General features: G+C 35.8%; 1 protein-coding gene across 1 annotated transcript; it reads left to right on the top strand.

Moving 5' to 3' along the window:
* Positions 1–34,960: 34,960 nt before the first annotated feature.
* LOC141398390 (cytochrome P450 6g1-like) lies at positions 34,961–48,635 on the top strand. The gene is made up of 3 exons (XM_073975676.1): positions 34,961–35,416; positions 47,506–48,282; positions 48,351–48,635. The coding sequence occupies exons 1-3, from the start codon at positions 34,961–34,963 to the stop codon at positions 48,633–48,635; spliced, it is 1,518 nt and encodes a 505-aa protein (XP_073831777.1).
* Positions 48,636–72,089: the final 23,454 nt, after the last annotated feature.

Here is a 72,089-nt window from a genome sequence, read left to right on the forward strand (position 1 = left end):
ACTTGTATTTTATGAGGATATTAACACCTTCTCTCAGTCTCTTGTACGTGCACACACACACACTATCTGTTCTCACACATATTTACACAATTGTAACACCTTGTGGTGTGCGGTTGTGTACCTTTATAATTACAGCTACATATGTCGGTTATGGAGTACTATTTGTTATACCTGTGTGAGTGTGTTTATCTTAAGCCCAATGTTAATCTTTTCCATTTCTGCTACATGTCGGTGTTGTCTGCGACTTTTATGGAGTTGATGTCATTTCAATATTATCCTTGCAATAAGTCCTTTCAATCAGGGACAAGTTGTTGTTGTCTTACAACTACTTTGAGCTGCAGTCTGTCAGTGTGGTGCCAGAGTAAGAGGCGAGTCTTTTAAATACTTTAGTATAACATTTATTTAAATACACATAGTGCATGAAATTGTAATTGAAACAATTTGAGTTGGGAAATATCAAATAAAATGCAGAAAAAAATTGACGTTTAGGTGTGAATATTCAACAGCGGCCTCAATACAAATTGGTACCCAAGATGTTCCGAAGAATTTTTATTTCAAGCACTCCAAGGTCTGACTTGCCTGTTTGCGCAAGTACCCTCGTTTCGGAACCAAACATTTGCACGGATGGTATCAGTGTTGGGAAGCAAATTGACTAAAATCACATAAATCGTAAACAAACCATAAACTTCTGAGTGTGAGCGCTCTTGAAACACAGCACCCTAATCTTATAAACTACTAAACGCCCCTTCAAGGAAATCACCAGACAAATCTGATTGTTAACGCGGTTAACGGCAAGACGGCAATTTTTGGACATTTTGTGTGGGCCATTGAGCTCTGACTCCCCCGAGTCGAGATTTATTTTTGTCTACGTCTCTGTCAGCACCGTGATGTGGGATAAAGTAGAAACTAATGTTTCTGAACTTGTCATGGCCCATGTTCTCATTTGAATGTGCTTCCTTTTGACTCTAGCCGGTTGCCTCGTGGTTTTAGGTCACCAATAAATTCCTGGAAGAAGTATATCTCAGCTTAGACATACTTGAAATGCTATCGTCCTGAGGCTGATGCCGGCCCAGAAAATCCCGATGAAACCTTGCATCAGAGTTTTGTCGCCCAGGATAAAAATCCGCTCAAATGCTTGGTGAACATGAAAAATAATGATCCTATGGACGAATGGTCTAAAATCGCCACTGAACCTCCCAACAACAGCAGTATCAGCAGAGTACTGTTAATACATGAGGCATGAGGGAAGCCAAAGTGAAGATTCTACGCCTGCGAAAACCCAATTAGAAATTTGTTTCCTGCCTTCACCTAAATTCTCTAATCCTATTTTAGACAAATTTGGTGCTAAAAGGTGAAAGAAAATAATCAAGAACCAGTAAGGAAAGGATCATTGATACCCTTCACCACTGTGAATATGTAAAATATAGGAGATATATGTATATCAATTTGAACTGAGTTCTATATAATATAGTACACTTATTACTAGACAAAACCGATTTTCACCAAAAGCAATTGCGTTCTTCCGGCGGCTAAAAAATGACGGCGAACGGACGGACGGACGGACATGCATAAATCGACTCAGAAAGTGATTATATGCATATCCCTAGAAGGAACTATGGGTCTATATCTTTTCCTTATGCGTGTTACATACAAATGCAGTAACACATTATACCCCTTACCACAGTGTGGTGTAGGGTATAAAAACAAGTAAGAAAGTATCAGTCAGCTGTGCTGGCGGAGATACATATGGTACCCAAAGGAGTGGACCGATATGGCACATCTTCGAACTTAAACTAAGTTTGGACAAAATATTATTATACCCAAAATTTGGTTGAATAGGTTGATCGACTCCAAATTGTCTAAAACGAATTTCGTCCAAACATACTTGGGCTCTAAGACCGTTATTTCGATGAGGCACATTTTTGGTCGTATCAAAGTGTATATACCCTTTCTAGCCTAAAGGCTGAGGGTATAATGAATTGTTGTGCATCAAAAACATCTAAAATCCGCTATATGTAGCATGTCCGCTTGATTTTTATATATATACACTTTCGTAGGGCAAAATGTGCCTCATCGAAATAATGGTTTTAGGCACCAAGTATGTTTGGACGAAATCGGTTTCAGACAATTTGGAGTTGATTTAGCAATGCCCGTCCGTCTGTGTGGTTGGAGCGCACGATAACTCTCGAACGGATGAAACGATTCGGTTCAAAATTTCGCGTTCTTAATAATTTGTCGAAGATGGGTCATGTCGATCCATTTCTTCAGGTACCTCCCCTGCAAAAGTTCAACATATTTCGCTAAAATGGTGGGCACGATAACTCTCGAAGGCAGTAAACGATTTGGTCGATACTTTGCATATCGTAATATTTCTACAAGACATATGACAGATTCGAATATGGACTACAACAGCCGCCTTCTTCTTCCTCAAAATTTCGGAAAAGTGAAGTTTAAGATCTGCTTTCGAATCGCTTTGATTTTTGTTGTAACAACTTTTATTCACTGCCCCCATTAAGACGGTGCAAGTTTTTTCAAGGGCAAGTCCATACTTTTTTAGAAAATTGCCCGGAAGTTGTTAAAACCCGTTATGGGACCACATTTAGTGGCTGGAGCGCACAATACTTTCAACCGATTAGGTTCAAAGTTTTGTCTTGTTAATATTTTGTCCAAATTTAGTTTAAGTTCGAAGATGGGACATTTCGGTATCTCCTTCGGGTAGCTCCATCACAAAATATCGCTATGATTTTTCTTGTAACAACTTGGTACAAATTCTTTTTCCTGAGAAAATGGCCCGAAAGCTGCCTGTCTTTTAGTTTTTATTAAGGTTTCTTGTATCGGCAACAATCTTCACAAATTATCCCTGGAGACTGAAGTAATCTATTTAATTTTGTTCATCCTTGAAATTGTACGCAGTCAACTTAAGTTCTTTAGATTAACATTTGAGGATCACGGTCTGATATTCAAAGCTGTCAAGATATTTGCGGTCAAAGTACATGCAAGTAGTATTTCTACAGGGGAGTTTCCTTGTACATCAGCATCGTTGCTGATTTATTGAACGCAAGCTTTGAGCTTGTAACAAGGCGTCTTGCAATGCCTGTTGGGTTATGTTTTTTTGCTCATTGATGTTCCATTGTCATCCTTTCAAGGACTATCTGTACTGCTGTTGGATGAGTTCGAGCTAATTCGCTTGGAGGGGTGGATGGTATTGGAACCAACAGGTTTGCCGCTGAAATGGTATAAGTATTGCACACGCCTTTTACCTTGGTCATCCCAAAGTTTCGTTTAGTTTTGCTTGAATGGTTTTGCCCGATATATGCTGGAAGTTCAATATTTTATTCTTCTACTTATCACTTTCAAAAAATCTACAAAAAATTATTGGTTGTATTGGGCCTTTAATTTACTTGAGAAGCACCTTTACTATAAGGGGTTTTCCCTACTTGTCAATTTAAGAAAATCGAAAAAAATTTTATTGGCTTATTTTGGAGTACAGGTAGTATAGAGTATGCCGCAACAATTTTTAAGTCGATCAGAGCAAAATTGTTTGAGTGAAGAACTCGTTTTGTTTTGTGTGTAGAGGCGCAACTTAAACGCGTTTTTCTCGAAATTATTATATACATAAAAATTTTGTTTTTAAGCGAGACCATTTTTTCTTTTAAATTTTTTTCTTTTCATATCTGCAAACATGCAATAATGTCCTCCTTCGTATTCTAGCCATTCAACTACCCCAATGGTTTTTGTTCCGGCTTATTTCTATCTTAATTATACGAGTATATGTCTATGGACTCGATGACATTAAAAGCTATCCAAGGATTGTGTTCAAAGACTAATTCAAATTCATAACTTTTGTTTTTTTGCAAAACAAGTAAAAAAGTAATAGTTGAGTTCGCCGACAGAGATATACACTCAATCTGCGTGAGTTGATACTTTTATCTATAGACAGATCGAATACGGCTACATAACCAAAATGTTATTCCTAAAAATTGTGTACTCTGGGAGTTTCAGAATTTCGTGGCCTTGTTAGACGTATAGACTTTCCGGCAAAATTATCGCCCACGACTGTGCGCTTTGCGAATAAATGCTTATGTTGTGTTCATAAATCAGAAGGGTATGCTACTTATAGCAGATATTAGCACTTTATGACTAGACGGCAAGTGCATATATGGTTAGGATGGTCGTAGAGAAAAACTGATTAGAGGGCAACTCGTTTTATCACAAAATAAAACGAATTAGGCCCAGAAATTTTTGCATATTTTGCATATCGTGCATATTTTTACATATTTGCATAAAATGAGTACAGTATAGTCTCGATAATCCGGACACTCGTTAATCCGGACAACGCGGTAATTCGGACACTAGAATTGTTTACATTGTAGACTCGGTAATCCGGACATCTCATATTTTTCGTACCTCGAAAATCCGGACATCAATATTTTTTCCTACTGTGAGCATTCTATTTTTATTTATTTCATTGACGTTTTCGTTCTTAGCTATAGCCGTTGGTGTATAAATAACAAAAATTAAGTTTTTTTCTGTCCACATTTCGTCTTTCTGCCTAGCCACTGTTGACTCAGTTATACATTCAATGTGGTATTAACAATTTGAATCAGTCAAATGATTTTCTACCCTTCAACAATCAATGGATGACTATGATAAGCAACAGTATTTTAAACCTAGCGTTAAGTAGCCTAGTTCCCTTAAAAAACGATGTCGGGTGTTCCTTTCCTAAAAAGGAATTAGTTCATTAAGCCTTCGATTAGGAAGAAAGTCCCTTGGAACAGTGTAATGTATTCCAATTATATTTTACATAGAAATGTTTAAAACATTTAAAGCGTTGGGATTAATAGCTTAGTTTGAAGATTTAGATATTTTAGATTCTTTAAATAATTTTTTGAGTTACCGACAAAAATAGGTAAAATTAAAAGGCAAAATGATGAATGAAAAGTTTATATAAAATTTGACAGCACTCTTGATATAGGCAGAACCTAAGGGCCAAACCTATAGCTCTTAGTGTTGGACGCACAACATTTCAAATTGAAATACATGTATCTTGTTTTTGTATTTTTGAACGCACACGCAATACGCAGAGCTATAGGTTTGGCCCTAACGACCACTGTTTTGGTCGCAAATTTACTGAAAAATTTCATTAATTACAGAAAGAATAAGCAATTTTATTTTACCAATTTTTTCCGGATACGCAAAAAAATTAGTTGGAGAATCGCATTTCTTGTTTAGAAATTTCAATAAATTATTATTTAAACAACGTACGGACTCGTTTAATTTTCAATCTTTGGTATACAAAATCACCGGCAACTACGGATTGTTGTATTATATTCTTGTAACTATACCACCAATAGATATAAATTCCATTGTCTAATACCCCTATGAACCCCTATACTATGAAACAAACGGTCGCAACCCGTGGTATTTGCTTAATATGAATTCGTTTACTTAAAATGTCAAGTTATTATCGAGTAAACGTTCGATATTAATGATTTTAGCTTACAAATCCGGACAATTCGATAATCCGGACATCGCCGAAACATGTGGTGTCCGGATTAGCGAGACTATACTGTATATGCAAAACCATATGCAAAAGTATATACAAGGATTTGTGGTCTAAAAATCCCACAGAAATGGCTGAAATGTGGTATTAAGTCTTCGTTAGGGGTATGAAACTTTACACCTGAAATTTGCCCGCATGGGTCCACGTCTTCATATAGCCCCCATAGAACGATATTTTGAAGGTGGTGGCCTCAACGTCACACTTAAATGGCTGACATTTTATAAAGTCTTCGTTGGGAGTATAAAACTTTCCACCTGAAATTTCTCTGTAGGTCCACGTCTTCATATAGCCCCCATAGAACGGTACCTACCGATTTTCGGTATTTTGAAAGTCGTGGCCTCAATATCCATCCGAAATGGCTGAAATTTGGTATGAAGTCTTCCTTGGGGGTATAAAACATTCCAACTGAAATTTCTCGATATGGGTTCACGTCTTCATATACCCCCATAGAACGGTACCTCCGGATTTTTGGTATTTTGAAGGTTGTTACCTCAATATCTCTCCGAAATGGCTGAAATTTGGTATTAAGTCTTCCTTGGGGGTATAAAACATTCCACCTGAAACTTATCAATATGGGACCACGTCTTCATATAGCCCCCATAGAACGGTACCTCCGGATTTCTGGTATTTCGAAGGTTGTGGCCTCAATATCCCTCCGAAATGGCTGAAATTTGGTATTAAACCTTCATTGGGGGTATAAAACATTCCACCTGAAATTTATCGATATGGGACCACGTCTTCATATAGCCCCCATAGAACGGCACCTCCGGATTTATGGTATTTTGAAGGTTGTGGCCTTAATATCCCTCCAAAATGGCTGAAATTTAGTATTAAGTCTTCCTTGGGTTTATAAAACTTTCCACGTGAAAATTGTCGGTATAGGTCCACGTCTTTATATAGCCCCCATAGAACGGTACCTCCGGATTTCTGGTATTTTGAAGGTTGTGGCCTCAATATCCAACCAAAATGGCTGAAATTAATATTAAGTCTTCCTTCGGGGTATAAAACATTCCACCAAAAATTTATCGATATGGGTTCACGTCTTCATATAGCCCCAATAGAACGGTACCTCCAGATTTCTGGTATTTTGAAGGTTGTGGTCTCAATATTCCTCCGAAATAGCTGAAATTTGGTATTAAACCTTCCTTGGGGGTATAAAACATTCCACCTGAAATTTATCGATATGGGCCCACGTCTTCATATAGCCCCCATAGAACGGCACCTCCGGATTTATGGTATTTTGAAGGTTGTCGCCTTAATATCCCTCCAAAATGGCTGAAATTTAGTATTAAGTCTTCCTTGGGGTTATAAAACTTTCCACGTGAAATTTGTCGGTATAGGTCCACGTCTTTATATAGCCCCCATAGAACGGTACCTCCGGATTTCTGGTATTTTGAAGGTTGTGGCCTCAATATCCAACCAAAATGGCTGAAATTTAGTATTAAGTCTTCCTTCGGGGTATAAAACATTCCACCAAAAATTTATCGATATGGGTTCACGTCTTCATATAGCCCCAATAGAACGGCACCTCCGGATTTCTGGTATTTTGAAGGTTGTGGTCTCAATATCCCTCCGAAATGGCTGAAATTTGGTATTAAGTCTTCCTTGGGGGTATAAAACATTCCACCTGAAATTTATCGATATGGGACCACGTCTTCATATAGCCCCCATAGAACGGTACCTCCGGATTTATGATATTTTGAAGGTTGTGGCCTCAATATCCCTCCAAAATGGCTGAAATTTAGTATTAAGTCTTCCTTGGGGGTATAAAACTTTCCACGTGAAATTTGTCGATATAGGTCCACGTCTTTATATAGCCCCCACAGAACGGTACCTCTGGATTTCTGGTATTTAGAAGGTTGTGGCCTCAATATCCCTCCGAAATGGGTGAAATTTGGTATTAAGTATTCCTTGGGGTATAAAACTTTCCACCTTAAATTTGTCGGTTTAGGTTCAGTCCTTCATATAGCCCCCATAGAACGATACCTACCGATTTTCGGTATTTTGAAGGTTGAGGCTATGGTTATACATTTCTCTATTTTATTGACATGTCTGAAAAGAATTTTAAACAGAAAAATTGTACATACAAACAATTTTGTACCTATTACACTGTACCACAAATTGGAACTCAAGGTCTGTGCGGTGGAAAATTCCTTTTGGAGATGAAAGCCCTTGGTGAGTATATTAAGAACCCAAAAGGAAATTTTCCCCATATGTCAAGTTTCTGAGATATAGCGCGATGAATTTTTTGAATTTTCGACTACGATGCTTGAGAAAATAGCTTTATATCTCTGTTTGCCGTTATTGTAGCTTCGTTTTGAGATTACATTTCTTCAGTCAAATCGAATGGCGAATCTTTTTGTGGAACATTTCATTCTTCTAACTCAATTCCTTTCATGTCCTTTTCGTCCTTTCTTTCTTGAACCGTAGTAAAAGTACCACAAGATGAGATTTTACAGCATCCAAATATTCCACAAAAATGTTGCTCAGAAGATTTTAGGTACGGTTCTCATTGACAACTAATCGATATTGTCACGTTTTCATTGTCTTTTTTGACATTTACCCGGTTTTTGTTCAGAAAAAACCTATGTTTTGTTTTTCTGTATATTCGTTATTTGTTATGCATTGGTAGGTCGACATAACCATTGGTTATCGCTTATATTGACATCCGGGATGTATCTGAAATATTTACCATATATAGCTCCCGATATGCTGAACACGTTAATGACAAATTTTCTTGGAAAATAGATCCGGTTATCTAATATTTTGAACCGGATATAGCGATATAAAACCCGGATTTTGTACCGATTTTAAGTAACCGATTAAGCTTATATGTACACCATTAAAATACTAATAAAATTGCCAATCAGGGAAAATAAATTTTTTGACAGCATCTTACCTGAGTTCGGTGCTAAAACAAAAAACCCGTATTCTTGAACCCTTTTTAAGGAAAAATATCACTGCGCGTAAATATGGAGATAAAAGCTTGGTGGGTGAAATATTCTTTTTGCCGATGAAAGTCGATGAAGTTAATATTATGACCCCGGAAGGACAGTTATGCCATACATCAAACTTCTGAGTTATAGCGAAATGGAATTTATTTAAAATTCATCAAGCATGTATGCATCACGCCATAACTCAGAAGTTTGACCTATGGCATAACTGTCCTTCCGGGTTCATAATATTAACTTCATCGACTTTCATCGGCAAAAAGAATATTTCACCCACCAAGCTTTTATCTCCATATTTACGCGCAGTGATATTTTTCCTTAAAAAGGGTTCAAGAATACGGGTTTTTTGTTTTAGCACCGAACTCAGGTAAGATGCTGTCAAAAAATTTATTTTCCCTGATTGGCAATTTTATTAGCTTTTTAATGGTGTACATATAGGCTTAATCGGTTACTTAAAATCGGTACAAAATCCGTGTTTTATATCGCTATATCCGGTTCAAAATATTAGATAACCGGATCTATTTTCCAAGAAAATTTGTCATTAACGTGTTCAGCATATCGGGAGCTATATATTGTAAATATTTCAGATACATCCCAGATGTCAATATAAGCGATAACCAATGGTTATGTCGACCTACCAATACATAACAAATAACGAATATACAGAAAAACAAAACATAGGTTTTTTCTGAACAAAAACCGGGTAAATGTCAAAAAAGACAATGAAAACGTGACAATATCGATTAGTTGTCAATGAGAACCGTACCTAAAATTTCCTGAGCAACATTTTTGTGGAATATTTGGATGCTGTAAAATCTCATCTTGTGGTACTTTTACTGCGGTTCAAAAAAGAAAGGACGAAAAGGACATGAAAGGAATTGAGTTAGAAGAATGAAATGTTCCACAAAAAGATTCGCCATTCGATTTGAATGAAGAAATGTAATCTCAAAACGAAGCTACAATAACGGCAAACAGAGATATAAAGCTATTTTCTCAAGCATCGTAGTCGAAAATTCAAAAAATTCATCGCGCGATATCTCAGAAATTTGACCTACGGGGAAAATTTCCTTTTGGGTTCATAATATACTCATCAAGGGCTTTCATCTCCAAAAGGAATTTTCCACCGCACAGAAACCTTGTTGCACAGTGTTATTGAAATATTTGTTGCATAAGAAAATATGTAAAACATTCCACCGTATGTAAGATGCATAAATTTTGCATATGTCATATGTTTCGATTGCAATTTAATCAGAAGCCAAAAATATGCCCAGTCCCAAAATTTGACATGAATCGGACCAAAAATAGGGGTTGCATAAAATTCCGCTATCTATTTATGACACACAACAATAAATTTTTCTCCATTATTTTCTCCTACTATTTAGCAACAAATTTATCTAAAATAGGAATACAAAATTCTGATTAAGGCAGTAGTAAAACAATTTTCTACTTCCGAGATACAGTCCACGAAAACCCTTGATATATCGCACAGTTTGACCAATAGACATGCCATTTCATTCACTTCTAGTCTGCACAATACTGAACTCGTAATTTTGTTAAATACAGCCTCATAACCTTTACATTCATTACAGAATTCCGTGACCCTTTATGGTATAAAAAAGAAATTCAGATTTTACTAGTAGTTTCTCTTAAAAATATATTCAAACAAAAAATGAAATATTTGTTTGACAACTTGTTAATAAAGTACATTTTCTGTACAAAACCTTCAGAACAATATAAGTTTTCATTTAAAATTTCCAAAAATAAAAATTATTTTAGAGAATAAACGTAATAATTTGCTAAAATAACTCAAAAACTTTTATCGGATAAAACCATTTCGGCGGGGCCCGGGCTAAATTGACTCCAAATTGTCTGAAACGAATTTTGTCATAACATATTTGGGGACCATTATTTCGGCGAGACACATTTTTTGTCGTATAAAAGTGTATATATCCTCTTAATAATTATGACCATATTTGAATAGAAACTTTAAAAAATTAAAAAAAGTGGCAGACTTGATTGATTCTGTATCACTGCATGCCATTCCACTAACCCGGCTTAATTGTGCAAATTATTGCTTCTCTTATGAACAAGATTTGGTATGTAGTATTACAGTATAATGTGTATTATTGGTACCTGAATCAAAGTTCTTTGTACTCGATACATTTCTCTACAAAACATACCAACACATAATATCTTTAAGCCGATTGATAATGTATCTCTTGTGCACACTGCTATTAATAATTGCATTACAATTGAATAACTTCCAAGCATGTATATCATTATTTAAAATTCAATATTCAACTATTAGATTATTGTTTGATTATGTTTGAACAGATCTAAGCCATAACATCTGACTGTCCAAAATGTATACTGAGTACAAACAAACAAACAAACAGGATTTATTGCATAATACTTAACTAATGCTGTAAATTGAATATTTAAGCTACGATATACCTTGTCCATAATTATACGTGCCATCATTTAATTAATTTGGATTATTTAAATACAAATCCGAAAGTATTTTGTCCCATTTTCGGATTCAATAACTAAATACCACAGTAGCCCTTCACTCAGGAATTTTCTATTTGCAAAAGGATTAAATACAAAAACAAACATTTTGAAATAACGCCCCCTTCCCAATCATAACTTACATCCATAAAACAAACAGTCAAGTCAGAAATTTCTGTTTGACTCACGTAGTATTTATATTTCAAAGGGAGAACATTTTCCACTTTTATAATAAAATTAAAGGATACTTTGAAGCTTAACCTCAGAATTCATATGTCTTAAGTTGCTGTTTATGTGTGTGTGTGTGAGCGTGTGTTTTAGAGATTGTTTGTTGCACTTTGTCCCCTCTTTATTGAGATTTAATTTTATAGTTTTAGTTACGTGTCCCCCATTAATCTGCTGCCAAAGTGTTAATAATTCCCATGAAACTCAAGTTGTGTACTACTAATGGCCATCAACGGATGTTACTTGTGATACTTAAGTGGTGCTGCACAGTGGTAGAGAAAGCGACAACGAGCCATTCATTTTAATTTATGTACACCATTATGTGAGAGCTGTATACACTTGTTGACTGACTTAGTTGGGGCAATACAGAACATTTGTTAAATCAGCCAATCTAAGAATAGAATTCCATAAACCTCCGAACTTTTAGGTTAGATTAAAGGACGCGTAGCTGTCATAATGTATCTACTTCAAACCTTGTGGTCATGATAAAGTAAAATGGATATCGTGGAAAGAAGGATACATTAGAACGAAAAAAAAAAACAAGTGCGGCCCATACAAGTTACAATGTAAATAAAGATAGCGCGGGAGGCGCGGTTTAACCTTAATCGATCGTCATAAAATTTCATATGTAAGGTTTTTATGTCAAAAGGAAAAAATTCTGAGGGTAGGAGTTCCAAACAAAAAAAAATAGTTTTTTTTTGGGTCGGTGTAATATGCATATAACAGAGCAGAGATGTCGTACATCGCTTGAAGAGAATGGGCCAAATTGCCCTTATAGCCTAGCCTAAACTAGTCATTTCCCGATATTTTAGTTCGAACTGCTAACTGGGTTTTCGGCTTCAATATCGGTTGAAGCCGACCCGCAACGAGCCATTTGATCCGCTATCTCGTTTTTGATTGATTTTAGAGCTTCCAAGCTATTCTTGCGATCAAAAACTGCTGCAGATTTAATAGAGGAGTCCTAAGTGGTTCAAGTTCTACACATATATGTATAGCAACCAGTCCAGCTACATATGTCCCTTTTCATGTTACTTATCACTTCTGCAGCTTTTTTGATTGCAAAGAACTCAGCTTGGAATATACTACAATTTTCGTTCAACTTGAATGAGAACAGTAAATTGATTGTATCGCTGTAGACGCCTGCTCATGTTCCCGTTTCCATTTTGGAGCCATCGGTACACCGAGTTGCGGTGGGGAGTTGTGAGTCCAGCCTCCCTGTGGGTTATATATATAATCTTGATCAGCGTGCAATTCTACATCGATATAGCCATGTCCGTCCGTCTGTGGAAATCACTCTAGCGTCCGAACGGATTGAAGTAGGTGAAATTTTGTTAAAATCTATTTTATGTACGTAGGACTTTTGGTATTGAAAGCGGGCTATGTAGGTTCACGTTTTCGTATAGCCCCCCATACAAAGTGACGCGCGACGCGTCGTCGTTTTAATTAATTTTTAAGATATTTGTCCCATTTAACCACCGAATCGGTTGTAAATTGGTATTATGTCTTTTCAGAGGCTAAAAAATATTTCTACCAAAGTTTGTTTATATAGGTCCACGTTTTGGTATAGCTCTCTATAACACTTTACGATATTTTGAATGTATTAGTCCCATTTGACCACAGAATCGGTTGTAACTTTGTAGTTTGTGTTTCCAGAGGCTAAGAAACATTTCTACCATAAAATGTTTACATAGGTCCACGTTTTGATATAGTCCCCATAGGACGATACCTCCCGATTTTCGGTATTTTGAAGGTTTTATCACACCGAAATGGCTAAAATTTAGTATTTAGTCTTCGTTGGGGATACAAAACTTTCCCCCAGAAATTTGTAGGTATAGGTACATGCCCTCATATAGGCCCCATAGAACGGGTCTTCCAGATTTTCGGTATTTTGAAGGTTGTGGCAACATTAATCCACCGAAATGGCTGAAATTTGGTATTTGGTCTTCATTTGGGGTATTAAACGTTCCATATGAAATTTTGTTTGTATAGGTCCACCCACGCCTTTATATAGCCCCCATAGAACTTACCTCACGATTTTCGGTTATTTGAAGGTTGTGGCCTCAATATTCCCCAGAAATGGATGATATTTGGAATTTAGTCTTCGTTGGGGGTATACAACTTTCTCCCAGAAACTTGTTGGTTCAGGTCTACGCCTTAGTATAGCCCCATAGAACGGTACCTCCTGATTTTCTGCATTTTGAAGCTTGTGACCTCAATATCCCACCGAAGTATCTGAAATTTGGTAGTAAGTCTTCGTTCCACCTGAAATTTATCGGTATAGATCCGCGTCTTCATATAGCCCCCATAGAACGGTACCTCCTGATTTTCGGTATTTTGAAGGTTGTGACCTCAATATTCCAGCGAAATGACTGAAATTTGGTAGTTAGTCTTCGTTAAGGGTATACAACTTTCCACCTGAAATTTTTTTGTTTTTACATTAAGCTGGTCGAAGTGTAGTTGTGGTTATATCCAATATGTGGCATGTTACCTTCGGCTAGAAATTTTCAATTTCATCAATAGGCTGATCGAATAACCAAAATACTTTTTCCAAAAAATATTTATTTAGGGACTATTCCGAATGTTCTGGCTTGTTTTAAGGAAAAATGAACTTGCCAAAAAATATACCGCACTTGGAACATGGGGACCCTGATCGTAATAATTGTGGACATTCCGAACATATCTGGACTAGGGTTATGACTTTTCTACAACCTCATATCCCTGTATCATATTGGGATGAACTTTTACATGAGATTACATAAAATCTTAATTTTAACGTGATTGGATAAAAAAACCTCACGTACAAAATCATTTGAAAATTTTTATTTATGCATTTTTGACATTTTTTGGAGTCACTATAACTAGAAATTAAAAAATATATAAATAATAAAATAAATAATAACTAAAATAAATATACTAACATAACTTGGATCATAAAACACAAAAGAAAGCTAAATATTCACATTGTCATTGGAGAGGATGTATCTCAGTGGGAGGTTGTCCTTGTTACGGCAGGAGTTGTATGAGTCTTGCATATCTTTGATCGCGCGCTCACAGCACTGATTGCTTTGGGCAATGTTGATTGGAGATTCATCTTTTTTCCAATGAGTATTCAAGCATTTGAGAGCTTTTGGGTAGTCATTCAGAGCTGCAGATATTTCTTCGAAATCTTCAGAGCCGAACAATTGACTACTGAACCAATGATCAGCCCATGAATAAGAAATGAATAAACAGATTTTATGCAACTGTCTCCGGGTTACAGGCATCAGTATAAAAGCAAGTAGAGCTAGAATGTCACGAGAGTTCCAGCGTACATTACAAATGTTTGAGATCTGCTTAAAATCTACAAAAGGAATCTCACTCTTCTCAGTGAAATGGCGGAAAACACGAGTAAGGTGTCGTCTCTCCAGCCACCTGTTTCCTTAATCAAAGTTGTACCATTACTGAAGGCTGCTTTCAATTGAACATAGTTTTTCATCAAATTCTTCACCAAAAAGTATTCGATGTTTGGTGATGTTGTAGACGAATGGAGTTCATCGTCCATGACAACCCGAAAAACTCGATCCTGCACATGGTGCTGGTAACTGATAAACTTGGGTGCGGTGTAACCTTTTGCTTCAAACATTTGCTGCAATCGAACTACAACGCCTTTCTGTTTGCCGGTATTCACGCTTGTTGTATCGGCAACAGTCATCACAATTGATCCCCAGAGGTTGAACTCCTCTAACACATTCTGGAGACCTTCTGCGATTGTTTTAGCTTTTCCATCTTTCAGTTTGAGCGCAGTCAATCTAAATTCTTTAAATTCGTTCTTGAGGACAACTGCCTGATATTCATAGCTCTCGAGGTGTTTGCCGTCCAAATGCATGTTGCACTTCTCCAGATAAAGCGTGTATACCAAGTGGTTCTTCAACCGAGCAGCTTCCTTGTAGATAGCCCTGGCTGACATGGGATTTCAATGCCTTCAGCGGAAAGCTGCTGGAACATCGTAGCTGCTTTATTGGACGAAATCTTTGAACTTGTAACAAGGCGTCTTGCAATGCCTGTTTGGTTATGCTTCCTTTTGCTCGTTGAGGCTGCATTTTCATCCTCCCAGGGACTATCTGTACTACTGTCATAAAAATCCGAGCCACTTTCGGAACAATCAGGTATCGCTGAACTGGTAAATGTGGGCGCACTTGCTTCTATTGTCTTCCTTCGCTTGGATTGACACCAGCAGATTTCCCGCTTGAATAAACAACGCGGCCTTTGCTCTGAATTTGTTCCAGTTTGTAGAGTTTCTCGTCTTCTTTGTACATCCACTCGCCCTTTATATTAGTGATGTTCCAGTTCCATCATTGCATCAAAGTTTCGTTTTCCTCTGCAGCGCTCGTAGTCTTTCAGAAGAGTTCTTAGTTTTGCCTGAATGGCTTGGTCCGATATATGCGGGAAGTTCAATATTTTACTCCATAGAACCTTAAGCTCTACAGCAATTACAGCGATCCTCTCTGTCCGTCCTTTTGCTGTAGACTGAAGAAATTTGATGCGATCAATGACGTTTATCTTCAGGGGCATGCGACTTCGTTCACTCAGTGCTGTTTCCACAATTGCCACTATGCCTCTTCTTAATGGCGCTTGAAACTGGACTAGGTTTTTTGTCCAGGTTTCTTTGTTCCTCACCGCGTTGGAAGCACCCTTCTTGAATGACATGTTATTATTCACTTTTCACTTCACTTTCACTTTTTATATTTGTTCTTTTCGGGGTTTTCGACACAAAATCTAAAAAAGGAATCTCACTCTGGTTTTCGACACTTGTTGAATGACACAAAAGATCAATAAACACCTATTTATACAAGAATTTTTCAATATTTTTCTGACAGGTACTTATAAATGGGCTTATTTATGGTGACATTATACCTGATTCAGCACGTGTGCGTTGTAAAATTTTTAAAAAATTCCAAAAAATAAGGCTAATAAATGTGGTTTCTGAAGTCAACGGAAAACACACACATCAATAAAAAACTCAAACCCTTTCCTTCATACATTGAATGTAAAGGAGTAACTCCCATACATGAACCAATAGAGCAATTAGTCATAAATTTATGACAGTTTATTAGCTCCGTACCGCAATCACAAAAAGGAGTTATCCTTTTTCACTAATTTGCAAATTGTGAGAATCATAAAAAATCGTCAAAGTTTTTTCCTGAGAGATACATTCGATTCAACATGTGATACCTTCACTTAATTGTAAATAAAAACGTGAGATGTTCATCGATTGTTATGGTTAATGTCTCATTTTGTTCATAGGTTATGTGGCTTTTCGTGGGAGTAATAAAAAAATGTAAATTTTTTCACAAAAATATAATTTCAAAGTGGTTTGTGCGTGATCTTTTTTAATAATTAAATAGACACGGCGTGCCTTAACCAAATTTAAATGGAAGGTGCTTACACCGGGGAAGTTTTTGCAGATTATGAAACTACAATGCTCATAGATGAGAAATATGAAGAAACAAAAAAAAAAAATCGCCGTAGGTATTTTAAAATAAATCGCGATTTAAGTTCACATTTTTAGGGTTTCTTTAGGTTTTCACGATTTTGCTTGGAAATCGCGAGTCCTATGTAAATGAGCCTAGACAAAATGTTGTAGCTGTGAAAATTCTCCACAAGATTGACCTTTATGATTATTTCATAGGTTTTACCGTTTTTGAGATATAGAAGTTAAATTGAGACAATGCACTGACTGTATTGCCTCCTTATAAAACAATATCATGCACAGTGCGCCTTAACAAACTTTTGATGAAAACCGCCTACACATGGGAAGATTTCGCGGATTCTGAAACAGAAATGTTCACAGATAAGACAAATAAAAAGAACAGAAAAAATCGCCGGAGGGATTTTTAAACAAATCGCGATCAAAATTCACAATTTTAGGTTTTTTTTTTAGGTTTTCACGATTTTGCTTGGAAACCGCAAGTCGGATCGAAATGAGTCTAAAGAAAATGTTGTAGCTATGAAAATTCTCTACAAGTCTGACATTTAGATTTATTCGTATGTTTTACCATTTTTGAGATATAGAGGTTCAGTTCAAATTTTTAGGTTTTTATCTTAAGACTTCAAGATTTTTCTTGGAAACCGCAAGTCATATCAAAATGGGACTAAAGAAAATGTTGAAGCTGTGAAAATTATCTACAAGATTGGATTCACTTTGGCAGTTTTGTTGAAATGTGTGTTTTACTTACTATTTGTATGTAAGTCGAGCTTAATCTCATATTTGTTGTTTTCAAATTTAAAAACAACAAGTTTAAAGTGGGATGTAGTTAAAATTGATTACTTTTGGGGATGGCAGAGAAGACTAGTTTCGTCCAACGCCACTTGGACTCATCAGTTCTCTTAGTTCTTTGTATTGAAACATGTCGCACGGAAACCTGTACGAAAGGAAAGCAGTCACTCACTTCCGTCTAAAAATGCGTTCATGTATTTCGCAAACTATCGTGCTACTGTCGTACGTATCGTATGCGAAATACTACTAATTTGAATGTACATGTGTACAACTATGTTTATAAATGAGAGCCGAATGAGAAATGAAAACAAAATCCACATATACATACAAGCATTGGAATGTGTGTGATTTGTTTTGTTTGAAAAATAAAATGTGTCGGTATTTTGAATTATTTTATTTTATTGATTTCTTCAAAATAATGAATGAAACCGCCATTAAAACGTGTCTATAAAATTTTTATTTTGTTTCAAGAATGTGTTGCATAAATTTGTTTTAAGATTTTCGGCATAAATTTGTTTAGTTAAGGCGCACCGTGTAGAATAAACGTTACCAATGGCATTAATAAGCAAAAGTTCATTCATTCCTGCTACAGGAAATCATTTTTTAGAAAAAAGGTCAAAAAATCAAACCCTAATCTGGACCTTTGCAGTGGATTTATAGATCAATAGAGAGCCATGGGTGTATACCTCTATAACGAGTGGAGGTGGGGAATTGTGGGTTCAAGCCCACACGTCTGGGAGATGATATCCAATATACATATTACCAGTGTTTTCAGTCCCCAATTCTTACCAATGGAATTATTGTAAGAATATAGAGCTGGCACGTTTTTCGATATTCCTCTTTCGAGGTACTTAGCTTCTAAAGAGAGCTCTGCATTGGTAGGGTGAATGGTTCGACCTTTCTCTTATTCGTGAACAGAACTAGTTCTGTCTCAGATGGGTTCACCCCAAGACTATTGTTGTAGGCCCATCGCGATAGTTTGACTATAGGCCCTTGCATGATTTCCGATAGTGTTTATGGGAACTTCCCACTGACCATGTCGTCAGAATAAGCTAGCGTTTTTAGTCGTACTTTATAAAATAAGTATTTCGTGTAGCACCAGCAGTCACGGCTGTGGCGATATAACGTCACTTTGTGGTGTATTCCTGGTGACAGATTTTCGATGGTTGAGTTGATTATCGTGCTACTGAAAATTGCGTCAATAAATTTGATTAGTGTAGAGAGTGCATTATGGATGGATTCCAGCTTAGAGTTAAAAGTATATTCCTCCCGATCTTATTCAGTGCAGTCACCACCGATTTGCATTTAATGTAGGCAATTTGCTCAGGACTTACAACAGTACTTGAAATCCTGGCCGCGATTCCATGGTCTTTTATAAGTTTACCGTCTGGACTGGGTGATTAAAGGACTTGAAGGTGTTTATTGTCGATTTTTTTCACCTACAAAATCACTGTGCCTCACTCAAGTGTCATTATGAACATACGAAAGTTGTCAAGAGATGCTACTAACATCGAACAAATACACCACCATTACGATTGGACCCCAGTTTGCGAATTGAAGTGTATGTGTCACGTTTCCTTGTCTTACACTTTAACGTGAGCGTGCATTGGTGGTTCTTTGTGGCCACTGAAGTTGTCATAAATGAATGAACGAACATGTGTATGTGTGCATGTGTAAACGCAATGTCTGTATCTGTCTGTTTGCGGTACATTTGCGTGTTTCCTGGAATGCGTATTTTAATTTGGTTTGTTGTGTGAGTATTTCAGCCAACTTCTGTTACAATTACAAGAATTCAAGAAATGTGCGTCAAGCATATATAACCACTTATAAATATGTATGTTTAAATAGATATGTATGTATATCACCATGACTGACACCGTTGATAAAGGCTTGAACATAAAATTAGTAAAAATGGTTTATGGCAAATCTACGATTTTTGGTATAGATATTAAGGAAAACTTTTTGGTTTCAAATCCGTTCATAAAATTGGCCAATGCGCGCAAAAGTTATAACGATTTTTATTCTCATATAAAGAAAAAAATATTTAAAAATGACTTATTTGTTTTTATGAGAAAATCTATGCATAAATCATTAACAGCATTCCATATCTATTCGAAGGTGTTTAGGTATTTACAAAATTTATTTTTATTTTCGCGGAAAATCGACAAATAATGAAAAAAAAATCTTGAATTAATTCCAAATTATCATGCCCCAGAGTCCGTTCAAAGTTTGAAAAATAAATTAAAAAGATCTACAGATAACTCCTGAAGAGAGTAACCGATTTAGTCCATACGTTGGACATCGTGCAATTTCTACCAGACTTAAACGAAGTTCCAATAGGGAAAAGTTCAGTTTGAGACCTGCTCTGGTATCGGTCTGATTTTTGTTGTAACAACTTTTTTCACTGTTCCCATACAGCAGTACTTCTACTTCCCGAGAAAATAGCCTGAAAGGTGCAAAAAGCCCCTATGACACCGTGTGTAGTGATTGGAGAGCACGATAACTCTCGAAATGATCAACCGATCTGGTCCAAAATAAAATATGGCATATTTTGTCTAAACTTAGTTTCAGTTCGTAGATGGGCAACAACTTCCGGTACTTCCCCCCAATATTTAACAAATGTCACTTAAATGGTATGCACGATATCCCTTGAAGGGGGCAACCAATGTGGTCCAAACTGTGGATCTCCTAATAATTTTTACAAATTTAGTTTGGCTTCTAAAGTGACCCATATCGGTCCTTTCCTTAGGGTACCTCCTCCACAAAAGTTCATCATGTGTGTCTAAGTGCAGTTTAGGGTCTGTTCGAAGATCCGTTGGAAATATATGTATACCGATGCTGTTTGTTGTGGTCCCGTTTACAGCGATATTATGTTTTACGTGGACAAGTCCATGCTTCCTTCCTCCTTTTTTATACCCTCCACCATAATATGGAGGGTATAATTAAATGTGTAATTCCGTTTGTAACACATCGAAATATTCATCGGAGGCCCTATAAAGGATATATATTCTTGATCAGAATAAAATTCTAAGTCGATCTAACTTTATCCGTCCGTCTGTCTGTTGAAATCAGGATACAGCTCGCAATTTTTTAGATAGAGCTTTATAATTTGGTATGGAAGTTTCTATTGCTCCTAGGATGTTTGTTATTGCAAATGGGCTAGATCGGTCCACGTTTTGATATAGCCCCCATAGACCGGTACCATCCTATTTTCGGCATTTTGGTTTTAGCCTCATTATCACAAACTGGCTGAAATTTGGTACTTGGTCTTCCTTGGGGGTATAAAACTTTCCCCCAGAAATTTGTCGGTATAGGTCCACGCCTTCATATAACCCCCATAGAACGGTACGGAACGGATTTTTGGTATTTTGAAGGTTGTGAGCACAATAATCCATCGAAATGGCTGAAATTTGATATTTCATCTTCATTTGGGGTATTAAACGTTACATATGAAATTTGTCGGTATAGGTCCGCGCCTTAGTATAGCTCCCATACCTATTCCCTATTTCCGGTATTTTGAAGGTTGTGGCCTCAATATTCCTCAGAAATGGCTGCAATTTGGTATTGAGTCTTCATTGGGTGGTATAAAACTTTCTCCCAAAAATTTGTCGGTACAGGTCCACGCCTCAGTATAGCCTCCGTATAACGGTACCTCCCTATATGGTCTCAATGTTCTACCGAAATGGCTGAAATTTGGTATATGGTCTTTGTTGGAGGTAAAAGCCTTTCTGACTGAAATTCGTCCTATAGGTCCACAATCGGTATCTCCCGATTTTCGTAATTCTGAAGGTTGTTAGGTCAATATCCCACAGAAAGACTGAAATTTGTTATTTAGTCTTCCATGAGGTTATAAAATATTCCAGAAGAGAATTATCAGTATAGGTCCGCGGGTTCCTGTATCCGCCATAGAAGAGTACCTCTTGATTTTCGGTATTCTGAAGGTTTTATCGAAATATCAGAAATTTGGTATTTAGTCTTCTTTGATTCTAAAAACTTTCCGCCAGAAAATTGTAAGTATACCCAGCAAAAAAGTCATTACTAAGTAATGACTTTATTCAGTAAAATTTGGCAGTAGTAACTACTTACAAATATACCGTAAAAGTCATTATTTTTACATGGGGATGTCATAGGGAGGAAGTACTTCCTTAAATATGTTTTTTAAGTACATACTTAACCACATACCGGCAGTCGAAAAGAAGCTTAAAAGCATAGTTCTATTTTTAGAAAAAATTGAGGTGAAATTATATTAAAATTCAACACTACACATTTTTTTGTTTTTTTCTTTTTCATTCGATACCTGCTAGTTTTGAACACACGAACTTCTGATTTGTAGCCAAACACACTACACACTAGGCCACTCGCACGAACAACAAGGGCTGGTTTAACTTATCCATGTACATCAACATGTTTTTGTAATTTTGTAAACAAAAAACACCCATGCCGACGCTGAGCTTTGAACACACAACTCTAGAATTTGTAGTCGGACACACTAGCTCTGTGCCACCATACTCATTACTTAGTAAGTAAGAAGTAAATAAGGAAGTAACTAGTTATGTGTAAACTGTTATGTATATACTGCCTGATAATGCGGAGTGTAATGAGCACTCATTACTCGGTAATGCAAGAAGTAATGACATGTGCTTACCAAATTTTTGCTGGGTAGATCGACGTTTTGATATAGAACGGCAACTGCCGAATTTCGGTATTTTGAAGGTTAACCCCATTGTTTTATTGAAAGTGCTGAAATTTGATATTTAGTCTTCTTCATAAACGAAAGGAAACTAATTGTTCCATTTGACTTCAATACAACACGTGGAGGGTATAACAAGTTCGGCCTGGCTGAACTTATCGCCGTTCTTACGTGTTACTTTTATTGATTCGCAAATAGATCTTAATAAATATTATTTTTTTAAAGGACCAAATATTATATTTATGTGTTTGTTTATTACCAAACTCTTACCAATTGCGTTTAAAATCTGCTCTGAGTTTTAATATTTGTTATTTTGTCTTCGAATTATACCGCGAGTTTTAAAAATGTTTGAAAACAAATTGCACATCCATATAATTTGACATGTTGTTTCTTCGAATCAAATTAGAAAACTCGTTTTATTAAAAGTGCAGAAATCGTTTTTTTGCCTAAAAACCTGGCCAAAGTACCTATAGTGCATATGTCCATGTTTTGGTATAGCCCCCGATTATCGGTATTTTGAGGATTTTAGTTAAAATGTTTAACGAAACTGGCTGTAATTTGACATTTTCAGGGTTCCCAGTGGTCACCAAACTTCTCTACCAAAAATCGTCAACATAGGTCCATGTTTTGGTTTAGCGCCCATATTATAGCTGCCCATATTATAGCTGCACTGTATTATAGCTGCCATGACATAAAGCATGAGTTTTGTTGCGGATTTGTAGTTGGTCGGAGGTTAAAACACCTGGTCTCCAGCTTCACACCAGTGAATGAAAGACTTGCTACAATTCGAATAAAAACAAAATTCTTCAACATCAGCTTTATTTGCGCTCATGCTCCCACTAAAGACAAGGACAAACTGACCAAAGATATATTTTATGAGCGCTTAGAAGAAACATATGATCGTTGTCCTGCCCATGACATTAAAATTATTCTTGGCTTTAAAATTGCCAAAATTGGATATCTTTGGCACAACAGTCGGAAAATTCAGTCTCCACAGTAAAACATCTGACAATGGTATGAGGCTGATAGACTTCGCAGCGGCAAAAAACATGGTAGTTAGCAGCACCAGATTTCAACATCTCGACGTCCATAAGGGCACCTGGCTGTCTCCAGATCAGAAAACAAGAAATCAAATTGATCACGTTGTGATACATGGAAGACATTCATCGAGAGTGTTGCATGTGCGTTCGTTCCGAGGAGAAAACATAGACTCGGACCACTACCATGTTGCAGCAATGGTACACACCCGGTTAAACGTAGCAAACAATGTACGAACAGACACAACACGAAAGTCAGACATCGGTAAGCTGCAATCACAACAGATAGCCACAGCATATTCCACTCAACTAGCCCACTTGCTTAATCAAACCGCTCCTCATCCCGAACACATATAAGCGCAATGGCAAAGTATTAGCCACATGCAAACAGCCGCAAAATCCATACTTGGATACCAGAGACCTCCACCAAGGAATCCATGGTATGATCAGGAGTGTCGTGCTGCTACCGAAGAGAAAAATGCGGCATAATAGGGCTACTTTACAATCCGTAGCAACGCGTAACGCACGAGATATTTTGGGAGAAAAGGAGAGAGGAGTAACGTCTTTTCCGCAGGAAAAAGAGGGAGATGGAAAAGCGGGAGTGTGAAAAAATCGAGATGTACAGGAACCAGAATGAAGTCCGAAAAATCTACCAAAGAGTCAAGCATCAAACTGTAGAGACCAGCAAGGTAGTTTGGTAACTGATACAGATAGTGTGCTCAGCATATGGAAAGAACATTTTTCAAAACTGTTGGTATCCAATAGCAGCGAAGACGACGAAGATACCACAGACCCAATCCCAGAAGATGGTATTGAATGTATACAAATGTAAAGACAGCAATAAATCGGCTGAAGAATAATAAGGCAGCAGGAGCCGATGGCTTACCAGCCGAGCTGTTTAAAACCGGAGGCGACACGCTGATAAGGTGTATTCATCAGCTAGTTAGCACCATCTGGCAGGAAGAACGAGTACCCGACGATTGGAACCTGAGTATCCTGTGTCCCGTCCACAATAAAGGAGATAAGACTGTATGCTCCAACTATAGAGGCATAAATCTTCTCCTTATTGCCTATAAGATAGTGTCAGGGATATTGTGCAAACGACTAAAGCCTATGGTCAACGAGATAATTTGACCATTCCAATGCGGCTTTAGACCTGGCAAGTCCACCATTGACCAGATATTTACCCTGCGGCAAATCCTGGAGAAGACCCAAGAGAAGCAGATCAACACCTACCACCTTTTTGTCGATTATAAAGCAGCCTTCGACAACCCGCTGCGTTCAAAGGTATTCCAAGCCATGTCTGAATTTGGAATCCCGGCAAAGCTCATCCGGCTTTGTAAAATGACTTTAACTGACACGAAATCCTCAGTTAAAATAGGAAAGAACCTCTCCGAAGGGTTTTGTGCCAAACGAGGTTTCAGACAAGGAGACAGCCTTTCGTGTGATCTCTTCAACATCCTGCTGGAAAAGGTTATACGAGAGGCAATAGCCAAAAGAAGTGGCACAATCTACACCAATAGCCACATGTTACCTGCTTATGCTGATGATATAGACATCATGGGACGATCAGTAAAAGAAGTAACCGATACCTTTATGAAGGTCGAAGGAGAATTTGCTAAAGTGGGTCTGGCGGTAAACGGTGAGAAGACCAAGTTGATGGTGTCGACGCGCAATGCGTCCATTTAGTTAGGACCAACTGTGGAAGTTGTATCCTATAATTTTGAGGTAGTAAAAGACTTCGTCTGCCTCGGCACCTCTGTAAACACAACAAACGACATCAGTTGTGAAATAAAACAAGTAAAAAATTATGCGTCGGCTTTACCAACAGAGATATACCCTCAGCCTACATATGCATGTCAGGTTTCTTTTCAGAATTTTTTTGGCCCTTTCTGGTCATTTAAACCTGCGAAAAAATTATGATTAGGATTAAAGTTAAAAAGTGTTTCGGAGGAGGTACTTGAAGGAATGGACCGACATAGTCCATTATGGAAGTGGATCTTATTTAGGGAGTCATAACTTTTCGATAGATATGGCGCCTACTAGTCATTTCAGTGGCCCATCGTATAAATTTTGGACCAGTATGCCAGGAAGCATGGACTTGTCCACGGAAAACATAATATCGTTCTAGATATGACCACAATGAACACCATCGGTATACATTTACAAACGATCTTCGAACTTTTATGGGAGAGGTACCCTAAGAAGAGGACCTATATGGGCCAAATCGTTTACTCTCTTCAAGAGTTATCGTGCGCACAAATTTTCCGAACTTTTGTGGGCGAGGTACCGGAAGGAGTGGACCGATATAATCCATCTTCGAACTTAAACTAAGTTTGGACCAAATCGGTTCATCCGTACGAGAGTTATCGTGCGCACCAGCCAGCCAGACAGACGGACGGACATGGCTAAATCAACTCCAAATTGTCTGAAACACATTTCGTCCAAACATACTTGTGGTCTAAAACCATTATTTCGATGAGGCACATTTTGCCCGTATGAAAGTGTTTATACTACAAGGTGGCGTAATCCAATCCTCTTATCAGAAAATGCTATAATTTTTGCGATTGGCCCCTAATGTCAGTTCTGTTTTGACATTTGTGTAGTATACACATGCGAAATACACGTTGATTAACAATGTAACGCTACACTGCTCCAGAACGCGGAATATTGGTGACTATTTATTTGACCAATAATCGGTCGGTGATTTTGGCACAACGTGAATTTCGTCGCAGACGTTTAGGCGCTCGCTTCGAAGAGACTGGCACAACACGAGATGCTGCCAGGCATGGCAGACCCCGGAGTATCCGTTCTGCAGAGAATATTGCTGCTGTAGCCGAGGATGTCACGGACGCGTCTTCGACATAGACCAGACGACGTGCCACGCAATTGGGTATCAGTTGACGGTCTTTACAGAGAATTTTGGTACGATATTTGAAGATGTTTCCGTACAAAGTCCAGACGGTGCAACAGCTGGTAAACGCTGACCGCCAATCGCGTCCAGCATACGATCAATCCATCCTTAATCACCACCAAGAGGAAGATGATTTTTCATCAAAAATAATCATGAGTGATGTAGCGCTCCAGACTTCTTTTTGTGGGGTCTTTTGAAGTCGCGGGTTTATGTCAACAAGCCTCAGACTCTTTCAGCTCTTAAAGACAATATCCGCAAAGAATGTTAGGGCCTATCGCCGGAAGTTTTGGCCAAAGTGATGTAAAATGCCATAAAAAGGGCTCAAATGACGATAAACTGTGGCGGCGGCCATTTATCTGATATCATATTCTCGACTTGATGTAAAAGAAATTAAAAGACCAAATAAAAATAACCCACAGGAAAAATCAAAGTTTTTCTTTTTTTAAATTATAGCCAAAAAACTTCGGAAGATTACTTTTGCGCCACCTTGTATATACCCTCGTTAGCATTAATGCTTTGGTTTAAGAAAGCAGTTTAAAAACAAAGCCACATTTCGTCAAACATAAATAACGCTCTACAAAACACTGACACTACCCGTACTGATGTATGGCTCCGAAGCCTGGGTACTTGTGCAAGCACACATAGCAGTGCTTGGTGTGTTTGAGAGAAAAATTCTTCGAAAGATCTACCGACCAATCTGCGTTGACGGTGAATATCGACGTCGCATGAACCACGAGCTGTATCTGCTATACAACGACGGCCTATGGAACAAATGTTCTGTAATGGGCCAGCTTAGTAAGTAAGCTACAATGTTTAACGAAACTAGCCTCAATTTGACATTTTAGATTCACAGTAGTCACAAAACGTTCACACTGAAATTTTTCCATAAAGTTCAACTTTTTTATTTAAGCCCCATTTAACATATATCCCGATTTTCCGTATTTTGAGAATTTTTGTTTTATTTTGTAACCCAATTTTCAGTAATTTGACATTGGAAGGATCTATTGCGGACAACACTTTTCCAACAAAAGTTGTAAATATATAATCCATGTTTTGGTATCGACCCCATATAACGGTACCTCCCGGTTTTCAGTATTTGCAGGGGTTTGGCAAATAGTTTTCGACGGAACCACCCGAAATATGACATTTGATGTCCTCTTCAGTCACGAAACTTCCCTACCAAAAATTTTAAATATAGGTGCGTATTTTGGTATAGCCTCCATATAACCGAAACTCCCAATTTTCTTCTCATGATAATAAAAGCCACATCGTTTTATGATTAGTTTATATTCAAAATGTTTGAAATTAAAGTGTTTTTGGCATTTTTGAACCAATAACACAATATAAAGGTATTGTCAATATTTTGCAAGTCTCAATTAATTTGAATATTCATACGAATAATTTTGTAGGTATATTATGACAATCTCAAAATTCCGAGAAACACACACACACAAAATCATCGAGAAAAGGAAGTGCTAATGCAAATACACAAAGCGTTCTTGTTATTTGAACTCCATTCACATGAATTCATTGCGTAAATAAACCACACGGAAACGTGTTTCCAATTGCAATAAAAACTATTAAAATCCACAGCATTTCCTTCCTTCCTAAGACAGAAATGCTTAAACAATTTAGGAAAACATTCCTAGAATTCATTTGAAGTGACTGAGAGAGGGACTGACTGCCATGGTCTCTCCCAAATGAATAATAATAATTTTATGCATTGCATAGACAAATACACGAATGTAAGAAAATATTTTCTGGTTTAGTTTAAATAAGAAGTTGAAATCTAAGTCACACACATAAACCTGCAGAACTGCAAGTTATTTTATACGAAAGAAATGAATAACTTCAACTCCAACAACTGACAATTACAAAAGGCGAAAGGCGCTGGAGAAATTCCAAGTTCCAGGAGTTTGCTAAAGACAAACACGCTTGGTTGGCACTCAGGACTTAACTCTTCTTCGTCGATGTTGTTGTGCAAGTTTAACTTTAATGAATTTCAATAAAGTTTGTCGGTGTCTTTGCAGGTTTCATAATAAGGACATACAAATTGCTAATGATGTAAAACTGACACAGGGGAAATAACCAACCAGTCAGGCATGCATTTAGTTCCGACAGTTAGAGTCACTCTGAGGGGCGGGCCATGACTTATGCAAATGTTGTATGCTTTAGCTAAACAAGTTACTTAAGAGAAGTTTCAACAAAGAATAGTTTATAGTTGCGAATTGCAAACTTTATGGCAGCAACAAAGCTGAATTTATAATCACCTCATGCTTCTCATATTTTTCATTCGTAATGCTACAATTTTAATTAATGAACTAATTGTTGTTGAGCCATGTTGCATAACAGTATGGTAGAAAATGAATTAGGGCTTCGAAAGAATTGGATATTATTAATATTTGATTTGTGCAAGATGCAACTGCGTGCTAACTTTGCACGATTGTCAAACTTAAAACGTTAGAGGCAGCTTTGAACATATTGAGTAACCGAAAGCAGCTTGTATTCGGTAAAAATTACTTACTTACTTACTTACTTAGATGGCCCATTACAGAACATTTGTTCCATAGACCGAACTAAGAAAAGATCTCCACTTCTCACTGTTTCGTGATTCGCTTTTTGGAATACCGCGCCCTGTCATGTCTTCATCCACTTGTTTGCGCCATCTATTCTTTGGCCTGCCAATTCTGCGTGCACCACCATGTGGAATGTATTCATACGCATTTTTAGCGGGTTCATCATTGCTCATTCTTATGATATGGCCTAGCCAACGCAATCGTTACATTTCAATGCGTTTAACTATATTCATGTCTTTGTATAGCTGGTATAGCTCGTGGTTCATACGGCGTCGATATTCACCGTCAACGCAAATCGACCCGTAGACCTTTCGAAGAATTTTCCTCTCAAACACACCAAGCACTGCTTTATCTGCTTGTGCAAGTACCCATGCTTCGGAGCCATACATTAGCACGGGCAGTATCAGCGTTTTGTATAGTGTTATTTTTGTTTGACGAGATGTGGCTTTGCTTTTAAATTGCTTATTTAAACCATAGTAGCATCTGTTGGCCAATACAATTCTTCCTCTTCTTATTTCACAAGTGATGTTGTTTGTTGTGTTTATGGCAGTACCGAGGTACCTCAATATTATAGGAACCAACTTCAACAGTTGGTCCGATCTCAATGGACGCATTGTGCGTTGACACCATCAGCTTGGTCTTCTCGCCGTTTTCCGCCAGACCCACTTTAGCAGATTCTACTTCGACCTTCATAAGGTATCGGTTACTTCTTTTACTAATCGTCCCATGATGTCTATGTCATCAGCATAAGCAAGTAACATGTGGCTATTGGTGTAGATTGTTCCACTTTTTTTTTACGTTTGCCTCTCATATAACCTTGTCCAGCAGGATGTTGAAGAGATCACACGAAAGGCTGTCTCCTTGCCTGAAACCTCTTTTGGTACAAAACTCTTCGGAGAGGTTCTTTCCTATTTTAACTGAAGATCTTGTGTCAGTTAGAATCATTTTACAAAGCCAAATGAGCTTTGCGGGGATACCAAATTCAAACATTGCTTGGAATACCATTGAACGTAGCGGGCTGTCGAAGGCTGCTTTATAATCGACAAAAAGGTGGTATATGTCGATCTGCATCTCCTGGGTCTTCTCCTGGATTTGCCGCAGGGTAAATATCTGGTTAATGGTGGACTTGCCAGATCTAAAGCCGCATTGGTATGGTCCAATTATTTCGTTGACCATGGGCTTTAGTTGTTCGCACAATATCCCTGACACTATCTTGTAGGCAATAGGGAGTAGACTTATGCCCCTTTAGTTGGAGCATAAAGTCTTATCTCCTTTCTTATGGACGGGACACAGGATGCTCAGGTTCCAATCGTCGGGTACGCGTTCTTCCTGCCATATGGAGTTAACTGGCTGATGCATACACCTTATCAGCGTGTCGCCTCCAGTTTTAAACAGCTCAACTGGTAGGCCATCAACTTCTGCTGCCTTATTATTCTCCAGCCGGTTTATTGCTGTCTTTACCTCATCTTGGCCGAGTGGTATACATTCAATACCATCTTCTGTGATTGAATCTGTGGTATCTTCGACGTCATCGCTACTATCGGTTACCAAAAGTTTGGAAAAATGATATTTCAATAACCTGAGCACACTATCTGTATCAGTTACCAATTTACCTTGCTGATCTCTACAGGAGGATGTGCCAGTTCCAAAGCCATCAGTTTGATGTTTCACTCTTTGGTAGAATTTTCGGACTTCATTCTGTCTCCTGTACATCTCGATTTGTGCACACTCCCGCTTTTCCATCTCTCTCTTTACCCTGCGGAAAAGACATTTCTCCCCTCTCCTTTTCTCCCGATACCTATCTCGTGCGCTACGCCACATTTTGCTCTTCGGTAGCAGCACGACACTCCTGGTCATGCCATGGATTCCTTGGTGGTGGTCTCTGGTATCAAGATACTGAGTGGGATTGGGCAATGTTTTGCCATTGTCCTGATATGTTATCGGGACGAGGAGTGCTCTCATTAAGCAATTGGGCTAGTTGAGTGGAATATTCTGTGGCTATCTGTTGTGTTTGCAGCCTACCGATGTCCAACTTCCGCGATGTGTCTGTTTGTGCTTTATTTGCAACGTTTAGACGGGTGCGTACCTTTGCTGCAACAAGGTCGTGGTCCGAATCAATGTTTGCGCCTCGGAACGATCGTACATCCAACACGCCCGATGAATGTCTTCCATCTATCACAACAGGATCAATTTGATTACTTGTTCTTTGATCTGGAGACAGCCAGGTGCCCTTATGAATATCGAGATGATTGAATCTGGTACAGCTAACTACCATGTTTTTTTGCAGCTGCAAAGTCTATCAGCCTCATACCATTGTCAGATGTTTCACTGTGGAGACTGAAATTCCCGAATGTTGGGCCAAAGATATTCTCCTTTCCAATTTTGGCATTAAAATAGCCTAGAATAATTTTAATGTCATGGGCAGGGCAACGGTCATATGTTTCTTCTAAGCGCTCGTAAAATATATCTTTGGTCTGTTCGTCCCTTTCTTCAGTGGGAGCATGAGCGCAAATAAAGCTGATGTTGAAGAATTTAGCTTTTATTCGAATTGCAGCAAGTCTTTCATTCACTGGGGTAAAGCTGGATACCAGATGTTTTAGTCTCCGACTAACTACAAATCCGCAACCAAACTCATGCTTTACGTCATGGCAGCTATAATACAGTGCGTCACCTTTAGGTGTTGTTGTGACGCCTTTCCCAATCCATCGTATTTCCTGTATGGCAGTAATATCGGCCTTGTACTTTTCAAGTACGTCTGCCATGCGTAAACTGCACCTTCTCTATAAAGAGTGCGAACATTCCAGGTGCAGATTCGCAGATCATAGTCTTTAAAACGTTTGCGGGGTTCGTCAACTTTAGAGGGGTTTGTTTTTCTTTTCTTTCGTTTTTTCATAGTAGGCTGTTTTTTCTAGGGGAGGGTTATTAACCCGACTAACCCCAATTCGTAACAGTTTATTTATACAAAATAACAACGTGACACCTACGGCCGCGATAACTTTTGTCCGCAACAACCAAAAATAGGCTTGCAAGCGTATTTGTACCTGCGATTTTTTTTCTTCGCCTACATATGTACCAATAACCGTTGATGTAGCGTGAAAAGAAAAATTTAATTTTTTTAAAATTGAATATGAACAAATTGACAACATTTCCCATATGCTCAAACAAATTAACTAATTTCAATACAATTATAATTTTAATACACAACAAATGTCAGTACAAATTAAATCTTAATTCATTTACCCGCAGGTGTGTACAAATGTAATTACATCAAGCATTCCAATTGTAATTTTCTAAAATTCACATTCAATTAAATCGACATTTTCTCGTTCACTGGCACGTGAAATTTCTACGACTATTTAAGGATATGTGCACTGGACAAATATGATTTGCAATCACTCAGTCATTGTCACTTCTTAGGTTTTGCTGCGCTTAAATGACGCCACGCGATTTGTTAATTAAATATTGAGTTGGTGAATTTCACACTTGTGGCAACACGTTTTGAAAAATTACTTGAATGTTTCAACAAGCAATTCCATCTTAAGCGCAAATTTTCTTCTCAGCCCAAATTCACACCCACTAACAAACCGGCCGAGCCATGGGCACGCAGCCATAATATCCTCTAGTGGGTTCAAAATGACCTTTACAGTTGATGACCTACTAAATACTGGAGAAAGTTGAACATTTACGTTTGCCTTCGTTGAGACTGAATTAGACAAAATGACAGGCCGCAAACGTACGTGATGAAAGTGTTTGATGATTTTTCGTTGGAAGATTATTCTAGCTAATTAACGAAGTTTCATGTTGTGGGATGCTGCAAAGATGGGAAAATATATGATTAAGAAATTCTATTTGAATTTTTATAGGTAATTCAAAAAATGTGTTAGCAACGAGAAACCAAATTGCCTTCCAAACCTCCAGTTATAGTAGCCCAAAAAACTATTTTTTAAAAAATCCACGAGTAGTGGTTGGCCTTAAAAAATATTCTTTAAAAAATCCACGAGTTGTGGTTGGCCTTAAAAAATATTCTTTAAAAAATCCACGAGTTGTGGTTGGCCTTAAAAAATATTCTTTAAAAAATCCACGAGTTGTGGTTGGCCTTAAAAAATATTCTTTAAAAAATCCACGAGTTGTGGTTGGCCTTAAAAAATATTCTTTAAAAAATCCACGAGTTGTGGTTGGCCTTAAAAAATATTCTTTAAAAAATCCACGAGTTGTGGTTGGCCTTAAAAAATATTCTTTAAAAAATCCACGAGTTGTGGTTGGCCTTAAAAAATATTCTTTAAAAAATCCACGAGTTGTGGTTGGCCTTAAAAAATATTCTTTAAAAAATCCACGAGTTGTGGTTGGCCTTAAAAAATATTCTTTAAAAAATCCACGAGTTGTGGTTGGCCTTAAAAAATATTCTTTAAAAAATCCACGAGTTGTGGTTGGCCTTAAAAAATATTCTTTAAAAAATCCACGAGTTGTGGTTGGCCTTAAAAAATATTCTTTAAAAAATCCACGAGTTGTGGTTGGCCTTAAAAAATATTCTTTAAAAAATCCACGAGTTGTGGTTGGCCTTAAAAAATATTCTTTAAAAAATCCACGAGTTGTGGTTGGCCTTAAAAAATATTCTTTAAAAAATCCACGAGTTGTGGTTGGCCTTAAAAAAATATTCTTTAAAAAATCCACGAGTTGTGGTTGGCCTTAAAAAATATTCTTTAAAAAATCCACGAGTTGTGGTTGGCCTTAAAAAATATTCTTTAAAAAATCCACGAGTTGTGGTTGGCCTTAAAAAATATTCTTTAAAAAATCCACGAGTTGTGGTTGGCCTTAAAAAATATTCTTTAAAAAATCCACGAGTTGTGGTTGGCCTTAAAAAATATTCTTTAAAAAATCCACGAGTTGTGGTTGGCCTTAAAAAATATTCTTTAAAAAATCCACGAGTTGTGGTTGGCCTTAAAAAATATTCTTTAAAAAATCCACGAGTTGTGGTTGGCCTTAAAAAATATTCTTTAAAAAATCCACGAGTTGTGGTTGGCCTTAAAAAATATTCTTTAAAAAATCCACGAGTTGTGGTTGGCCTTAAAAAATATTCTTTAAAAAATCCACGAGTTGTGGTTGGCCTTAAAAAATATTCTTTAAAAAATCCACGAGTTGTGGTTGGCCTTAAAAAATATTCTTTAAAAAATCCACGAGTTGTGGTTGGCCTTAAAAAATATTCTTTAAAAAATCCACGAGTTGTGGTTGGCCTTAAAAAATATTCTTTAAAAAATCCACGAGTTGTGGTTGGCCTTAAAAAATATTCTTTAAAAAATCCACGAGTTGTGGTTGGCCTTAAAAAATATTCTTTAAAAAATCCACGAGTTGTGGTTGGCCTTAAAAAATATTCTTTAAAAAAATCCACGAGTTGTGGTTGGCCTTAAAAAATATTCTTTAAAAAATCCACGAGTTGTGGTTGGCCTTAAAAAATATTCTTTAAAAAATCCACGAGTTGTGGTTGGCCTTAAAAAATATTCTTTAAAAAATCCACGAGTTGTGGTTGGCCTTAAAAAATATTCTTTAAAAAATCCACGAGTTGTGGTTGGCCTTAAAAAATATTCTTTAAAAAATCCACGAGTTGTGGTTGGCCTTAAAAAATATTCTTTAAATAATCCAAGAGTTGGAAGAATTTAAAATATTTTTGTTTTAATTGAATGTATTTAATTTTTTTTTGTTTTTAAATCCACGCGTTGTAGTCATTTATTGTTGAAGATCAGCTCACATGCGGTGTATTCCAAATTGCGTTATTGTGAGTTCATTGAAGTATAAAACACGCCTCGTAAATTTTAATTATTCATCGTTGATGTACACGCCTGCACGTTGTCGTAACAACAGAGAATAACAAATCCAAATGAGAGCCATGTCAGCCGTTGTTTAACAAAGGGACATTACTCTCCCAACATTTCTCTCTAATTTATTTTGGACATCAATGTTATTCATACTAGTAGAGTTTATTGAACTGTCTCATTGTTAATCTCATTAGAAATTTTTATTTTATATTCACATTTGTGCAACAGGTTAGGATTTCTTGAAATATTGATATCTGTGAATAAACCATTGACATACATACATACATATATTGTTATATGACAGTAGCTTTATGTATGTAAATACAATTGAATTATAGGCCATTCCGATAAGAAACGCAATTTATAAGAATTCATTGCAAACCATCCATTAGTCTTCTGTAAACCATTAAACTGAGCTGCAAGATTAGAAATGACTTTGGAATATTTACTTTTAACTGCTATTGGACTCTTCATCGTGTGGTGTCGTCGTACCTATACTTTTTGGAAACGTTATGGTATACCTTATGTAAAGCCGTTGCCTATTATTGGCACTCTCAAAGATGTTTTTAAAATGGAGAAAAATGTCGCCTTACACATTGCCGACATGTATAATTATCCGGGTATGGAAAAGGAACCTGTTGTCGGTATCTATGTGCTACATCAACCGGCTTTAGTGATACGTGAACCGTTGCTGATTAAATCAATACTTATAAAGGAATTTTATAATTTTCATGACCGTTATTGTCGCATCGATGAGAGTGTTGATCGTTTTGGATCGTTGAATTTATTTTTTGCCAAATACGATATATGGCGAGATATGCGAAAGAAATTGGCACCTACATTTACTAACGGGAAATTGAAGTTAATGTTTCCATTACTTACTGAGGTAAGATCAAATAAAGGACAAATGGCACTAAGAGTAACTTAAAGAGGTTAATAAGGGTGGATTTTTTAAAAGTGTTTATTAGCAACCTAAGAGGTTTATAAGGGTTGATTTTTAAAGATTTTATGGAGCAACCTAAGAGGTTAATAAGCGTAGATTTTTTAAAGATTTTTATTAGCATCTTATAGGTTAATAAGAGTAGATTTTTAGGAGCAACCTTAGAGATTAAAAAGTGTGTTTTCTAAGATTTTTAGGAGCAAACATAGAGATTAGCAAGCGCAGACTTTTTAAAGATTTTTAGGAGCAACCTAAGAGGTTAATAAGCGTATATTTTTTTAAAAGATTTTTGGAACAACCTTAGAGGTTAATAAGCGTAGATTTTTTAAAAGATTTTTGGAGCAACCTTAGACTTTAATAATCGTAGATTTTTTAAAAGATTTTTGGAGCAACCTTAGAGGTTACTAAGCGTAGATTTTTTAAACTATTTTTGGAGCAACCTTAGAGGTTAATAAGCGTAGATTTTTTAAAAGATTTTTGGAGCAACCTTAGAGGTTAATAAGCGTAGATTTTTTAAAAGATGTTTGGAGCAACCTTAGAAGTTAATAAACGTGGATTTTTTAAAAGATTTTTGGAGCAACCTTAGAGGTTAATAAGCGTAGATTTTTTAAAAGATTTTTGGAGCAACCTTAGAGGTTAATAAGCGTAGATTTTTTAAAAGATTTTTGGAGCAACCTTAGCGTTTAATAAGCGTAGATTTTTTAAAAGATTTTTGGAGCAACCTTAGAGTTTAATAAGCGTAGATTTTTTAAAAGATTTTTGGAGCAACCTTAGAGTTTAATAAGCGTAGATTGTTTAAAAGATTTTTGGAGCAACCTTAGAGGTTAATGAGCGTAGATTTTTTAAAAGATTTTTGGAGCAACCTTAGAGGTTAATAAGCGTAGATTTTTTAAAAGATTTTTGGAGCAACCTTAGAGGTTAATAAGCGTAGATTTTTTTTAAGATTTTTAGGAACAACCTTAGAGGTTAATAAGCGTAGATTTTTTAAAAGATTTTTGGAGCAACCTTAGAGGTTAATAAGCGTAGATTTTTTAAAAGATTTTTGGAGCAACCTTAGAGGTTAATAAGCGTAGATTTTTTAAAAGATTTTTGGAGCAACCTTAGAGGTTAATAAGCGTAGATTTTTTAAAAGATTTTTGGAGCAACCTTAGAGGTTAATAAGCGTAGATTTTTTAAAAGATTTTTGGAGCAACCTTAGAGGTTAATAAGCGTAGATTTTTTTAAAAAAATTTTGGAGCAATCTTAGAGTTTAATAAGCGTAGATTTTTTAAAAGATTTTTGGAGCAACCTTAGAGGTTAATAAGCGTAGATTTTTTTAAAAAAATTTTGGAGCAATCTTAGAGTTTAATAAGCGTAGATTTTTTAAAAGATTTTTGGAGCAACCTTAGAGGTTAATAAGCGTAGATTTTTTGAGCAACCTTAGAGGTAAATAAGCGTAGATTTTTTAAAAGATTTTTGGAGCAACCTTAGAGGTTAATAAGCGTAGATTTTTTAAAAGATTTTTGGAGCAACCTTAGAGTTTAATAAGCGTAGATTGTTTAAAAGATTTTTGGAGCAACCTTAAAGGTTAATAAGCGTAGATTTTTTAAAAGATTTTTGGAGCAACCTTAGACGTTAATAAGCGTAGATTTTTTAAAAGATTTTTGGAGCAACCTTAGAGGTTAATAAGCGTAGATTTTTTTTAAGATTTTTAGGATCAACCTTAGAGGTTAATAAGCGTAGATTTTTTAAAAGATTTTTGGAGCAACCTTAGAGGTTAATAAGCGTAGATTTTTTTTAAGATTTTTAGGATCAACCTTAGAGGTTAATAAGCGTAGATTTTTTAAAAGATTTTTGGAGCAACCTTAGAGGTTAATAAGCGTAGATTTTTTAAAAGATTTTTGGAGCAACCTTAGAGGTTAATAAGCGTAGATTTTTTAAAAGATTTTTGGAGCAACCTTAGAGGTTAATAAGCGTAGATTTTTTAAAAGATTTTTGGAGCAACCTTAGAGGTTAATAAGCGTAGATTTTTTAAAAGATTTTTGGAGCAACCTTAGAGGTTAATAAGCGTTTATTTTTTTAAAAGATTTTCGGAGCAACCTTAGAGGTTAATAAGAGTAGATTTTTTTAAAAGATTTTTGGAGCAACCTTAGAGGTTAATAAGCGTAGATTTTTTTAAAAGATTTTTGGAGCAACCTCAGAGGTTAATAAGCGTAGAGTTTTTAAAAGATTTTTGGAGCAACCTTAGAGGTTAATAAGCGTAGATTTTTTAAAAGATTTTTGGAGCAACCTTAGAGGTTAATAAGCGTAGATTTTTTAAAAGATTTTTGGAGCAACCTTAGATGTTAATAAGCGTAGATTTTTTGAGCAACCTTAGAGGTTAATAAGCGTAGATTTTTTAAAAGATTTTTGGAGCAACCTTAGACGTTAATAAGCGTATATTTTTTAAAAGATTTTTGGAGCAACCTTAGAGGTTAATAAGCGTAGATTTTTTAAAAGATTTTTGGAGCAACCTCAGAGGTTAATAAGCGTAGATTTTTTGAGCAACCTTAGAGGTTAATAAGCGTAGATTTTTTAAAAGATTTTTGGAGCAACCTTAGAGGTTAATAAGCGTAGATTTTTTAAAAGATTTTTGGAGCAACCTTAGAGGTTAATAAGCGTAGATTTTTTAAAAGATTTTTGGAGCAACCTTAGAGGTTAATAAGCGTTTATTTTTTTAAAAGATTTTCGGAGCAACCTTAGAGGTTAATAAGAGTAGATTTTTTTAAAAGATTTTTGGAGCAACCTTAGAGGTTAATAAGCGTAGATTTTTTTAAAAGATTTTTGGAGCAACCTCAGAGGTTAATAAGCGTAGAGTTTTTAAAAGATTTTTGGAGCAACCTTAGAGGTTAATAAGCGTAGATTTTTTAAAAGATTTTTGGAGCAACCTTAGATGTTAATAAGCGTAGATTTTTTGAGCAACCTTAGAGGTTAATAAGCGTAGATTTTTTAAAAGATTTTTGGAGCAACCTTAGACGTTAATAAGCGTATATTTTTTAAAAGATTTTTGGAGCAACCTTAGAGGTTAATAAGCGTAGATTTTTTAAAAGATTTTTGGAGCAACCTTAGAGGTTAATAAGCGTAGATTTTTTAAAAGATTTTTGGAGCAACCTTAGAGGTTAATAAGCGTAGATTTTTTAAAAGATTTTTGGAGCAACCTTAGAGGTTAATAAGCGTAGATTTTTTAAAAGATTTTTGGAGCAACCTTAGAGGTTAATAAGCGTAGATTTTTTAAAAGATTTTTGGAGCAACCTTAGAGGTTAATAAGCGTAGATTTTTAAAAGATTTTTGGAGCAACCTTAGAGGTTAATAAGCGTAGATTTTTTAAAAGATTTTTGGAGCAACCTTAGAGGTTAATAAGCGTAGATTTTTTAAAAGATTTTTGGAGCAACCTTAGAGGTTAATAAGCGTAGATTTTTTAAAAGATTTTTGGAGCAACCTTAGAGGTTAATAAGCGTAGATTTTTTAAAAGATTTTTGGAGCAACCTTAGAGGTTAATAAGCGTAGATTTTTTAAAAGATTTTTGGAGCAACCTTAGAGGTTAATAAGCGTAGATTTTTAAAAGATTTTCGGAGCAACCTTAGAGGTTAATAAGCGTAGATTTTTAAAAGATTTTCGGAGCAACCTTAGAGTTTAATAAGCGTAGATTTTTTAAAAGATTTTTGGAGCAACCTTAGAGGTTAATAAGCGTAGATTTTTTAAAAGATTTTTGGAGCAACCTTAGAGGTTAATAAGCGTAGATTTTTTAAAAGATTTTTGGAGCAACCTTAGAGGTTAATAAGCGTAGATTTTTAAAAGATTTTTGGAGCAACCTTAGAGGTTAATAAGCGTAGATTTTTTAAAAGATTTTTGGAGCAACCTTAGAGGTTAATAAGCGTAGATTTTTTAAAAGATTTTTGGAGCAACCTTAGAGGTTAATAAGCGTAGATTTTTTAAAAGATTTTTGGAGCAACCTTAGAGGTTAATAAGCGTAGATTTTTTAAAAGATTTTTGGAGCAACCTTAGAGGTTAATAAGCGTAGATTTTTTAAAAGATTTTTGGAGCAACCTTAGAGGTTAATAAGCGTAGATTTTTTAAAAGATTTTTGGAGCAACCTTAGAGGTTAATAAGCGTAGATTTTTTAAAAGATTTTTGGAGCAACCTTAGAGGTTAATAAGCGTAGAGTTTTTAAAAGATTTTTGGAGCAACCTTAGAGGTTAATAAGCGTAGATTTTTTGAGCAACCTTAGAGGTTAATAAGCGTAGATTTCTTAAAAGCTTTTTGGAGCAACCTTAGAGGTTAATAAGCGTAGATTTTTTGAGCAACCTTAGAGGTTAATAAGCGTAGATTCTTTAAAAGATTTTTGGAGCAACCTTAGAGGTTAATAAGCGTAGATTTTTTAAAAGATTTTTGGAGCAACCTTAGAGGTTAATAAGCGCAGATTTTTTAAAAGATTTTTGGAGCAACCTTAGAGGTTAATAAGAGTAGATTTTTTAAAAGATTTTTGGAGCAACCTTAGAGGTTAATAAGCGTGGATTTTTTAAAAGATTTTTGGAGCAACCTTAGAGGTTAATAAGCGTAGATTTTTTAAAAGATTTTTGGAGCAACCTTAGAGGTTAATAAGCGTAGATTTTTTAAAAGATTTTTGGAGCAACCTTAGAGGTTAATAAGCGTTTATTTTTTTAAAAGATTTTCGGAGCAACCTTAGAGGTTAATAAGAGTAGATTTTTTTAAAAGATTTTTGGAGCAACCTTAGAGGTTAATAAGCGTAGATTTTTTTAAAAGATTTTTGGAGCAACCTCAGAGGTTAATAAGCGTAGAGTTTTTAAAAGATTTTTGGAGCAACCTTAGAGGTTAATAAGCGTAGATTTTTTAAAAGATTTTTGGAGCAACCTTAGAGGTTAATAAGCGTAGATTTTTTAAAAGATTTTTGGAGCAACCTTAGATGTTAATAAGCGTAGATTTTTTGAGCAACCTTAGAGGTTAATAAGCGTAGATTTTTTAAAAGATTTTTGGAGCAACCTTAGACGTTAATAAGCGTATATTTTTTAAAAGATTTTTGGAGCAACCTTAGAGGTTAATAAGCGTAGATTTTTTAAAAGATTTTTGGAGCAACCTTAGAGGTTAATAAGCGTAGATTTTTTAAAAGATTTTTGGAGCAACCTTAGAGGTTAATAAGCGTAGATTTTTTAAAAGATTTTTGGAGCAACCTTAGAGGTTAATAAGCGTAGATTTTTTAAAAGATTTTTGGAGCAACCTTAGAGGTTAATAAGCGTAGATTTTTTAAAAGATTTTTGGAGCAACCTTAGAGGTTAATAAGCGTAGATTTTTAAAAGATTTTTGGAGCAACCTTAGAGGTTAATAAGCGTAGATTTTTTAAAAGATTTTTGGAGCAACCTTAGAGGTTAATAAGCGTAGATTTTTTAAAAGATTTTTGGAGCAACCTTAGAGGTTAATAAGCGTAGATTTTTTAAAAGATTTTTGGAGCAACCTTAGAGGTTAATAAGCGTAGATTTTTTAAAAGATTTTTGGAGCAACCTTAGAGGTTAATAAGCGTAGATTTTTTAAAAGATTTTTGGAGCAAACTTAGAGGTTAATAAGCGTAGATTTTTAAAAGATTTTCGGAGCAACCTTAGAGGTTAATAAGCGTAGATTTTTAAAAGATTTTCGGAGCAACCTTAGAGTTTAATAAGCGTAGATTTTTTAAAAGATTTTTGGACCAACCTTAGAGGTTAATAAGCGTAGATTTTTTAAAAGATTTTTGGAGCAACCTTAGAGGTTAATAAGCGTAGATTTTTTAAAAGATTTTTGGAGCAACCTTAGAGGTTAATAAGCGTAGATTTTTAAAAGATTTTTGGAGCAACCTTAGAGGTTAATAAGCGTAGATTTTTTAAAAGATTTTTGGAGCAACCTTAGAGGTTAATAAGCGTAGATTTTTTAAAAGATTTTTGGAGCAACCTTAGAGGTTAATAAGCGTAGATTTTTTAAAAGATTTTTGGAGCAACCTTAGAGGTTAATAAGCGTAGATTTTTTAAAAGATTTTTGGAGCAACCTTAGAGGTTAATAAGCGTAGATTTTTTAAAAGATTTTTGGAGCAACCTTAGAGGTTAATAAGCGTAGATTTTTTAAAAGATTTTTGGAGCAACCTTAGAGGTTAATAAGCGTAGATTTTTTAAAAGATTTTTGGAGCAACCTTAGAGGTTAATAAGCGTAGAGTTTTTAAAAGATTTTTGGAGCAACCTTAGAGGTTAATAAGCGTAGATTTTTTGAGCAACCTTAGAGGTTAATAAGCGTAGATTTCTTAAAAGCTTTTTGGAGCAACCTTAGAGGTTAATAAGCGTAGATTTTTTGAGCAACCTTAGAGGTTAATAAGCGTAGATTTTTTAAAAGATTTTTGGAGCAACCTTAGAGGTTAATAAGCGTAGATTTTTTAAAAGATTTTTGGAGCAACCTTAGAGGTTAATAAGCGCAGATTTTTTAAAAGATTTTTGGAGCAACCTTAGAGGTTAATAAGAGTAGATTTTTTAAAAGATTTTTGGAGCAACCTTAGAGGTTAATAAGCGTGGATTTTTTAAAAGATTTTTGGAGCAACCTTAGAGGTTAATAAGCGTGGATTTTTTAAAAGATTTTTGGAGCAACCTTAGAGGTTAATAAGCGTAGATTTTTTAAAAGATTTTTGGAGCAACCTTAGAGGTTAATAAGCGTAGATTTTTTAAAAGATTTTTGGAGCAACCTTAGAGGTTAATAAGCGTAGATTTTTTAAAAGATTTTTGGAGCAACCTTAGAGGTTAATAAGCGTAGATTTTTTAAAAGATTTTTGGAGCAACCTTAGAGGTTAATAAGCGTAGATTTTTTAAAAGATTTTTGGAGCAACCTTAGAGGTTAATAAGCGTAGATTTTTTAAAAGATTTTTGGAGCAACCTTAGAGGTTAATAAGCGTAGATTTTTTAAAAGATTTTTGGAGCAACCTTAGAGGTTAATAAGCGTAGATTTTTTAAAAGATTTTTGGAGCAACCTTAGAGGTTAATAAGCGTAGATTTTTTAAAAGATTTTTGGAGCAACCTTAGAGGTTAATAAGCGTAGATTTTTTAAAAGATTTTTGGAGCAACCTTAGAGGTTAATAAGCGTAGATTTTTTAAAAGATTTTTGGAGCAACCTTAGAGGTTAATAAGCGTAGATTTTTTAAAAGATTTTTGGAGCAACCTTAGAGGTTAATAAGCGTAGATTTTTTGAGCAACCTTAGAGGTTAATAAGCGTAGATTTCTTAAAAGCTTTTTGGAGCAACCTTAGAGGTTAATAAGCGTAGATTTTTTAAAAGATTTTTGGAGCAACCTTAGAGGTTAATAAGCGTAGATTTTTTAAAAGATTTTTGGAGCAACCTTAGAGGTTAATAAGCGTAGATTTTTTAAAAGATTTTTGGAGCAACCTTAGAGGTTAATAAGCGCAGATTTTTTAAAAGATTTTTGGAGCAACCTTAGAGGTTAATAAGAGTAGATTTTTTAAAAGATTTTTGGAGCAACCTTAGAGGTTAATAAGCGTGGATTTTTTAAAAGATTTTTGGAGCAACCTTAGAGGTTAATAAGCGTAGATTTTTTAAAAGATTTTTGGAGCAACCTTAGAGGTTAATAAGCGTAGATTTTTTAAAAGATTTTTGGAGCAACCTTAGAGGTTAATAAGCGTGGATTTTTTAAAAGATTTTTGGAGCAACCTTAGAGGTTAATAAGCGTAGATTTTTTAAAAGATTTTTGGAGCAACCTTAGAGGTTAATAAGCGTAGATTTTTTAAAAGATTTTTGGAGCAACATTAGAGGTTAATAAGCGTAGATTTTTTAAACGATTTTTGGAGCAACCTTAGAGGTTAATAAGCGTAGATTTTTTAAAAGATTTTTGGAGCAACCTTAGAGGTTGATAAGCGTAGATTTTTTAAAAGATTTTTGGAGCAACCTTAGAGGTTAATAAGCGTAGATTTTTTAAAAGATTTTTGGAGCAAACTTAGAGGTTAATAAGCGTAGATTTTTAAAAGATTTTTGGAGCAACCTTAGAGGTTAATAGGCGTAGATTTTTTAAAAGATTTTTGGAGCAACCTTAGATGTTAATAAGCGTAGATTTTTTAAAAGATTTTTGGAGCAACCTTAGAGGTTAATAAGCGTAGATTTTTTAAAAGATTTTTGGAGCAACCTTAGAGGTTAATAAGCGTGGATTTTTTAAAAGATTTTTGGAGCAACCTTAGAGGTTAATAAGCGTAGATTTTTTAAAAGATTTTTGGAGCAAACTTAGAGGTTAATAAGCGTAGATTTTTAAAAGATTTTTGGAGCAACCTTAGAGGTTAATAGGCGTAGATTTTTTAAAAGATTTTTGGAGCAACCTTAGATGTTAATAAGCGTAGATTTTTTAAAAGATTTTTGGAGCAACCTTAGAGGTTAATAAGCGTAGATTTTTTAAAAGATTTTTGGAGCAACCTTAGAGGTTAATAAGCGTGGATTTTTTAAAAGATTTTTGGAGCAACCTTAGAGGTTAATAAGCGTAGATTTTTTAAAAGATTTTTGGAGCAAACTTAGAGGTTAATAAGCGTAGATTTTTAAAAGATTTTTGGAGCAACCTTAGAGGTTAATAGGCGTAGATTTTTTAAAAGATTTTTGGAGCAACCTTAGATGTTAATAAGCGTAGATTTTTTAAAAGATTTTTGGAGCAACCTTAGAGGTTAATAAGCGTAAATTTTTTAAAAGATTTTTGGAGCAACCTTAGAGGTTAATAAGCGTGGATTTTTTAAAAGATTTTTGGAGCAACCTTAGAGGTTAATAAGCGTAGATTTTTTAAAAGATTTTTGGAGCAAACTTAGAGGTTAATAAGCGTAGATTTTTAAAAGATTTTTGGAGCAACCTTAGAGGTTAATAGGCGTAGATTTTTTAAAAGATTTTTGGAGCAACCTTAGATGTTAATAAGCGTAGATTTTTTAAAAGATTTTTGGAGCAACCTTAGAGGTTAATAAGCGTAGATTTTTTAAAAGATTTTTGGAGCAACCTTAGAGGTTAATAAGCGTAGATTTTTTAAAAGATTTTTGGAGCAAACTTAGAGGTTAATAAGCGTAGATTTTTAAAAGATTTTTGGAGCAACCTTAGAGGTTAATAGGCGTAGATTTTTTAAAAGATTTTTGGAGCAACCTTAGATAATAATAAGCGTAGATTTTTTAAAAGATTTTTGGAGCAACCTTAGAGGTTAATAAGCGTAGATTTTTTAAAAGATTTTTGGAGCAACCTTAGAGGTTAATAAGCGTAGATTTTTTAAAAGATTTTTGGAGCAAACTTAGAGGTTAATAAGCGTAGATTTTTAAAAGATTTTTGGAGCAACCTTAGAGGTTAATAGGCGTAGATTTTTTAAAAGATTTTTGGAGCAACCTTAGATGTTAATAAGCGTAGATTTTTTAAAAGATTTTTGGAGCAACCTTAGAGGTTAATAAGCGTAGATTTTTTAAAAGATTTTTGGAGTAACCTTAGAGGTTAATAAGCGTAGAGTTTTTAAACGATTTTTGGAGCAACCTTAGAGGTTAATAAGCGTAGATTTTTTAAAAGATTTTTGGAGTAACCTTAGAGGTTAATAAGCGTAGAGTTTTTAAACGATTTTTGGAGCAACCTTAGAGGTTAATAAGCGTAGATTTTTTTTTAAAGATTTTTGGAGCAACCCTAGGGGTTAATAAGCGTAGATTTTTTAAAAGATTTTTGGAGCAACCTTAGAGGTTAATAAGCGTAGATTTTTTAAACGATTTTTGGAGCAACCTTAGAGGTTAATAAGCGTAGATTTTTTAAAGATTTTTGGAGCAACCTTAGAGGTTAATAAGCGTAGATTTTTGAAAAGATTTTTTGAGCAACCTTAGAGGTTAATAAGCGTAGATTTTTTAAAAGATTTTTGGAGCAAACTTAGAGGTTAATAAGCGTAGATTTTTTAAAAGATTTTTGGAGCAACCTTAGAGGTTAATAAGCGTAGATTTTTTAAAAGATTTTTGAAGCAACCTTAGAGGTTAATAAGCGTAGATTTTTTAAAAGATTTTTGGAGCAACCTTAGAGGTTAATAAGCGTAGATTTTTTAAACGATTTTTGGAGCAACCTTAGAGGTTAATAAGCGTAGATTTTTTAAAAGATTTTTGGAGCAACCTTAGAGGTTAATAAGCGTAGATTTTTTAAAAGATTTTTGGAGCAACCTTAGAGATTAATAAGCGTAGATTTTTTAAAGATTTCTGGAGCAACCTTAGAGGTTAATAAGCGTAGATTTTTTAAAAGATTTTTGGAGCAACCTTAGAGGTTAATAAGCGTAGATTTTTTATAGATTTTTGGAGCAACCTTAGAGATTAATAAGCGTAGATTTTTTAAAGATTTTTGGAGCAACCTTAGAGGTTAATAAGCGTAGATTTTTGAAAAGATTTTTTGAGCAACCTTAGAGGTTAATAAGCGTAGATTTTTTAAAAGATTTTTGGAGCAACCTTAGAGGTTAATAAGCGTAGATTTTTTAAAAGATTTTTGGAGCAACCTTAGCGGTTAATAAGCGTAGATTTTTTAAAAGATTTTTTGAGCAACCTTAGAGGTTAATAAGCGTAGATTTTTTAAAGGTTTTTGGGAGCAAACTAAGTGGTTAATAGCGTAGATTTTTAGGAGCAACTTTAGAGGTTAATAAGCGTAGATTTTTTAAAAGATTTTTGGAGCAACCTTAGAGGTTAATAAGCGTAGATTTTTTAAAAGATTTTTGGAGCAACCTTAGAGGTTAATAAGCGTAGATTTTTTAAAAGATTTTTGGAGCAACCTTAGAGGTTAATAAGAGTAGATTTTTTAAAAGATTTTTGGAGCAACCTTAGAGGTTAATAAGCTAAGATTTTTTAAAAGATTTTTGGAGCAACCTTAGATGTTAATAAACGTAGATTTTTTTAAATATTTTTGGAGCAACCTTAAGGTTAAAAAGCGTAGATTTTTTTAAATATTTTTAGAGCAACCTTAAAGTTAAAAAGCGTAGATTTTTTTAAATATTTTTGGAGCAACCTTAAAGTTAAAAAGCGTAGATTTTTTTAAATATTTTTGGAGCAACCTTAAAGTTAAAAAGCGTAGATTTTTTTAAATATTTTTGGAGCAAAGTTAAAAAGCGTAGATTTTTTTAAATATTTTTGGAGCAACCTTAAAGTTAAAAAGCGTAGATTTTTTTAAATATTTTTGGAGCAACCTAAGAAAGAAAGATTTTTGGAGCCGTAAAGTTTTTAAAGATTTTTATGAACAACATAAGAGGTTAATAGGCGTGGACTTTTAAAAGATTTTTAGGAGCAACCTAAGAAATTAATAACCGTAAAATTTTTAAAGATTTTTATGAACAACATAAGAGGTTAATAGGCGTGGACTTTTAAAAGATTTTTAGGAGCAACCTAAGAAATTAATAACCGTAAAATTTTTAAAGATTTTTATGAACAACATAAGAGGTTAATAGGCGTGGACTTTTAAAAGATTTTTAGGAGCAACCTAAGAAATTAATAACCGTAAAATTTTTAAAGATTTTTATGAACAATTAATAACCGTAAAATTTTTAAAGATTTTTATGAACAACATAAGAGGTTAATAGGCGTGGACTTTTAAAAGATTTTTAGGAGCAACCTAAGAAATTAATAACCGTAAAATTTTTAAAGATTTTTATGAACAACATAAGAGGTTAATAGGCGTGGACTTTTAAAAGAGTTTTAGGAGCAACCTAAGAAATTAATAACCGTAAAATTTTTAAAGATTTTTATGAACAACATAAGAGGTTAATAGGCGTGGACTTATAAAAGATTTTTAGGAGCAACCTAAGAGGTTAGTTTTTGTAGTTTTTTTTGAAGATTTTTAGAAGAAACATAAGAGGATAATTAACCTAGACTTTTTGATATGTGTAAAATATCCTCTTTTTCCTCCCGATACCTCTCTATTGGCATACTGATTGCAGAGTAGCCTTACATTCAGCATTATTTTCTTTGGTAGTAGCACGGGTAGACCAATATATTTTAGTAATTTTATATTACTTCTTTTCTTTCAGATTGGTGTTGAATTGGAAAAATATTTGCTTGAAAAAGGCGATCAATTCACAACAGAAATAAAAAATATATGCGGCCTTTTTACCACAGATGCAATTGCCTCGACGGGTTATGGTATTCAAGTGGGTAGCTTTAAAAATCCTTACAGTGAATTTGCAGCACAAAATTATAATAATCATCAAAGTATACCAGCTCACGATCACTTTGTAATGTTCCTGCTGCCAAAACTATCAAAATATATACGAGCTCAAATGTTTCGTAAGAAGTATGATCACTTTTTAAGATCCTGCCTGAAACATGTTATGGAAGAAAGGATAAAATCGGGACAAGAGCGTAATGATTTAATAGACACGCTGATACGTTTGGTTAAAGAGGCTGAAGAAAGTAAAGAAATTGTTGACAAAGATTTGTATATTGATGCCATATTGGCACAGGGTGCTGTTTTTATTGTGGCAGGATATGAAACTTCCTTATCGGCTATTGCTTTTACACTATATCAGTTGGGTAAATATCCTGAATTACAAAAGAGGCTGAGAAATGAAATTAAGGGAGTTTTAGTTGCTGGCAAGGGTGAAGTTACTTATGATGCCTTAAAAGCAATGGAATATTTAGACATGGTCATGAGAGAGAGTTTACGTTTATTCCCTGCTGTGGCGTTTTTGGAACGCAAACACAATGCTCGAGATCAAGAGTTTTCACTAAAACCATATCATGATTTTACCATACCAAATGGTATGCCGATATTTATATCAAATTATGCCATACATCGTGATCCATTGGTAAGTTTTTTACATGTCATTTTTTTATTTTGAGTAGTGTTGCAAATATTCCCCCTTCCTTTTTGTAGTATTGGCCCAATCCAGAAGTATTTGATCCTGAACGCTTTTCACCACAAAATAAGGAGGGCATATCTCCCTACGCCTATTTGCCATTTGGTTTGGGACCTCGCAGCTGTATGGGTGGTCGTTTGGGTTTGTTGATCTCCAAAGTTGGTGTTTTATATTTTCTTAAAAATTATGAAATACACCATTGTCCTGAGACGATAAAGAAAATGTCCTTTAATCCTAATATGTTAACGTTGGAATGTAAAGATGATATTCATATAGAGTTTATCAAAGATCCATTGTGGTAGAGGAAATAAATTACATTTTTATGAAAATTATTTATTTAATTATTTTTGGACTCTATTTATACTGTGTGGTATTTGCTTCATTCTTTTAAGGTATATTTTATATTTTTACAGTGCACGATGGGGCCAATGGCAGGTTTTTGAGGAAAAAAGTCATTTTTTCAAGTCAGTGATTGAAATCAAATAATAACGGAATTATATTCTTAACACTTTCCAACCCCCAAAACAAAAAAAAATACAATCTGGCAACGGTCCCCGGCGACATGCCAAGCTGCCAAAGATGTCATAATTTCCATTCCGTTTATTTCTGACATTCAGTCGTAATTAAACAATTTAAGTATTTTGGCGCCAAAACCTGATCTGTTGATATTATATATTTTTTTAAAAATGGAAAATACTGGTAATAGTATGTAAATTAAGATTATTATTGAAAATGTAAATGTAATATTAGATGTGGTCAATAATTTGTTGTGTCAGTAAGTGATGTTTTTTGATGTAGTCTGTAGTATCGTCCATGTGTTCTTTGGAGTAGAACTTTCGGTATCGGGGTGTATTCTCGTAAAAATATGAATCTTGTGAAAGGTGACAATGCCGGCTAACAGATTTTGAAAAGAAATTTTGCGTATACTTGCGAATAAAAAAAATTATCAATTTCCAGATTTCGTAAAAATTTGGATATTTTTAATTTTTGGTTGGAGAATCAGCGAAACCCTAAAGACGTTATAGACTGGATTTCTGCGAAATTTAATCGAGGTGTCAAAGACAACTTCGTGACGGGAGTTAAAAAATAAGTTTATAACATTTGTGCATGCCTTAACCAAAAATGGTTAAAAAAAATTGGAGGTCAAAAAATCGTGTATTACAATTTGAAAGCTTATGGTTAGCTAGCGACATAGTATTTATGTTAGAACAAGGTAATGATACAAAGAAGAGAAGAAGGCGCCCTAATGTGGATTATAGTGAAGGAAGAAAACTTGCTTCGGAAGTTTCCTATGAACACGGCAACAATACCAAGCTCTTGATTCATGCCGCATCTGTTTCGATCAATTTGTCAAAAGAAAAATATACAAACTATGTTCTCAACGAAGGTCGGCATCAACCAACTAAAACGAGAAAACAATTAACGTCGACAGCGAAAATTTATGAACGATATATCCAAATCTGAACCGATTTCAATATGATGTTTCAATAATGTTTTCTAGATTCCGTCGGAAACTTTAAATTTCATCACAATTGGATATATATAGCGTGTTTGCTACTAGAAATACCTAAAAACGGGTGAAAATATATATGGGAGCTATATCCAAATCTTAACCGATTTCGATATAATTTGGCATACTTTTTTCTAGACCTAATTCCGTCACACATTTCAAATTTCATCGAAATTGGACAGAAATTGTGTGTTTGTGTCACCAAATACCTCAAATCGGGCGAAAATATATATGGGAGCTATATCCAAATATGAACCGATTTCAAAATAACTTGACAAACTTATTTCCAGTCCGAATTCCGCCACATATTCCAAATATCATCACAATTGGACAGAATTTTGGTGTTTGGTCCATCAATTACTCGAAATCGGGCGAACATATATATGAGAGCTATATCTATATATAAACTGATATCAACCAAATTTGGCAGATTAGTTTCTAGGCCGATTATAAACATCTGCACGAAATTTTGAAGGTCTAGCTTGCCTCTGTGATTTTTTGCCTCAAAAACCTGTCATCGGCCCCATCGTGCAGTGTTTTATTTAACTTGCTTTGGTGTCTAATGGTACAGAAACTTCTCCACCAAAAATTGTGGACATAGGTCTAGGTTTTGGTATAGCACCCATATAGCGGTACTACCCGATTTCAAGCGTTTTAAGGATTTTATAATCATTTTTAGGCCGAATTGAATGTAACTTGGCATTTGGAGTTCCCAATGGTACAGGAACTTCCGCACCAAAAATTGACCTATGTCCAGGTTTTGGTATAGCCCCTATAAACCACCCGATTTCAGGCATTTTGAAGTTTGTATCTACATTTTCGGCCTAAATTGGGTGTAATTTGTTATGGGTTTCTCACTTAAAGAGTCACAAATAAAAAAATTAGGTTACTTACTTACTTTGCTGGCCCATCACAGAACATTTGTTCCATAGACCGAACACGGTGTGCCTTAACCAAATTTAAATGGAAGGTGCTTATACCTGGGAAGTTTTTGCAGATTCTGAAACTACAATGCTCATAAATGAGAAATATATATAGAAATATAATATAGGGATTTCCAAATAAATCGCGATTTAAGTTCATAAGTTTAGGGGTTCTTTAGATTTTCACAATTTTGCTTGGAAACTGCGAGTCCTTTGTAAATGGGCCTATAGAAAATATTGTAGCTGTGAAAATTCTTCACAAGATTGACCTTTATGATATTTTCGTAGGTTTTACCGTTTTTGAGATATAGAAGTTCAAATTTAGACAATGCACTGACTGTATCGTCTCCTTATAAAACAATATAATGCTCAGTGCGCCTTAACTAACTTTTGATGAAAACCGCTAACACATGGGAAGATTTCGTGGATTCTGAAACAGCAATGTTCATAGATCAGAAAAATAAAAAGAAACAGAAAAAAATCGCCGGAGGGATTTTTAAATAAATCGCGATCAAAATTCGCAATTTTAGGGTTTTTTAGGGTTGCTTGGAAACCGCAAGTCGTATTGAAATGTGTCTAAAGAAAATGTTGTAGCTGTGAAAATTCTCTACAAGACTGATCTTTAGTTTGTTTTCTTAGGTTTTACCATTTTTTAGATATAGAGGTTCAGTTCAAATTTTTAGGTTTTTATCTTAAGTCTTCAAGATTTCGCTTCGAAACCGCAAGTCGTATCAAAATGGGGCTAAAGAAAATGTTGAAGCTGTAAAAATTCTCTACAAGACTGGATGATTTATTTTTTCTAGGTTGTACCATTTTCAAGATATATAAGTTTAATTTGGGAAATTGTAGTAATGACATTGCTTTATAAGGAGACGATACAGTCAGTGCATTGTCTCAATTTGAACTTCTATATCTCAAAAACGGTAAAACCTACGAAAATATCAAAAAGGTCAATCTTGTAGAGAATTTTCTTTAGACCCATTTACATAGGACTCGCGATTTCCAAGCAAAATCGTGAAAACCTAAAGAACCCCTAAAAATGTGAACTTAAATCGCGATTTATTTGAAAATCCATCCGGCGATTTTTTTGTTTCTTAATATTTCTCATCTATGAGCATTGTAGTTTCAGAATCTGCAAAATCTTCCCAGGTGTAAGCACCTTCCATTTAAAATTAGTTAAAGCGCACCGTGCGAACTATGAAAAGATCTCCAATTATCTCAGTTTAGTGTTTCGCTTTTTGGAATACCGCGCCTTGTCATTTCTTCACCCACTTGTTTGCGCCATCTATTCTTTGGCTTGCCAATTCTGCGTGCACCGCCATGTGACCCGAATTTATACGCCTTTTTAGAGGGCTCATCATCGCTCATTCTTATTATATGGCCTAGCCAACGCAATCGCTGAATCTCGATACGTTTAACTATATTGATGTCGTTGTATAGCAGATACAGCTGGTGGTTCATATGACGTCAATATTCACCGTCAACGCAGATTGGTCCGTAGATCTTTCGAAGAATTTTTCTCTCAGACTCGCCAAGCACTGCCTTATCTGCTTGCGCAAGTACCCAGGCTTCGGAACCATACGTCAGCACGGATAGTATCAGTGTTTTGTAAAGCGTTATTTTTGTTTGACGGGTTGTGTGTGCATCTGTTGGCCAATACAATTCTTCTTTTTATTTCAGAACTGATGTCGTTTGTTGTGTTTACGGCGGTGCCGAGGTATACGAAGTCTTTTTACTACCTCAAAATTATAGGAACCAACTTCATCAGTTGGTCTGAGCTCAATGGACGCATTGCGCTTCGACACCATCAACTTGGTCTTCTCGCCGTTTACCGCCAGACCCACTTTAGCAGATTCTCCTTCGACCTTCATAAAGGTACCGGTTACTTCTTTTACTGATCGTCCCATGATGTCTATATCATCAGCATAAGCAAGTAACATTTGGCTACTGGTGTAGATTGTGCCACTTTTTTGACGTTTGCCTTTTCTAGCAGGATGTTGAAAAGATCACACGAAAGGCTGTCTCCTTGCCTGAAACCACTTTTGGTACAAAACTCTTCGGAGAGGTTCTTTCCAATTTTAACGGAAGATCTTGTGTTAGTCATTTTACAAAGCCGAGTGAGCTTTGTGGAGATACCAAATTCAGACATGGCTTGGAATACCTTTGAACGCAGCGGGCTGTCGAAGACTGCTTTATAATCGACAACAAGGTGGTAGGTGTCGATCTGCATCTCATGGGTCTTCTCCAGAATTTGCCGCAGGGTAAATATCTGGTCAATGGTAGACTTGCCAGGTCTAAAGCCGCATTGATACGGTCCAATTATTTCGTTGACCATGGGCTTTAAGCGTTCGCACAATATCCCTGACACTATCTTGTAGGCGATAGGGAGTAGACTTATGCCCTTTTAGTTGGAGCATAAAGTCTTATCTCCTTTCTTATGGACGGGACACAGGATGCTCAGGTTCCAATCGTCTTCCTGACAGATGGAGCTAACTAGCTGATGCATACAGCTTATCACCGTGTCGCCTCCAGTTTAAACAGCTCGGCTTGTAGGCCATCAGCTCCTGCTGCCTTATTATTCTTCAGCCGGTTTATTGCTGTCTTTACCTCATCCTGGCTGGTGGTATACATTCAATACCATCTTCTGCGATTTGATCTGTGGTATCTTCGTCGACTTCTCTACTATTGGATATCAACAGTTTGGAAAAATGCTCTTTCCATATCCTTAGCACACTATCTGTATCAGTTATCAGATTACCTTGCTGGTCTCTGCAGTAGGATGTGCCAGTTCCAAAGCTATCAGTTTGATGTTTCACTCTTTGGTAGAATTTTCGGACTTCATTCTGTCTCCTGTACATCTCGATTTGTTCAGACTCCCGCTTTTCCATCTCTCTTTTTTTTTCCTGCGGAAAATACGTTTCTCCTCTCTCCTTTTCTCAACTGATGGTAAAGTATGCTATAGGGCATTCATTGCAATTGCTCCAAACATACAAAACAAAAACCACTTTCGAAATTCCTCAATATTGTAAAAATCATTGGCAATACCTATGGTAGGAAATATCATAATCTAGAATTTTTACTAAAACTATTGTCAGCCCAGAAACCCTGTTACTGAAATTTTTGATTTGATCGTATATAATTCTCGAATACACTTTCCACATAACTTTGGTATAAATGTCACGTATTATATATTGAGCATTGACAAATACTACACATGACCAAGTTTTGCCAGGTCTAATTAAAAACACAACAAATTGAATGAAGAAACATAACTACTCTATTGCGCTCATCCTCCAAACACCTACCCCAACATAAGAAATACCATAAAACCACAACAAATACGAAAAGAAAACACAAATTACAACCAAAAACACTTCTCAGATTGTGGTGTAACTCAACTATCAAAACACAAGGAAGATGAGAAAGAAGAAACAAATAAAATCAAGAATCTCATGGTGTACATACACAAAAAATAACAAAGTTAAAGAAAACAAAGATAAGGGGAACGAACTCATGCAAACAAAAACTGTTTTTCTCACCACGGCATCGAATACCGAGAGAAGAGATTAAAATTGTCGAAGAAAAGAGAATAATACTGTCCAGCAGACAAAAACTATTGTTGGATAGACAAAAACGATTGTTGGACTCACAATACTACATGCGGAATCTATCAATATATTTACAATACATATTTTGCTCTTCGAAGTGGTCATACCATGGATTCCTTGATGGAGGTCTCTGGTATCCCAGTACTGATTTTGCGGCTGTTTGCATGGAGTGGGCAATGTTTTGCCATTGTCCTGATATGTTATCGGGACGAGGAGTACTTTGATTAAGCAGTTGGGCCAGTTGAGTGGAATATAGGCAGAGCATATGTTGTGATTGCAGCTTACCGATGTCCAACTTCCGTGTTGTGTCTGTTCGCACTTTGTTTGCTACGTCTAATCTGGTACGTACCTTTGCTGCAACAAGGTAGTGGTCCGAGTGTATGTTTGCACCTCGGAACGATCGTACATCCAACACGCTTGATGCATGTCTTCCATCTATCACAACGTGATCAATTTGATTTCTTGTTCTTTGATATGGAGAAAGCCAGGTGACCTTATGAATATCGAGATGCTTAAATCTGGTACTGCTAACTACCATGTTTCTTGCAGCTGCAAAGACTATCAGCCGCATATAGTGTTTTCTTTATAAATGCACTGAAAACTAGAAAGTAATATTTCGCTTAGCTTCATGATGGAATTCTTTTTCATGATGGAATCTCTCAAATAAAACACTTGTCATTTAATTTTGTAATTTAATTTTTAAATTATTTTTTATGTATTTTACGTTTAAATTTCTTAATATTTGCATAGCAATTTAAAATCAAATCAACTATTTAAAATTTTGCTGCTATTGTTGTTTTTTTTTTTTCTTTCTTTCTGAATGAGTAATTTACTCGATAGCCAACGTTTGACCACCAGTCAAACGTCGTCCTTTCATGCCTCTCTGTCTAATTCCCCATACATGGCCATCAATCATGCTGTCATTTTAGCAAACAGAGCGTGAAAATTAAAATACAAAGACAACAAATGCCAGTCAACTCTAACTAAGGGAATTTGCTTGATAGTTGTTTTTTGTTGTTGTTTTTGTGTGCTCCTATTTGCAAAATGAAAATTTCATTTTCGGTGCAGGAACAAAACAAATCTAACAAATTTCTAAATAATTTAGTTGATTTTTAGGCATTCACTGTAAATTGCAGATACACTGATGATGCTTCAAAACAAATTGAACATTCACATATCGCGGCTCTATGTTAAAGTAAAATTATTCTTGGTTTCGGACAGTGTAGCGAATGAAAATATGTGTCGAAGTTCATAGTAGATGCCATGGAAAGGTCTTAATCGGATTTGATTTGATCTTATGGTGGAGGGTATTCAAACTCTTTTAACCACATTCCATGGTTGAATTCGTTAAAACTTCCTGAAAGAATATGAATGTCATGGTCAAGATGGCGCGCATATCGCATGTATTAAACGGTAATTATCACTTTTGTCTGAATTTATTTTGAAAATTTTCTGTTGTGAGATCCACAGTATTGTCAATTCTATTATCTCTGTATGAACTCTGAGAGATGTGTGGACAAAATTTGTGCACATTTCTATGAATATCCTAAAAATACACTCTTGGGAAGTGCCATGACACACATGAATACAATCGCATGCATACACTGATGCATTCAAAATGAATGACATTTTAAAAGCACACAGACACACTAACTTATATGCAGCAAATTATATTCGTTTATATATTTCTTTTTATTTTTGGAGTTCTTGATTTGTACTCTACAAAAGCTAGGAGATTCGGGTGATTTGAAGCGAAATTTGAACATTTGTATTTTTTCAATGTGAAGCAAAATTAACTAGGACATAGACCTACAGCCTGGGGGACGTAGGGGATGGAGGATACCAAGAAACGGTCCTGACCGGTTTTAACATGGCAAAGCCCAGGATTTATCTTGGTCCCTCATCTCAAGGCGACACTGGCGTTACCTGGGGAACTGCCTTTAACACCCGTTAAAGGTAGTGAGCTAAAATGTGCCGCGCGTTCACCCAAAAGAACGTTAAAAACTTTGGTTTGGGCGTCGGGTTAGTAACCCTCCCCTAGAAAAAACAGCCTACTATGAAAAAACGAAAGAAAAGAAAAACAAGCCCCTCTAAAGTTGACGAACCCCGCAAACGTTTTAAGGACCATGATATGCGAATCTGCACCTGGAATGTTCGCACTCTTTATAGAGAAGGTGCAGTCTTCGCATTGGCAGACGTACTTGAAAAGTACAAGGCCGATATTACTGCCATACAGGAAATACGATGGATTGGGAAAGGCCTCAAAACAACACCTAAAGGTGACGCACTGTATTATAGCTGTCATAACGTAAAGCATGAGTTTGGTTGCGGATTCGTAGTTAGTCGGAGACTAAAACATCTGGTATCCAGCTTCACCCCAGTGAATGAAAGACTTGCTGCAATTCGAATAAAAGCTAAATTCTTCAACATCAGCTTTATTTGCGCTCATGCTCACACTGAAGAAAAGGACGAACAGACCAAAGATATATTTTACGAGCCTTTAGAAGAAACATATGACCGTTGCCCTGCCCATGACATTAAAATTATTCTGGCGATTTTAATGCCAAAATTTTAAAGGAGAATATATTTGGCCCAACAGTCGGGAAATTCAGTCTCCACAGTGAAACATCTGACAATGGTATGAGGCTGATAGACTTTGCAGCTGCAAAAAACATGATCATGATTTAATCATCTCGATATTCATAAGGGCACCTGGCTGTCTCCATATCAAAGAACAAGTAATGAAATTGATCATGTTGTGGTAGATGGAAGACATTCATCGAGCGTGTTGGATGTACGATCGTTCCGAGGCGCAAACATTGATTCGGACCACTACCTTGTTGCAGCAAAGGTACGTACCCGTCTAAACGTTGCAAATAAAGCACGAACAGACACAACGCGGAAGTTGTTGGCTGCAAACACAACAGATAGCCACAGCATATTCCACTCAACTAGCCCAATTGCTTAATGAGAGCACTCCTTGTCCCAATAACAAAACAACACAATGGCAAAGTATTGCCCACTCCATGCAAACAGCCGCAAAATCCATACTTGGTTTCCAGAGACCTCCACAAAGGAATTCATGGTATGACCAGGAGTGTCTTGCTGCTACCGAAGAGAAAAATGCGGCATATAGAGCTACTTTACAATCAGTAGCAACGCGTAGCGTACGAGAGAGATATCGGGAGAAAGGGAGAGAAGAGAAGCGTCTTTTCCGCAAGAAAAAGAAAGAAATGGAAAAGCGGGAGTGTGAAAAAATCGAGATGTACAGGAGTCAGAATGAAATCCGAAAATTCAACCAAAGAGTGAAACATCAAACGGATGGCTTTGGTACAGGCACATCCTTCTGTAAATACCAGCAAGGTAATCTGATAACAGATACATATAGCGTCCTCAGGATATGGAAGTAGCATTTCTCCAATCTGCTGGTATCCAATGGTAGCGAAGACGATGATACCACAGATCCAATCCCAGAAGATGGTATAGAATGTATACCACCCGGTCAAGATGAGGTAAAAATAGCAATCAACCGGCTGAAGAATAATAAAGCACCAGGAGCCGATGGCTTACCAGCCGAGCTGTTTAAAACCGGAGGCGACGCGCTGATAAGGTGTATGCATCAGCTAGTTAGCACCATCTGAGAGGAAGAACGCGTACCCGACGATTGGAACCTGAGCATCCTGTGTCCCGTCCACAAGAAAGAAGATAAGACCGTATGCTCCAACTATAGGGGCATAAGTCTTCTCCCTATTGCATATAAGATAATGTCAGGGATATTGTGCGAACAACTAAAGCCAATGGTCAACGAAATAATTAGACCATACCAATGTGGCTTTAGACCACCATTGACCAGATATTTACCCTGCGGGAAATCCTTGAGAAGATCCAAGAGATGCAGATCGACACATATCACCTTTTTGTCGATTTTAATGCATGCAATGTCTGAATTTGGTATCCCCGCAAAGCTCATCCGGCTTTGTAAGATGGCTTTAACTGACACTAGGTCATCAGTTAAAATTGGCAAGAACCTCTCCGAGCAGTTTAGTACCAAAAGAGGTTTCAGACAAGGAGACAGCCTTTCGTGTGACCTATTCAACATTTTGCTGGAATACCTTTCGGAAGGTCGAAGGAGAATCTGCAAAAGTGGGTCTGGCAGTAAACGGCGAAAAGACCAAATTGATGGTGTCGACGCGCAAAGCGTCCATAGAGCTCGGACCAACTGTGGATGTTGGTACCTATGATTTTGAGGTAGTTAAAGACTTCGTCTACCTTGGCACTACTATAAACACAACAAACGACATCAGTTGTGAAATAAGAAGACGAATTGTATTGGCCAACAGATGCTACTATGGTTTAAATAAGCAATTTAAAAACAAAGCCACATCTCGTCAAACAAAAATAACACTATATAAAATGCTGATACTGCCCGTGCTAATGTATGGCTCCGACGCATGGGTACTTGCGCAAGCAGATAAGGCAGTGCTTGGTGTGTTTGAGAGGAAAATTCTTCGAAAGATCTACGGACCGATTTGCGTTGACGGTGAATATCGACGTCGTATGAACCACGAGCTATATCAGCTATACAAAGACATGAATATAGTTAAACGTATCGAGATGCAACGATTGCGTTGGCTAGGCCATATCATAAGAATGAACGATGATGAATCCGCTAAAAAGGCGTATGTATACATGCCACATGGCGGTGCACGCAGAATCGGGAGGCCTAAGCTTCGATGGAGCATACAAGTGGATGAAGAAATGAAAAGGCGCGGTATTCCAAAAAACGAAGCGAAAAACAGAGAGGATTGGAGATCTTTTCTTAGTTCGGTCTATGAAACAAATGTTCTGTAATGGGCCAGCTAAGTAAGTAAGTAAGCCTAGTGACTGGTCATTTTTAAATTTTTGGTAATAATATGTAATTGTTTGGCACAACTCTAATTTTAACCACACCAAAATCGTTGCTGCTTGTATTCCAAAAAAACATTTCATCATGTCCCTTATCGTAGTGAATATTTAATTCGTTTTAGCCGATATATGAAAAATAATTATGTTTGTCCACTTAATTGTTGTCATTGACAGTTTTACCCAACAGGGGGTTATCTAATGTCAATGTGCCGCCATAGTCCAACAAACAGTCCAGTCCAGCAGCAATGTGTGTACTTTTTGTTTGTGTGTTGACGCTTTTGTTTAAAACCTCTCAACACAGCGCGAGTTGAGTGTACATTTGACTGACTACTGGACTGATTAGCTTAATTACTTGCCATAATAATGTCATCAGCTATGAAAACAATAACAGCAACAACGGCAGCAGCATCGTCAACAACAATAATAAGTGACTGCCTGATATAAACATCATCACAGCGACAACAACAATAATATTTAGAATAACCACACAAATGTCAAAATTCATAAAGTCCGCTTAAAATTTACTCAACAAAATTAAACCGTATGGAAAATGCGATAAAAATGACTTTAATGTGTTTACTTGGCATATTAGAGAGTCTTTATGTGTCCAAATCCATAGAATTGCCGCAAATGATGGACTTAGGTACAACAGAGCTTTGTTGGTATATTGCAACAAAATCCTTAATGGAAAATTACAATCAGCCACAGTATAATGCTAAATAATTAAATTTAAGTAGAAATAATACGTGCATGTGTGTGTGTGGATTCAATTTTTATAGGTCGAAAATGAAAACTTAACTGATGAAGAAAAATAGCTTGACTTTTAATTTTATCAAAAGTTTCAAAATTAATCAGTGGTACCTCGGACGGCATGAATGATCGTACATTTAGCTTTGAGAAAGATTTTTAATTTGTATACCCTATAACAATATTGGAAGATAGATTCTGAGCAATGATCTCACTTTTATTTCACTTTTATTTCAAATCCGCCCACAAAAAGCTTATATCACCGAATATTCCTACAATTAGAAGACCTATCCTGGATACTGTGTGAACGACTTCAGTCGGTGGTAAATATATTAATTGACGAAACCACCATTGACCAGTGACTCTAGTTACCCTTACATGAAATGGAGGGTGGTAGTAGTAAAGTATGGAACTGCCGAGGTAGGTTTGCTTAAAGGCATTTATCAGGGCCATACTGTGATCTAAAACGTGGATTTTTAAAGACATTTTCCCAGGACCATAAACTATAAACGTGGATTTTTAACGACATTTTCCAAGGACCATACTGTGGTCTATAAACGTGGATTTTTAGAGACATTTCCCCAGGACCATACTGTGGTCTATAAACGTGGATTTTTCAATACATTTTCTTAGGACCATACTGTGGTCTATAAATGTGGATTTTTAGAGACATTTTCCCAGGACCATATTGTGGTCTATAAACGAGGATTTTTAATGACATTTTCCCAGGACCATACTTGGTCTATGTACGGGGATTTTTAAATACATTTTCCCAGGACCATACTGTGATATACATATAAACGCGGATTTTTAAAGACATTTAGCCAGGACCATACTGTGTTCTTTTTAAAGACATTTTTCCAGGGCCATACCGTGGTTTATAAACGTGGACCTTTAGAGACATTTCTTAGGGCCATACTGTGGTCTATAAAATTGTTATTTAAAGACATAACTTAAGCCTATCCTACGGTCTATAAACGTGGATTTTTATAGACATGATTTTAATAAACATTTCTCAGGAGCATGCCGTGGGCTAAAAACGTGGACCTTTAGAGACATTTCTTAAGGCCATACTGTGGTCTATAAAGTGGATTTTAAAGATATTTCTTTTAAAGATATTTCTTATACCGTGTCCTGTAAACGTGTTTTTTAAATATATTTTTTAGGGTCATATCCTGGTCTTAAAACGTCTGTTTTAAATACAATTTTCAGGGCCATACCGCGGCCTGTAAACGTGTTTTTAAAAAAATGTTCTGGGCCGCACCATGTCCTATGAATGTCGATTTTAAAGACGTTTCATGCCGTGGCCTAAGAACGTAGATTTTTGAAGAAATTTCTCAGGGCCATACCGTGGCCTATAAACGTTTATTTTTAAAGACGTTTCTTAGGGACATGCCGTGGCCTATGAACGTGGATTTTTAAAGACGTTTCTCAAGCCATATCGTAGCCTATAAACATTGATTTTTAAAGAAGTTTCTCAAGTCCATACCGTGGCCTATAAACGTGGATTTTTAAGGACATTTCTCATGAATCTGTCTTCTAGTGGATCTTCAAGCATTTGAGAGCGTTTGGGTAGTCATTCAGAGCAACAGATGGTTCGTGCAACAGCGTGCATTGCAGATGTTTGAGATCTCCTTTAACTTTACAAAAGGATCTCATTCCTCTCAGTGATGTGGCGGAAGACACGTACACTGTGTTTGTTATTTTAACTGACAATTTATAGAGCACCGCGAGAGTGATAGGACGAAGATGAGCGTATAAGACCGCTTAGGAGATAGTACCACACCCATATTGTACCAGAATCCTGGAAAGTCCTTCCTGTCAGCAATAGAGAATATTCTCCCCACGATGAGAAGCTGCTTGCCTCCCCATGATGAAAAGTTTCCCAGCATGGATTCCGGAAAATACGGAAAATCAGCCGAGTACCCTTGTCATTCCGTTTGTAACTACTCGAAATAATCGTTTTAGACCGCACAAATTATATATATTCTTGATCAACGTGCAATTCTACATCGATATAAACATGTTCATCCATCTGTACGTCTGTGGAAATCACTCTAGCTTCCGAGCAGATTGAAGTGGGTGGATGAAAGTTTGGTAAAATCTCTTGTATTTACTTAAAACTTATGGTATTGAAAACGGGTTATGTTCACGTTTTGGTATAGCTCCCATACAAAGTGACTCGTCGAGGTTTTAAGGAATTTGTAAGATATTTGTCCCAGTTGCTAAAAAAATAGTTCTACCAACAGTTGTTTATATAGGTCCACAGTTTGGACACCGATGTAGCCAGGGGGCGACCCGGCCCCCGTAATGATAATATTTTTATTTTATTTAGTCTTCTTCGGGATAGAAACATGCCCCCAAAAAATTTGTTGGTATCGGTCCACGCTCCGATATACTCCCCGCAGAACGCTACATCCCGATTTTCGGTATTTGAAAGGTTTTAGTTACATTATTCTACCGAAATGGCTGAAATTTGATATTTAGCATTTGATATGGATATAAAACATACTTACAGAGAATTTTGGGTGTAGATGTGCGTTTTCCCTTATTAGAGGTATAACGGATTCTCAGATTGGAGGTACTACCGCTTGATTCGAATACTTTTAAGAAATTAGTATACTTTGGTGTCTGTAACTTGGTATTTCGGATTATCAATGGGTAGAAAACCTCCACGCAGAAATTGATCAATATAGTTTCATATTAAGGTATATTCCCAATATAGAATGACTGTAACATCGTATTTCAGAGTCTCTTTTTTGAGTTACCGACAAAAATCCATAAATTTAAAACTATCATAATTTCGGTAATATACGAGATTTGTCGGCAATATAGCGACCAACATAAAATTGTCGCTAAATCCTGTCGATTGCCACAGTGTCGGCAATTTTTTTGGTACTTTTCATTCATAATTTTGCGTTTTAATTTTATTGATTTTTGTCGATAACCAAAAAATAAGTTACAGAAATTCCAATGCTGAACGGGTAGTAAATATCAATGTCTAATTGGTATTAAACATTGGTTAAAGAAAGTGATATTCCTCAGTTAAAGTGGCGGAAGAGCTTACTACTTAGTACTCGTGGTGGAGGGTATACCGAACTTAGCTCCTTTTTTTACTTGTTTTCCTTTATTTATTGCACTTGGGAACATATTGCTTCTACAAGATTATTCTAATTTATCCTATCATTACATATCATTTTAATCCTCATCATAACATTTATTTATGTTTTTTATTTCTTTTAAGATTGTTCTGCGCTACGTCATCTGGGTCGGCTTGGCTTCCTGCTTCCTTGAGGAAATCATTCTAGGACAATTCTTGCGATACTCTTCTCATTCTTTCTTAGGGTGCGTCCAATCCAATTCCATTTTCGTCTGCACATTTGTCGCGCCATGGGTTCTCGTCTTGTGATATGTTAAATACCTCGTGACTTAGTGCATTTCTTCCATCTGAAGAATATAAAAATATTCGCCTCTAAATCCCTGGCCACGCTGTTCACCACATGGACGGCTGGCTCCCATTGACAAGTTGGGACCTTGTTGCTGACCGGCAGCACTTAGCGTACCGATCTTCATGATCTGAAGACAAAGATCCTATGACATGAACGTTTACTTCTAGATCTACAAGTTTAGACAGGCTTGATTGATTAGCATTTACGCTTATGCAGTTCCGCAGGAAGCCCACACCTATTGCAGATGAGGAACGCTAGCTGTCAGCACAAATGCGATTGGTTTTGGTACATATAACATCAGAATGTGCATCCGCCTTAGTTCGTATTGAGCCCGTATGCCCTGAATGTGGACGGGACTACATAATACAGTTAAATTGGACGAGCAAACATTAATATTAACATTCTTTAAAATAGACTTATCAATTTTTGTCAGATAGACTTCATGGAAACCTGTTTATTCCCTCCACCATAGTATTGAGGGATCCCCATCTTCGATATTCTGAGGATTTCGGATTCATGTTTTTACCGAACTACCTGTTATTTGATATTCCCAGTGGTCACAAAAATACTCCATTAAAAATGTCCAACATAGCTCCATGTTTTGGTGTAGCTCCATATAACGGTACCTCCCGGTGCTCGGTATTTTCAGGATTTTAGCTACATTTTTAACCAAACTATTTGTAATTTGAAATTTTAGGTTCCCAGTGGTCACAAACTTCTCAACCATAAATTGTCAACATAGGTCCACGTTTTTATATAACCCCCATATAACGGCGGTACGTCAGATTTTAGGTATTTTGAGGATTTTAACTACATTTTTTGACCAACCTACCTGTTATTTGACATTTTAAGTTTACAGTTTTCACAAAACTTGTTCACTAAAAAGTGTCAACATAGGTCCATGTTTTGGAATAGCTCCCAAATAACGGTACCTGCCGATTTTCGGTATTTTGGGGATTTTAGCTACAATTTTTAATAACACTATGCAACACTGAAAATGCAAACAACTTCTAGTATGCATTTTTTGAAAGTAAATATTTAGACTACAAAAACCCTAGTAGGGTTTTATCCTGTCAGATCCAGTTCGGATTTTATGGCCTCATCTAAATCAGGCTAAATCTTTACTTTTTTGCATTTATCAGGCCTTTATCTCAGAAAGGAATAGTAATTTGGCCACATAAGAAAAACTCAATCTAGGGCATAAAAATATATAAAATATAAAAAATTTTACCTAATTGCTGAAATTCTGGTCAGTATCGGCTAAACTGTTGAGAGTTGAACCAAGTAACCTTTTGCAAAAATCTTCCAAATAAAGTTCTCAACAATTCTTTAGAACATTCCGAAACTCTAAAATGCTTACTTCATGTTGTTTCAGCGGTATTTTGCATCATAACTTTTACAACACGTATTTCAAACACAGTTCACACCTGCAGTTTACTCTCGCATTTCGGATTTCACTACATTATTGACATTTTGATTAAATCGTCGTTGAAAAATGTACTGAAAACAAAGGCATAGAGGCATTCTACAACAATGACATGTTCTGAAGAGTTGTGTATTACATTCCAGGGAATATTTTTCCGAAAGATAATATTCAGAAAAAATTAACGGTTTTGGAGATACAGTGCGAAATGTATAAAAATTGTGGAATTTTTGCACATATTTTGAAATTTTAGTCAATAAATGTAGTTTTCCGAGTTCACTACTTCTCCAAATATTTTATTCTTGTCCTTTTCTACAAATTTGCTTCAGAGGTCAGAAAAGATTCGCATTGGTTTCAGAGATATAGCCCCGAATTTCTTTAAAAACTCAATATTTAACAATGTTTAGATGGGGCCATAAAATCCGAGCTGGATCTGACACAACAAAACCCAACTAGGGTTTCTTGTCGTTTGGGTATGTACTTTCAAAAAATCCTCAGTTCGAATTGTTTGCACAAGATCACCTTAAAAATGTTGCACAGTGTAATTTGAGATTTAAGATTCCCATTGGTCACAAAACTTCTTCACCCAAAATTGTCAACATAGGTCCATCTTTTGGTATATCCTTCATATAACGATACCTCCCGATTTTAGGAATTTCGAGCAATTTAGATACCTTCGTTGACTGAACTATCTGTAATTTGACATTGAAGTATAAAAGTGGTCACTAACAATGACAAAACAACTTCTCCACTTAAAATTACAAAATAGGTCCACATTTTGGTATTGCCCGTATATAACGGTACCACCAGATTTAAAGTATTTTGAGGCTTTTGGCTACATTTTTTGACCGATATTTAACATTTCAGGTTCCCAATGACCGAAAACGTTCTCCACTAAATATTGCCAATATAGGTCAACTTTTGGATATAGCCCCCATATAACGTACCTCCCCATTTAAGGTGTTTTGGGGATTTTAGCTAAATTTTTTTACCGAACAAGCCGTAATTTGATATTTGAGCTTCTCAAAACTTCTCCACCGAAAATTGTCACTATAGGTCCATATTTTAAAATAGCCCCCATATAACGGTACCCTCCGATTTTCGGTATTTTGAGGATTTTAGCTACAATTTTTAACCGAACTTGCTGTCATTTGACACTTGAGGTATTCAGCGATCACGAAACTTCTCCACAAAAAATCGTCAATTTTGGTATACAGGTCCATTTTTTGGTATATCTCCTATAGAACGGTACCTCCAATTTTCGGTATTTTGAGGATTAAAGCTAAAATTTTTAATCGAACTAGCTGTAATTTGACAGTTGAAGTTCTCAGAGGTCTCCTTCACCAAAAACCGTCCATGTAGTTCCATGTTTTGGTGTAGATTCCATATAAAGGTACCAACAGATTAAATACATTTTCTGATCTAATTTAGCCATTTGGGGTATGTATACCTGGGCAAAAAACTTCTCCACCTAAAATTGTGGACAGGAAAGAAAACTAGTTATTCCATTTTAGTTCAGTGTATTTAATGGTGGAGTGTATAAAGAGTTCGCCCCGGTCGAACTTAACGCTCTTTTACCTGTTATAGTTCATACGTTTACATTTGTAGCTTCAGAAGTGTCAACATTATATAAAACTTTAACGATTAATACCACCAAGGCTTGTTATGACACTTTAATATCCTTCTATGTACTCTCATTAACATTAGTTGGCTGAAGTTACGAAAACAGTTTTGCAAACAAAACTTTTTAGAAGATGTTTTGAAATGCAAATACCACTCAAATCACAAATTCACTTGCAGTTTGTTAGCCTCTAATTTAGAAAAGTTTTCCTTCGCTACCTTTTGCGCGTACAACTCGCTGCATTTCCCTGCAGTCGTTTTCTTTCGTTTTATCAATGACCATTTATTTGTCATCAGACAGTAAAAATACTTTTTAACTTCTTGTCCTGGTTCTTGTCGAGTGTATTAATTTATGTAATGAAAAAAAAAAAACGAAAAAACAGTGCTACAAAACTCTTCATGTTGAACTTAAGTGTGCTTAATTAACTTTGCAATTATCCAACAATTCAAGATCCAACTTTAACTTCAACATTACCTTAAGCCTGCAACAAACAACAACACTTGGTTAATATTGGTGCTGCAACCAAACAGTCGGCTGAGAAACGAGTTGAAGAATTCCGATAAGAAGGATGTAGTTTGCCACCGTTATACATGTAGTAATTTATTACTGATGTCGTTGTAGTTGGTGTTATTGTTGTTGTTTTTATTTAACTCTACTGCAACAACAGCCTGAACAACATGTCTGTTTAATGTTGTGAAAGTGAAGCGAAACATTTCGTTTGAGAAATTTGGTTCAAATGGCAAAGGAATTAACTAATATTAAAAAGAAAAGAAGTATTTTCATAGGTAACAAAAGACGTATTGGAAGCTTCCAAAAACAGTGGGCCCAATTACTCCACTGGCAGACATAGCCTGCAGGAATAAAATCCATAATCCGTCACTTACTTACTTAGTTGACCCTCTACAAAATATTTTTCCTATAAGACGAACTAAGAAAAGATTTCCATTCCTCTCTATATGTTGTTTTATTTCTCCAATTTGAATTATCGTGTTTTTCGATCTCGTCATCCACTTCTTTATTCCATCGAAGCCTTGGCCTTCCATTTTTGCCTTTTAGCAGGTTCATCATAGCTCATTCTTATGACTTGGTCTAGCCAACGAAATCGTTGTACAGGTCGTGTTTTATAGGACGTCGATATTCACGATCAACGGTCATATTGGCCCGTAGATTTTTCAAAGAATTTTTCTCTCAAACACACTAAACATTTCCTTATCTACTTGCGCAAATACCCAAGCTTCGGAACCATATCAGTGTTTTGTAAAGCGTTAGTTTTGTTTGACGAGATGTGGTATAGCTTCCTTAAGCCGAAGTACCATGTGTTGACAAATACTATTCTTTTTCTTATTGCACAACTGATGATGTTGGTGGTGACAAAGTAGAAGAAGTCTTTAACTAACCCCCAAAATGATAGGTGCCAACATCCACATTGGTCCGAGTTCTATGAACGCGTTGTGCGTCGTTACCGTCAACTGGTTCTTGTCGCCGTTTACGGTTCAAGTTAAAGTCATGTTAAAATGTTAAATGAGTTTTGCGGAAAAAATTAGACATGGAATACCTTTGAACCTAAGGGTCTGTCCCTACCAGGAGTAGGTAGGGAGGGGCAGCTGCCCCCCTAGATCCTACAAAACAGTTCATTTGTATGTAAAAAACATTTCCATCTGCATCCCTTGGGTCTTTCCCAGAATTTACCTCAGGTCTAAAGCCGCATTGCACAGGAGTGGTACTTACATGGAAAGGTGTGGCAAAAATACTTCTAGATAATATAGCGATCTGAAATTTTTATCAATGCGCCCTAAAAACCTAAAACATTCTAACACAAATATTGCAGTCCTAGGTCCAAGTTAGCGCGTGGTTCCAATATAACAAATCATCCTGAATTGAAGTATTTTGCTGTTGCCAACACATTGTTCAACCTAATTTGCTGTAATCTGGTACCAGGAATTCTTATTGCATAGTAAACCTCCCCGCGAAAAATTGTCAGTATTGATCCATGATTTGGTATACTCCGTATATGATTTATATTTACACGAACCGAATAGGATTTAATAATGAACTCAAGAGTTCAGAACGCCACCTTGTACAGAAATGTGATGACGGTCGACTTTTGACCACAGCCTTCATATAGGGTTACCATCCATTTTTCGGTACTTTATAAGATTTAATCCCTTTTCTGCGGAATTACCTGTAATAATGTAATTTTGGTTCTCAATGCGGGGAACATGTCCAACTTTTGGCGTGGTCCAATATTAGAGCGCCTTAAAAAAGAAACATTATTTATTAAAAAAATGCCCCCAAAACATGTTCTTTTTCTTTCACGAGTGTTCAGTGCGGCTCCAAGTTACCCTGATAATAGATATCGCTAATAGCACAAAAAACAATATATTAAAGACATTATATTGAAAGGATAATAAAATTGCTTAAAAATATTCAAAAAATATAAATTCAACACATAAACCCGAGTTCAACTTTTGGTTATAACTGCCCAAACCGAAAATGTCCGCAAAAAGTCTAAACAGTTTTGAAATCTACAGACCCTTGGCTTCAATTTGGTACTAGTGGTGATTCTTGCATATGCTTGGAAAGTAACTAAAACTTTAAGGAAATCCATACACCTGTATTAAATATTTTCATTTTTACCAATATTATAACTAAAATATTTGGTAACCCTTGCAAATTAGAGGAATTGTTATAAAAGCCAAAATAAAGCTTAAGGAATTAGCTAATTTACACAACATAAGTTAATGGGTGAATAACAGTCCTTTGTTTTAGAAACTCGCTTATAATACAACTACTTTTTCTCACTTTTAAATAAATTTTTTCTTCAAAATTAGTCTTATTTGTAAAAAGTTGAGTTTCGAAAAATTTGGAATGTTTAGAACGATCTTTCAATTTTTAAAATTATGACATTAATTTTTTGATTTTTGTCGTTGGGCGCATCCACTGTGTATTGGTGTGACTCAATTGTTTCCTAGTCTATAGGGTTTAGTCGTTCGCACAATATCCCTGACACTATCTTATAAGCAATAGAGGGCAGACTTATGCCCCTATAGTTAGAACACAGAGTCTTATCCTTTCTTATAGACGGGACACATTATGCTCAGGTTCAAACCGTCGGGTACGCATTTATCCTGCCAGATGGTGTATACAATAGGGTTATGACTTTTCGTCATTTTTTCTCAAAAATGATTTCCTGTAGCACCAATGTAGCCTATTAATCACAAAAAAAGTTTATTCCATTGAAATACAAAAAAAGTTCATTCATAAATCGAATTAAGAAAATATTTTTTTTTTAAATTTATGAAATGAAAAAAAAAACAAATCGTCAGCTCCGTCGGAAAAGGTCGTAAGTCCTTCTCAATAAATTTTTCAGGAGGAAGAAAAAACATTCCAGCGCTTTCTGTATTAAAGATTTTATTATGGTGGTAAAGGCAGTATTCTTCGTTTATTTATTCCGCTTCAATACCTGTACTTTGTTTGATAACGTTCCTTCGCGTTTGGGAGATAATTGGATGTCATTGGACTTACGACCTTTTCCTTGTACAGTTTTGTATTTTTGTAGGGACTTACGACCTTTTCCTACAATTTACGGACGTTTTTAAAATAAAATATTTATACTTCACAAAACAATGTGGAAAGGGTATTATAAGTTTGTTTCGTCCAATATTCGTGTAACATCGCGAAGTATTCGTCGTAGACCCCCTCCCCTTGCCATTTTTTCATATCTTGACGAGATAAAGCGATCTAGCTATGTGCGTCCGTCCATCCATTAACAATTGTAATAAATCTCCAGGCCTCAATTTTGGACCGATCGTCACGAAATTTTGTGGAGAGGTCGGGTTCCGACCAGAAGTTATGATCGAAATGTGTGAAATGGACCAACCGACCGACTTTGTAGCTGTACTGTAGATCGCAGTAATATTCCGATCGGAGCGACATTTTAAGAATGATTTGAGTTTAAGATAAAGAATAAGCTTGCAATTTAACATGGTGATGAGATAATTATTAGCGGTTTAATGGACCAAAACGTTTGGGTGAAATCTTATATATAAAAGACAATGGGTGTATGTTTGTATGTTCCGCATAGACTCAAAAACGGCAGAACCGATTTTTTTGAACATTTCAGAGAATGTACAAGAACCAAACCGAGGTGAAAATAGGCTTATAGGACCTATTTTTTAAAAAACCCTTTTTTGCAAAAGTTATGAAAGTATCGGGCAGAAAATAATTTGCGAGGCAACAGTTGTTGAATCTCCGACCCTAAGTACTTATTCCATGTCATTTTAGATTATGCACGGGGATATCCCTTGGTGGAAGTAAGCTATATATTTTGATGAATTTCGGAGGAGCGGGTTACACCTGTGCCCTATTTTTTAAATGCGCTATATATATAAAAAAACTTACGAACGATTCCGTTTCCCCAATCCTGGTTACATATTTTAGCAATAAGACCCGACCACTCCCACTTTCTTAAATACATATGCTACAAATCAATGGTTATGCATAACGATGCTTTGGTGTTATTGGAAAGCAAGTGTTTAGATTAGAAGGCAACATATCGATGACTATAGTTTTATCAGGTATATAAGATACATTATAAGAAGGTGGACACAGTCGGCATGCCTCAAGTCATCAGTTATTTGGCGGTATGTTAAAATTGCATATCGACACCAACATTTCTGAAGATTTGTATACCCTCCACCATAATATGGAGGGTATAATTAAATCCGTCATTCAGTTTGCAACATATCGATATATTCAGCGGAGACCCTATAAATTATATATATTCTTGATCAGAGTAAAATTCTAAGTCGGTATAACCACGACCTATCCGTCTATCTATCCGTCTTTTGAAATTAAGATTCAATTTTTAAGATAGATCTGCGTGATATGGTATAGAAGTTTCTATTACTTCTACGTAGGATGTTTGGTATTGACGCCTTCATATAGCCCCCATAGAACGGTTCCTCCCGATTTCCGGTATTTTGAAGGTGTGGCCTCAATATTCCTCCGAAATGACTGAAATTTGGTATTTATTCTTCGTTTGGGGTATAAAACTTTCTCCCATAAATTTGTCTATATAGGTCCACGCCTTTATATAGCCCCCATAGAAGGGTGCCTCCCGAATTTCGGTATTTTGAAGGTTAGCCACATTGTTTTACCTAAATTGCTGAAATTTGGTATTTAGTCTACTTCATAAACGAAAGGAAACTATTGAAGTAAAATTTAATACAACTCATGGTGGAGGGTATAGCAATTTCGGCCTGGCCGAATTTAACGACGTTCTTACTTGTTATTGATTGTCACTTGCATATCCCAACTAATTTGCGATGCAAAAAATATAATTGACATAAGAAAAGGTAACATAAACTGTTTCAAGGGCCAGCAACGTGGACCGGTTCGGCTAATATTTAATATAAAACATGACACGTTGTACTTACGACCTTGTATTTTTGCTTTACGATCATTTCCTTCAATTAAATTTTATGATTAATTCCGTTAATGTACGTGGTTTCTTAGCTACATTGTAATCCCAAATAGTGTTCTTTTTTGTCTTCCCAATTATTTCTGCC

The sequence above is a fragment of the Musca autumnalis genome, unplaced genomic scaffold (genome assembly GCF_047663935.1).
Source record: "Musca autumnalis isolate F117 unplaced genomic scaffold, ASM4766393v1 scaffold_3, whole genome shotgun sequence".
Lineage (NCBI taxonomy): Eukaryota > Metazoa > Arthropoda > Insecta > Diptera > Muscidae > Musca > Musca autumnalis.

Bases quoted from the DNA above. Each gene is read 5' to 3' on its own strand.
- LOC141398390 (XM_073975676.1), top strand. From the start codon at position 34,961: ATGACTTTGGAATATTTACTTTTAACTGCTATTGGACTCTTCATCGTG. The intron at 35,417-47,505 runs GTAAGATCAAAT...CTTTTCTTTCAG, and splicing joins TGTTTCCATTACTTACTGAG to ATTGGTGTTGAATTGGAAAA. The intron at 48,283-48,350 runs GTAAGTTTTTTA...TCCTTTTTGTAG, and splicing joins CCATACATCGTGATCCATTG to TATTGGCCCAATCCAGAAGT.